Source organism: Pipistrellus kuhlii, unplaced genomic scaffold (genome assembly GCF_014108245.1).
Source record: "Pipistrellus kuhlii isolate mPipKuh1 unplaced genomic scaffold, mPipKuh1.p scaffold_m20_p_1, whole genome shotgun sequence".
Classification (NCBI taxonomy): domain Eukaryota; kingdom Metazoa; phylum Chordata; class Mammalia; order Chiroptera; family Vespertilionidae; genus Pipistrellus; species Pipistrellus kuhlii.
In genome coordinates, this window is record NW_023425404.1 from 87742401 (window position 1) to 87813977 (window position 71577).

General features: G+C 43.1%; 2 protein-coding genes and 1 non-coding gene across 9 annotated transcripts in view; 2 read left to right on the top strand and 1 right to left on the bottom strand.

Moving 5' to 3' along the window:
• The first annotated feature begins 4058 nt into the window (after positions 1-4058).
• SNUPN (snurportin 1) lies at positions 4059-39208 on the top strand. 4 transcript variants are annotated; one of them, XM_045586573.1, is made up of 10 exons: positions 4177-4196; positions 5211-5375; positions 6478-6640; positions 10501-10645; positions 22542-22646; positions 22871-22967; positions 25446-25543; positions 34068-34145; positions 34678-34758; positions 37882-39208. In XM_045586573.1, exons 3-10 carry the CDS (start codon positions 6483-6485, stop codon positions 38206-38208), a joined length of 1089 nt encoding a protein of 362 aa, XP_045442529.1. In that variant the 5' UTR covers positions 4177-4196; positions 5211-5375; positions 6478-6482; the 3' UTR covers positions 38209-39208. The 4 variants fall into 4 exon arrangements, with proteins under 4 accessions (XP_036311149.1, XP_045442529.1, XP_036311132.1 ...); XM_036455256.2 differs by lacking the exon at positions 5211-5375 and having other exon boundaries at positions 4059-4196; XM_036455239.2 differs by lacking the exons at positions 4177-4196; positions 5211-5375 and adding an exon at positions 4299-4437.
• LOC118709937 lies at positions 25624-25727 on the bottom strand. Its single transcript, XR_004985205.1, has one exon. It is a non-coding gene; the product is annotated as a U6 spliceosomal RNA (small nuclear RNA).
• A 27875-nt stretch (positions 39209-67083) lies between the features above and the next one.
• Positions 67084-71577, top strand: part of PTPN9 (protein tyrosine phosphatase non-receptor type 9) — a 93016-nt gene continuing 88522 nt past the window's right edge. For 2 of the 4 annotated variants that reach the window (XM_045586627.1, XM_036455183.2), the window contains exon 1: positions 67084-67401. In XM_045586627.1, coding sequence (XP_045442583.1) covers positions 67339-67401 — 63 coding nt within the window. In that variant the 5' untranslated portion in view covers positions 67084-67338. The remainder of the gene's footprint in view (positions 67402-71577) is intronic. The other 2 variants (XM_045586623.1, XM_045586619.1) reach the window with 1 other exon arrangement.

Sequence of the window (71577 nt, forward strand, 5' to 3'; positions counted from 1 at the left end):
AACTGAAAATGGAACTCCCATTTGACCCAGTAATCCCACTCCTAGGAATATATCCCAAGAAGCTAGAAACATCAATCAGAAAGGATATATGCACCCCTATGTTCATAGCAGCACAATTTACAATAGCTAGGATTTGGAAACAGCCTAGGTGCCTGTCAGCAGATGATTGGATCCAAAAACTTTGGTACATCTACACAATGGAATATTATGCTGCCATAAAAACAAGAAAAAATTCTCATCGTTTGTAGCAACCTGGATGAAATTGGAGAGCATCATGCTGAGTGAAACAAGCCAGTCAATGAAAGAGAGACACCACATGACCTCACTTATATATGGATGATAAAGAACATTATAAACTGAAGAACCAAAAGATAGATATAGAGACAGTAAAGCAACAAGCAGACTGTCAAATTACTGCAGGGAGGTTTGGGAGATCTGAGGTAGATAAGAGATCAACCGAAGGACTTGTATACATGCATATAAGTACAACTAATGGACACAAAACTCTGGGGAGGGAGGGTATGTATGGGAGGGGGGGCATTGGTATATGTACAAAAATAACAATTTAATTTTAAAAAATATATTAAAAAAAAAAAAGCTTATATAAGGAAGTTATAGACCTGGAGCAAAACTAACCACAATTGAGAGGAAACCAAAATGGCGGCATAGGTAAATGCCTAACTGCAGCCTCACACAACAATTTCAAAAAAATACATCTAAATATAAAGTGAACATTATCCAGAACTACAGGAAAGTTAACTGACTAGAAATTCTACAACTAGAAGGAAAGAGAAAACCAGAAGGAAAATCGAAGGAGCTGTAAAAGCCTAAGGTACGGAGCCACTGTGTGCGCATGGGGATAGGACAGAGCCGGAGAGGGGGTGCGGCTGAGTGCCTGGCTGGCTTCCCTGGCGGGAAGGAGATAAAAGCTCCGAACTGTGCTGAACCCCAGTTCCGGGCTCATTGTGGGAGAGACTAGACTGTCCGGTAGTGGGTGAAACTCAAGGGCACCTTTCTCTCAGAGGTGCTTGCCGTGAGTACCAAAGGACACTGAGGAACACTGAGACTCAGGAACCTCATAGGGCGGAGCTAACAGGAAGCCGAGGCTGTAGGCTCCACCCTGAAACTCGGCCCCCTCCAAGCTGAGCACAGAGGCTTTTGAATAAGGCTGTCTTCTGGCATAAACACAGCTGTTCCTCACAGCTAATTGGCCTAGGGGTCAGTTCCTACCAGTGAAACCAACAACAATTAAGACTTAACTACAAAAGACTATACACACAGTCCACAAAGGGGTGCACCAAGAGTGTCCACCTCAGATAATTGGGAGGCTGACCCACTGAACCATATAGGACACCTTAACACACAAAGCCACCCTATCAACTTCTCTGAGTTGAGTGAAAATGCCAAGACAAAAAAACAGATCACAAACGAAAGAAATGGAAGACAAAAAGCAACTGGATATAGAGTTCAAAACCACGCTTATAAGGTTTTTCAAGAATTTCCTAGAAAAGGCCAATAAAATAAATGAGACCTATGAGGGTATGAAAAGGGATCAACTAGAAATAAAGAACACATTGTCTGAAATAAAAAATATTATACAGGATCCTAAAAACAGAATGGAAGATAACAAGAATCAAGTCAAAGATCTGGAACACAAAGAGCCAGAGGACACTCCTCCGCAGAAGCAAGACAAGAGAATCCAGAAAGTTGAAGGTAGTGTAAGAAACCTCTGGGACAACTTCAAGCGAACCAACATCAGAATTTTGGGGGTCCCAGAAGAAACATATTGAAAGAAATAGCGAAAGAAAACTTCCCCCACCTGGTGAAAGAAATAGACTTACAAGTCCAGGAAGTGCACAGAACCCCAAACAAAAGGAATCCAAAGAGGACCACACCAAGACACATCATAATTAAAATGCCAAGATCAAAAAACAAAGAGAGAATATTAAAAGTATCAAGAGAAAAGCAGGTAGTTACCTATAAAGGAACACCCATACAATTGTCTGCTGATTTCTCAACAGAAACCATGCAGGCCAGACAGGAATGGCAAGAAATAATCAAGGTGATGAATAGCAAGAACCTACAGCCAAAAATACTCTACCCAGCAAAGCTATCACTCAGAATCGAAGGCCAGATAAAGAGCTTCACAAATAAAAAAAAGCTAAAGGAGTTCATCACTGTCAAACCAGAATTATATGAATTGCTGAAGGGGGTTCTTTAGGAAGAGGAAGAAAATAAAGATAAAAATTATGAACAACAAATATGTACTATCAACAAGTGAATCTAAAAACCAAGGGAATTAAAAAACCTGATGAACAATATTAACTGGTGAATATAATAGAATCAGAGGTATGGAAGGGGAGGGGACTGACGATTCTTGGGGAAAAGGGGAGTGGGGGCTGTGGGAAGAGAGTGAACATAAACTGTGCACCTATGGATGAGGACAATGAGGGGTGGGGTGGGAACCTGGTGGAGGGGAAAAAAAAAGAGAAACTTTTGTAGTAATATGAACAATAAAGATTTATTTTTAAAAAAACACAACTACCCCCCCCCAAAAAAAAACAAACTAAAACTAAAACTAAACAAAAAACAATATATAAGTGAGCGGCTGTGACTACGGTCCAATAAAAACTTTATTTACAGCAGTCAGCATCGGCCCGCAGACTGAAAGGTCACAGGTAGATTCCGGTCAATGGCATATACTAGGGGTGTCGAACTCAATCAGAGAAGGGGCCAAAATCTAAAATCCAGCCTAAATCGCAGGCCGAATGGTTTACTGAACAGTCATAAACTGTCATTGTGATGGAAACGCAGCGGAGTGCAGTAATGACAGCGCGGTGCGGGCCACATTGCAAGGCCTGGCGGGACGGATTTGGCCCGCGGGCCTTGTGTTTGACACATGTGGCATATACCTTGGTTGTGGGTACATCTCCAGTAGGGGGTGTGCAAGAGGCAGCTGATAGATGTTTCTCTCTCATTGATGTTTCTAGCTCTCTATCCCTCTCCTTTCTTCTCTGTAAAAAATTAATTAAAAAAAAAAAAAAAAGGCTAACCACAATTACCTGCCCCGTTAGGAATTTGTGATCAGATTACCTATGAGGTTACTTTCCATAGAACCCCCCCCCCTTTTTTTTATCCATACCTTGGATTCAAATGTGCCAATTTTGTATATTTTCTTTCTGTAGAATAGCAATATCCATTTTCTAGGCCAAATATTTAGCAAATTCAAATATTTGACTAAAAGTTGTGTGACGGGAAAGTTACCTAACCTCTCTTGGCTTTAGTTTCTACTTGTGATATTTGCAGATTAAATGAGATAATGTGAGGCAGTGATCAATATAGACATTCAATAAATAGTATTTCGATTTGTTGTTTTTTTTTTAAATATATTTTTATTGATTACAGAGGAGAGGGAGAGACAGAAACATTATCGATTGGTTTTCTCCCGCATGCTCGCCACCAGGGCCAGGAGCCTGAAACTGTAGGTGCCCTTGACTGGAATCGATCCAATGACCCTTCAGTCGGCCGGCCCATGCTCTATCCACTGGGCAAAACCGGCCAAGGCATGAACGTGCTTTGTTTTCCCTTTCTTACTATGTGGTGGGCGCCGAGGAAGGCCGATTCCTGCTTAAGTTGTAGCATCAAGGACTAAGTGTTAGGGGCAGAAATAGACTAGTGGGGACTAGCAATAGTTATAAAAAATATTAATCATGCTCTGTTAACTGATTGTTTCGTTCTGATGAAAGGGAACCTCCCAGTTGGAGCAAACCCGGTGTAGTGAGGTCAGGTTCCAGCGTGGCTCCCTCAAGCGGGAGAGGGAGTGAAGAGAGCAGGGAGCCTTTCAGGGACCGCGGAGAGGGGAGGGTAGCGGGAGCGCCCAGCGCGCTCACAGCGGGTCTGAAGCGGGTCTGGGACCGGGCGGGGCGCCTCCTGAGGGCGCGAGGAGCCCAGGGGCGGCGCTGGAGCGCAGCCAGCCAGGCCCTCCCAGAAAGGGCCTCAGCTGACCGGAAACACCAGCCCCGGCGAACGGAAGTAACGCTGCGCGGAGACCCCGCCCCCGGAAGGGCCGGATCTTGGGGCGCGCGGGGGGGCGCGGGGGCGGGGCGGGCCTTGGGGCGAGAGACTCTTCCGCGGCCATTGATTGGCTGGCCCCTGCCTGTGGCGGCAGCGGTGGCGGCGCCGCGTGGCCCGGCCTGGTGAGTCCTGGGTTCGAGCCTTAGCTCTAACTGCTCCTCGGTGCGGTTCCGATCCCCCGACCGGCTCCAATCTCGGGCCTCCCTCCCCCTGGGTGTGCTTCCGTTCCTCTGGTCCCCGCCGTCTGGCCCAGCCCCTCGGGGACTTGTGCGGGGGGAGAGGTCTCTCGATACCTGAACGGCTCCATCGGGAGGGGAAGGGGCTGTGGCTGGGAGAACGGCCGCCTAGAAACGATAGGACTCGGTGAGAGACGCCCAGAAGGCCTCGAGCCCTTCGGGTTGGGGTGCGCACCTGAGGCCGCGGAGGATGAGGACGAGGAGGAGAGGCGGGCGGCGCGCGAGGGGCGGGAGCGCGGGTGCGGGTCCTGGGTGAGTCCGCAATTTGGGGGTGAGTGGGGCGCAGACGCAGCTGGAGCAGGAAGCCAACCATGCTGAGGTGGGAACCCTTAAGGACTGCACCGTGGAGGAATGGGCGCAAAGAGCCGGAGGCAGCCAGGGGCAGTGTAGAGAGCCTCCCCAGTATCCAAAGCTGCGATTACGATTTTTTTGTGTTTCTCAGAAGAGCAGAAACCCACAAATTGTATTATAGAAGTGTTCAGACTTACGCAAAAGTACAGAAAGTAGCTCGCCATTATGGATTCCAAGTACTTATCACCTATCCTCAACCGCAAATGGCCACCCTAGTAGCATTATGTGTGTTAAGACAAGCCTCAGATCAAGTATTGCCATGATATCTTAAGTAAAAAAAAGAAAAAAAAGAGTTCCTTTCCTGTACATTTTGCAAGATGAAAAGAGTTCTGAAAATTGAACAATAATGTGAATGTACTAAACACTACTGAATTGTGTGCTTAAAATGGTTTAAGATGGTAACTTGAGTTTTTAATCATAATTTTTGAAAGTTCCTTTCAAATTAAAAAATCTAATGCTGTAAATTAAGAAAAAAATCGGACCTCAAGTGTGCAATGGAAGTAACTCATTGCCAAGTAGAGGCCCATAAAGGTCTATTTTTAACTCTAGAGGCTCTGGAATGAACCTGTTGGTTTTGATGCTCAGAGAAGTGGGACCTGCACTGAGGTGAACTTGAAGCACTGTCTTGCCCAGGGAACTAAAGGGTTAGGCCTGTCCAGCTAGCTGTCTCTCAGATGTTTCCCTTTTCTTCTGAGGCACACCTTTAACCTTTGGGTAAGCTACCTTTATTCATAGAAGAGTGAAGTGTGAATTCACCTTCTCCACTTTAATTCTTTTTAAAAATATATATATTTTATTGATTTTTTACAGAGAGGAAGGGAGAGAGATAGAGAGCTAGAAATGTCGATGAGAGAGAAACATTGACCAGCTGCCTCTTGCACACCCCCTACAGGGGATGTGCCTGCAACCAACGTACATGCCCTTGGCCGGAATCGAACCTGGGACCTTTCAGTCCGTAGACCGACGCTCTACCACTGAGCCAAGACGCTGTACCACTGAGCCAAACCGGCTTCGGCCACTTTAATTCTTTAGGGCCTACCTGGGTAGTCTTTCTCCAGTCTGACATATACTCTCTCTTCTCCCAAAGGTACCACATGTCAGTTCTTCACATTTCTAAAGCACATGATATTAGCTAGTAGACAACCTTCTACATTCTATACATTCTTGCTATCTTTTTTAAGCTATCATTTTTTAAGTGAGTCCTAAGTGGGTAGTTCTGAAAACTTTCTTTGGCCCCCTCCAAACAAAACAAACTATAAAAAGAGAAAGTAACTGCTAAGAGAAAGTAACTGCTTTTGGTAAAGGTCCCAGAACCAGTATTTTTCCTGGAGCCAAATTTTCTTAATGTTTATTAGAGAATTAAACAACCAATTGGATAAAATTTGCATCAGAAAGTTATGTTAGTTAATGAGTAATGACTAGAGTTATTAAGGAAAAAGTTAGGTACTTGAATCACATTACTGGGGTTATCAATGGTGATAAGAAGGAATTAATGACAGAACCCCTGGTAATGGATGGCAAAGAGCAAAAGTTAGATTGAATCCTAAGGTGAGATTGCTTAGTGACTGTTTAAGTTTATATCTATACACTCAGAGTTATCAGAAGGATCATTATTAAAATACCTGTAGGAAATAACCATAATTGCTCATCTGTAACTCTTTTACCTTTAACTTTCATTTTTTCCATGGAAACCATTATGATTTTGGATTAAGTAAGTTTTTTTTTTTTTAGCAATGTAGATACCATGTTATAACTGCCTGTATACAGGAAGTTATAAATATAAAATGAATGAACCATCTTATATTTTCCTTTATAGGGAAAATGGAAGAACTGAGTCAAGCTCTGGCTAGTAGCTTTTCTGTGTCTCAAGATCTGAATAGCACAGCTGCCCCGCACCCCCGCCTGTCCCAGTACAAGTCCAAGTACAGTTCCTTGGAGCAGAGTGAGCGGCGTCAACAGTTATTGGAACGGCAGAAATTGTAAGAGATGCTTTGACTCCCTGGCTTTTTTTCTCCAGGCTGAGCATTGTGAACAGTTCAGAAAACTGTAGGCTCACTTCTACAGAATTCTCTTCAAAGTAGACCCTTTGTAGGTTGATCGATCATCTTATCCACAAGGTTGGGAGGAATAAATTATGGTAGAGGTAGATATCATTCACAGCTTAGAAAAAAAGATGAGGAAGTTTGAAAGTAAAAATTCAATTATTTGTTTAAATTTTTCTTTTTTCTTTTTCTTTTTTTTTTTTTTCCTGGTAGCAGTACTGAGCTTTGTAATGTATGGACTATTGAAAGTCACGCCCAGACTTCCACTCCCTACATTCCCTGTGTAGCTTCTCCACATTCTGAATCCTGGCCTTGGTGTGTTCTTCCTGTCTGCCTACAGTCTAGATTAGGGGTGTCGAACTCAATCAGAGAAGGGGCCAAAATCTAAAATCCAGCCTAAATCGCGGGCCGAATGGTTTATTGAACAGTCATAAACTGTCATTGTGATGGAAACGCAGCGGAGTGCAGTGATGACAGCGCAGTGCGGGCCACATTGCAAGGCCTGGCGGGACGGATTTGGCCCGCGGGCCTTGTGTTTGATACATGTGGTCTAGATGTTTCTGTAGTGACCTTGAGAGCTCCAGACAAAAAATTCCACAGGGAACCTGAGGAAATGTCTTCCATACACATAATTCTCAGTGCCACGATGAGCATACAGGAAAAGAGAGCAGAATAGGAATGTTTGAGTCTATGCTTCTCTGAAGGCAAGGCCTGTCGTATTCTCAGTGCAACATGGGTCTCTTCTGGGTAATCAGTTAAGGAATTGATAATCAAGAGGAGGTATTAACAGCAGCACAGTTTTTGTACCATCTGTATTTTGCCCAGTGTTGCATCACTGCACGTATTTAGCAGAAATGGTTCCCTGTGGCCTCTTTGTTGCTTGCAGATTACCTTTTCAGATTACCCCATGTCCCCTCTTAAACAAACAAAAAAACACCACACTATAATTTATATATTTTGAATTTTGAACAATGAATACATGTAATGAATGTATTACCCATTGCAATATAATTGGTGAAAAGTCTTCCTCTTAATTCTTTCCCCTAGCTATTCAGTTTATCTCTCATATTATTAGTTTCTTATGTATCCTTTCAAAGATATTCTCTGCAAAATGAGCAAGTGTGTGATGACCTTTTTTTTAAATCCTCATTTGAAGATTTTTTTATTTTATTTTAATTATTGATTTGAGAGAGAGAGAGGAAAACATCTGTGTAAGGAGAAATATCGGCTGGTATATTCCCTGACTAGAAATTGAATCCATACCCTTTTGGTGACTAGAGCTACCTCGCCTGGAGACATTTTTTTTAGGTAGCAAATATAGTAAGTATATTGTTCTGAACATTTAGTTAACAGTGTGTTTTTGCAGAAATTCTATATCAGTTAAGTTCCAGGTATTCCATTGAATGGACAGTTCATGATATAATAATGGAAGCAGTGTCCTATTGATGGGCATATGGGTAACTTCTTCTTTTTCTTTAATATATTTTTTATTGTTGATAGTATTACAGATATCTACTTCCTCTTTAAAAAAAAATATATATATATATATAATTCAGAGAAGAAGGGAGAGAGAAACATCAATGATGAGAATCGTCAATTGATTGTCTCCTCCATGCTCCCTACTGAGGATCAAGCCTGCAACCCTGCCCAGAAATTTAACCATGATCCTGGTTCATAGGTTGATGCTCAACCACTGAACAACACCGGCTAGGCAGGTATTTTGTTTTATGTTTTTTTTAGTTCTCTTGTGCTTAAAACAATGCTTGGGAAATAACCACAGAAATGCATCCTTTTGTACATGTACAAGCACACCTTATCTAAATGCAAGAGGCCTAGTGCATGGATTTGTGCACATTGAAAGGAAATTAATTAGAAGAAATATTTTAATATCACTATTCACATTTTCTCTATAATAGAAGCGTCAACCAAATTCACAATCGACAATGACAGATCAAAACACATGCATGTGATTGGTGCCAGTATATATATAGATAAACTTGCTTAATTAGACCTGCTTTCTGATGTAGCTAAACTTTTTCTAGCACAGTGAAGTATCCCAACTTCTCTTTCAGGTAATTGTCAGCAACACAGGAGTAAATATTAACATGAAGCAAGTTATTATTGTAGATCACGCAGGGAGAACAAAGGGTAAAATATTTAACTACAGCAGTGTTTGACTATATTCTGTGCAGGGAGAAAACCTGAAGTCATTTTCAAGGTCCACCGTTTCTTCTTTATAGTTTCTAAACTTTCCAAATCTTCGTTTTCCAGCTAATGAAAAGAAAATAGGATTCCACCAAGTCTCCTATCCACCTTCTCTAGGACTTCTGTGATGATCAAAAGAGATGAGGCACAGGAAAACGCTTCATAGACATTTGGTTAAAGAGTGAAATGTTTGCACCTGGCTATAAAGCAAGTCGTGTTCCTGGGCTAAGGAAACTCCAAGAAGGCTAGTCGCTAGGGAGAGGAAGCCAGGGGTTGCTATGTGACGTGATTACCTAGCACCCACAAGCGACTGTTTCCAGGTTGGGCTGGGCTGGGCTGGGCTGTGGGCTGCATTTTGTGCCATGGGGTTTTGACAACATCAGCTGTGATTTGGTGGGCGGTCACTTCAGGGTGGTGGTGGGACCTGTGTCCCACTTGGGGGAAGCTGAGTGTTAATTTGTGGGTGCCAGGTCCATAGTGCCGTTTCTTTGTAAATGGTCAGTGCCTGTTATGGCAGCTCCTGCATTGAGATGGATATAAAAGGCTAAGTGATCTTCTGACCGGTAGCTATGATACACACTTAACCACCAGGGGGCAGGTGCTGCTGAGCTGCGGTGACTTGGCAGCAGTTCTCAGGTGACACACCCCAGAACCAGAAAGGATCAAGCCTGATTCCTGGGTGCATCACCAGAGAACTGTCCTGTCACACTCCTGCACCCCTAGGGGGATGTTGGAGAGCTGGTGTGGCCTGATCTCCGCAGGCCAGGCTGAGGGATCCCACCTGCCAGAGGGACCTCACTCACTCTGCAGACACCCTTCGAGCCATGGCACCTAGCCCCATCCTGCCGGCCACCTTCTAATTAATTTTCCTTCAATGTGCGTGAACAGGGCACTAGTCTTTAAATAAAAGACCATTGTGTTTGCATATGCCTTCTCTCATGTTCACCTTTATGTGCATGAACATGTATGTTTGAGAAACCAGATGAGTTGGTCTCATTGCCTCAGTGCTTGATCTCTTAGTTGATTCTTAAACAAGGATCAAACCTGCAATCTTGGTGTATCAGGATGATGTTCTCACCAACTGAGCTATTGGGCTAGGGCTACTCTACAAATCACTTTGGAACAATTAGGTTCCAAAGATTACTGTTCTCATTTCCCAAATTTTGTACAATATGTAATTTTTTTTTTTTAAAGGGACATATAATACCTGGCTGGCATGGCTCAGTGGTTGAGCATCAACCTATGAACCAGGAGGTCATGGTTCAGTTCCCATCAGGGTTTCGGTCTCGATCTCCATTGTGGGGCGTGCAGGAGGCAGCCGATCAATGATTCCCTCTCTCTCTCTTTCTCTCTCCCCGCCCTCCCCCTCCCTCCCTCTCTGAAGTCAATAAAAAAATATTTTTTCAAAGAGGAAGATAACGATAGAGGGAAATAGAGAAGTTATTGAATTATAAACTAAATGATTGTTTTTGAAAACTAGACAGGAGTTTGAGAAAGGCCTAGCTGCTCCTCATAAAACAGTTTAAAGCAGAAAGCCCTAAAAGTTGTCGTTTTAAAATTCGCACTGCTGCTTATGCCTTTTCTTTCTCTAGCAAGCGGCTGGATTATGTGAATCATGCCAGAAGACTGGCTGAAGATGACTGGACAGGGATGGAGAGTGAGGAAGAAGATAAGAAATGTGATGAAGAAATGGACATTGACACTGGCAAGAAGCTACCAAAACGCTATGCTAATCAAGTGAGTATTCCAGAGATCAGGAGCAGCTAGTCCCACTCCCTTTACTGTGCCTTCAGCCCCCACTGAAATAAATGTTGCCATAAAGAGAGGAGGAGGAGGCAGGAAAAGGAATGGAAACTGCAAAGAAAATGCTGATGTTCAGGAAGTTTACAGATACAGAGAAGAGATGAAGAGTGCCCTGTGCCGAGCAGGGATCACTGATGGGTACTGTGAATAGTGAGTTTGGAAACCTTTACCCAAGCTCACAACGATATACTAATGGACTCCATGCACTTGTCACTTCTTTAATAGTCATTGCATAGCTGTTCTAGTTCGGACCTGCCCAGCCCAGCACTGCCTCACCACACCTCCCAGATTGGTAATCTTTCCCAAGCAGAGGACTAAGATGGCAATCTTGGATCTTCACATTCAGGTGGTAGGAAATGGGAAGTGTAGCTGCCCTTGAATATTAAGGAGCCTGCATAGCCACCCGAGCCACCCAGTTGGGCTATGTGAGGCTGAGACAATGAAATAACAGATCACTCTTCAAACTTAACTAATTGCCCTATTGATTCCAAACAGGAAACCAATGTGGCTTGTGGCACCATGGGGGAGCAGGCATGGAAACTGTCCAGTGCTCTAGGCCCGTGGATGGCAAACTGCAGCTCTCGAGCCACATGTAGTTCTGGCCCCTTGAGTGTGGCTCTTCCACAAAATACCATAGCGATAGAACAAGTTTAAGTTTAAAAAATTTGGTTCTCCAAAGAAATTTCAATTGTTCTACTGTTGATATTTGGCTCTGTTGACTAATGAGTTTGCTGACCACTGCTCTAGGCAGTCCAGGTATTCCAGAAGGCAGGGAATGGAATTCCAGAAGGCAAGTATACCCTGCTATAGTATACTTCTTTCCATAGCCTATGTGTCTTGTCGTCTCAGAATCTTTTCCCACCTTTAGAATATGGTTCCTGGGTGCACATACTCTCATCTTTCTTTTCTGCCCTAGATACAGCCCAAATAATATCTTCTATGACAGTATTGTTCAGCAAGTATGGTTGAAGGCCCTGTGTTATGCTAAGCTATGCTGTGGGAAAGTAGATATGGGTCAGAAATAACCCCTATACTCCTGGAATAAAGATAGAATAAGTTTTTGCTGTAAGAAAGAGGTTAATTTCCAACAGGCTAGGAGGCAGGGTTGTGAAATTGAGAAAAAGTTAGTAAACAAGGAGCCAGCTTTGAAACATGGATAGGACATTGATAGGCAGAGGTGCAAGGCATACCAGACAGCAGGAACAGGCTAAGCAAGAGTCCAGAGGTGGGAGAGGGGTATATGGTATGTTCAGGAGTGATGAGAGTGGGCAGCATAGGGTGAAAGGAAGGAGTACGTAGAAATAATGTGCAAGGGTGTTGGTTGTGTTTTAGATTGTGGGAACCACTGAAAATTTTTGAGCCAGGGGAGAGCTGGGACTTCTTGTGAAGACACCCACATCAATGTGTCAAAGGGTCTGGAAGAGAAAGATTGGGATAGGGAGCTTAGGTTTGCTAAAACAGTCTGATGATAGGCAATGAAGATGGGAAGGAAATGAGGGCATGAGTATGAAAAATGTAAAAAGTTCATCTGTGTTGTAGCATCTGTATTCAAAGTTCATCTGTATTGTAGCATGTGTTCATTTTTGTGAACACATTTTCCATTCATCAGTTAGGCCATTTAAGTTATTTCTACTTTTTGGTTATCATGATCTGCTCTAAACATTCATTTACAAGTTTTTTCATGGTCAAGTTTTTATTTCTCTTGGATATATACCTGGGAGTTGAATTACTAGGTAATTCTATGTTTAATCCTTTGAGGACTGCCAAACTATTTTTCAAAGTAACTGCACCATTTTATATTTTCACCAATAGCATATGAGAGTTCGAATTTCTTCATGTTTGTCAATACCTTGTCGTGTCTGTGTGTGTGTGTGTGTGCGCGCGCGCGCATTTTTTTAATTTCAGTGGAAGGGAGAGATAGAAACATCAATGATGAGAGAAAATCATCTATTGGGTGCCTCCTGCATGCCCCCTTCTGGGGATCAAGCCTGCAACCAGGCATGTACCCTGACTGGAAATTGAATTGTGTCCTCAACCACTGAGCCATACCAGCCAGGCTCCTGTTGTTTTCAAGAGGTTTTGTTTAGATCTTTGTCCACCTAATGGTATATTTAACTTCACGTTTGGGTGCGTTCCAAGTCAGCATTTCTATTATGCACAGCACTGGAGGTGTTCAAACTCTAGACACTTTTTCGTCTTTTTTTTTTTTTTTCCTCCGAGGAAGAAAATTTTTATCTTGGGCTACAAATTACAGTAATCTCTTCTAGTTTTTAGTTGGATTACCTTTGAGCCTTTTGCTTTCTGCAGTATCTATAACAAGTCAGGTGATAGGCAGGTGATTTCATCTGACAAGTCCTTGTTTTTAATAGCAACCTCAAATGAAGTGACAGGAGTACACAGATAGGATTGGAAAGGAAAGAAAGGCATTCATTATGGTAGGAATTAATTCATCTAAAGTAGGAATTAATTTTTAAATAAATGCTCTATTTTATAAAAACACTTATTATATTGTGGGTTTTTTTGTGTGTGTGTGTTTTTATAAGTAATTCTTTATTCTGTTTTTATTTTTTAATTTTTTTTGGTTAATCTTTACCCAAGGATATTACTCCATTGATTTTTAGGGAGGGTGGAAGTGAGTGGGAAAGACAGAGATATATTGATGTGTGAGAAACACATCAATTGGTTCCCTGGCCTGGGAGGAGCCTGCAACCAAGGTATGTGCCCTTGACCGGAATCGAACCCTGGATCCTTTGGTCTATAGGCTGACATTCTATCCACTGAGCAAAACTGGCTAGGGCTAAAATAATTTTTTTTAATTATTGAAAGTATTACACGTGTCCCCTTTTTTCTCCCATTGATCTCCTACAGCCTGTCCCTGCCCCTCATCCCTCACCCCAGGCCTTTAGCACCCTATTGTCTGCGGCTGTGGGTTATGCATATATGCATACCAGATATTTGGTTGGTAACCTGCCCACCTACTCTTACGCTTTCCCTCTGAGATTTCGCCCTCATGCTTCCATGTCTCTGGATCCACTCAGTTCATTGGTTTATTTTGTTACTTAGATTCCACATATGAGTGAGATCCTGTGATACTTGTCTTCTCTGACTGACTTATTTCACTTAGCATGATACTCTCCAAGTTCTTCTATGCTGTCTCAAAGGGTAAAAGAGTCTTCTTTTTTACTGCTGCATAGTATTCTGTGGTATAACTGTACCACAGCTTTTTTTTTTTCATGTTTACAATTTTTTTTTATTAAATTATTATCTGTGTACATATTTTAACGTTGCCCCCCCCTTTCATACATACCCTCCCTCACCAGAGTTTTGTGTCCATTGATGGTACTTATATGCATGTATACAAGTCCTTCGGTTGATCTCTTATCTCCCCCAGATCTCCCTACTCTCCCCGCTGTAATTTTACGGTCTGCTTGTTGCTTTACTGTCTTTATATCTGACTTTTGGTTTGTCAGTTTATGTTCTTTATTATCCATAAATGAGTGAGGCCATGTGGTATTTCTCTTTCATTGACTGCCTTATTTCACTCAGCGTGATGTTCTCTAGTTCTATCCAGGTTGCTGCAAATGATGAGAATTCCTTTTTTATGGCAGCATAGTATTCCATTGTGTAGATGTACCATGGTTTTTGGATCCAATCATCTGCTGACGGGCACCTAGGCTGTTTCCAGATTCTAGCTATTGTAGATTGTGCTGCTATGAACATAGGGGTGCATATATCCTTTCTGATTGGTGTTTCTAGTTTCTTGGGATATATTCCTAGGAGTGGGATTACTGGGTCAAATGGGAGTTCCATTTTTAGTTTTTTGAGGAAACTCCACACTGTTCTCCACAGTGGTTGCACCAGTCTGCATTCCCACCAGCAGTGCACGAGGGTTCCTTTTTCTCTACAACCTCACCAACACTTGTCGTTTGTTGATTTGTTGATGTTGGCCATTCTGACAGGTGTGAGATGGTACCGCATTGTTGTTTTGATTTGCATCTCTCGTATAATTAGTGACTTTGAGCATGTTTTCACGTGCCTTTTGGCCTTCTGTCTTCTTTTGAAAATATTCTATTTAGGTCCATTGCCCATTTTTTAATTGGATCATTCATCTTCCTTTTATTTAGTTGTATAAGCTGTTAGTAGATGTTGGATATTAAACCTTTATCAGTGGTAACATTTGCAAATATGTTCTCCCACATAGTGGGCTTTCTTGTTGTTTTGTTGATTGTTTCCTTTGCTGTTAAAAAGTTTTTTATTTTGATGTAGTCCCATTTGTTTATTTTCTCTTTAGCTTCCATTGCCCTAGGGGCAGTATCAGTGAAGAAGTTCTTTTGGCATATGTCTGAGATTTTGCTGCCCGTGGATGCTGCTTGTGTTTTTATGGTTTCCCGACTTATGTTTAAGTCCTGTATCCATTTTGAATTTATTTTTGTGTATGGTGTAAGTTGGTGATCTAGTTTCATTCTTTTGCATGTATCTGTCCAATTTTCCCAACACCATTTATTGAAGAGACTGTCTTGACTCCATTGTATATTCGTGCCTCCTTTGTCAAATATTAACTGAGCATAGTGATTTGGGTTGATATGTGGGTTCTCGATTCGATTCCACTGATCTTTATGTCTGTTCTTGTGCCAGTACCAGGCTGTTTTGAGAACAGTGGCTTTGTAATACAGTTTGACGTCTGTTATTGAGATCCTTCCTACTTTACTCTTCTTTCTCAGGATTGCTGTGGCTATTCAGGGTCTGTTATTGTTCCAAATGAACTTTTGGAGAGTTCTTTCTAGGTCAGTGAAATATGCTGTTGGTATTTTAATGGGGAGTGCATTGAACCTATAGATTGCTTTAGGAAGTATGGACATTTTGATGATGTTGATTCTACCAATCCATGAACATGGTATTAGGTCTAGTAATAATTAATGTCGTTTTCTAATACTTTTTTAAATCGAATTTATTTAAACCATACAATAAAATTTAATCAACAATATAGTTGCCATTGTTTTCTACTACTTGTGTCCAACGCTCAGGAAGCATTTTAATCCCTCTGTTGTAAAATTCTTGTGATTTTGATGCAAAAAATTCGGTCAATGCATTTTTGAGGCATTCTTCATTATTAAATTTTTTTCCAAGAAGAAAGTTTTGCAAAGAACGAAACAAATGGTAATCGGAAGGGGCAATATCAGGAGAATATGCAGGTTGAGGGAGAACTTCCCATTCCAACTGGCGCAGTTTTTCAGCCGTGATTCTTGCAGTATGCGGTCGTGCATTATCGTTGTGAGGAATTAACGCCCTTCCGATTAATCAGCGCGGGTTCTTTTTCTCTTAAAGCTTGGGCTAACCTTTCCAATTGGGCACTATACACTGCATTTGTAATGGTTTGGTTAGATGGTAAAAGTTCATAATGAAGAATTCCTTTAAAATTCCACCAAACACACAACATCACTTTTTTCGCATGCAAGTCAGGTTTTGGCATGGGCTGCGGAGCCTCATTTTTGTCCAACCATTGAGGCCGCCTTTTCAAATTAACATACAGCACCCATTGTTCATCTTCGGTAACAATTTGCTCTAAAAACGGCAAACGGTTTTGACGAGAGAGGAGCGAACTGCAAATTGTGACTCTTTGATTACGGTTGTTGTCGGTCAACTCATGAGGAACCCATTTTCCAAACTTTTGGACTTTGCCAAGTGCACGCAATTGATTGGAAATTGTTTTTTGTGAACAATTTAAAGTTGTCGCAAGCTCTTGTTGGGTAATTTGAGGATTTTGCACCGAAAGAGCTTGAAGAGCTTCTTGATCAAAACTAGACACACGGCCTCAACCACTCTTGTCATCTAACGAAAAATTTCCCTTGCGAAATTTCTCAAACCAACGCTGGCATTTTCTGGCGCTAACTGCATCTTGACCAAGAGCACTACAGATGTTTTTTGCAGCCTCACTTGCTTTTCTTCCTAATTGGAACTCGTAAAGCATGCAGTGCCGAATATGCTCTTCATCCGCCATCTTCTTAGCCCTAGTTTTGCAACAAAAACCAAACCAAACACAAACTTTTTCAAGCAAAACTTGTTAATTGCACTTCACACGTTCTGTAGATACCACGTGTTTGAAGGTTATGTCAATACAAGTCAAAGCCAAGCAAGATTTTAAACGAATGTTTAAAAACGACATTAATTATTACTAGACCCGATATATTCTTCCATCTGTTTACATCTTCCTCTATCTCTTTTTTTCAGTGTCGTGTAGTTTTCCGCGTATAGGTCCTTTACTTCCTTAGTTAAGTTTATTCCTAGGTATCTTAATTTTTTTGGTGCGATGGTAAATGGAATTGCTTTTTTAGTTTCTGTTTCTATAAGTTCGCTTGTACCACAGCTTTTTTTTATCCACTCATCTACTTTTGAGCACTTGGGCTGTCTCCAGATCTTAGCTATTGTAAATTGTGCTGCTATGAACATAGGGATGCATACATTCTTTCTGATTGGTGTTTTCGGTTTCTTGGGATATATTCCTAGAAGTGGGATCACTAAGTCAAATGGCAGGGCCATATATTTAATTTTTGTGAGGAAACACCATACAGTTTTTCATAATGCGGATCTAGAACTGAGTGCACCAGTCTGCATTCCCACCAGCAGTGTACTAGGGTTCCCTTTTCTCCTCATCATTGCCAGCTCTTGTCATCTGTTTATTTGTTGATGGTAGCCATTCTGACGGTTACTTTTTCATCTTTTACACTATTTTCCTAGTAAATACTCAGGTCTGACATGATGGACAGTTGTGTGTACTTGGTCAGAGTATAAGTAAAGGATTTCAGATCTATTAGAGGCCCACTGTGGGCTCCTCCTCATCTGAAGGTCTGCTTCTCAGTCTGGCCCATGGTCATGGTGGCTTGTCTCTGGCAGCTGGCCTTTACTACTGAGAAGAATAGAGTCATTTCTGTTACTGGACAACTGCTAGGTCACACTCTGCGGAGCAGCTTATGCAGGCCTCTGCCACAAGCCTGAGCTGCACACTCCTAGCAGGGGATGCTATACCAGACCAGAGGTCCTAGTGAGGGCTTGTTACACAGGCTTCTGTGGTTTTTACTTCACTCTTAACGCACCAACACTTCTGTGGAATTCATTCCTTAAGGGCGCCTATGACAAAGTCTTATCTCTGGTATAAGTTAAATACAGTTTTAAAAACCTGAAAATAGCCGAGACCGGTTTGGCTCAATGGATAGAGCGTCGGCTTGGGGACTGAAAGGTCCCGGGTTCGATTCCGGTCAAGGGCATGTACATGGGTTGCGGGCACATCCCCGGTAGGGGGTGTGCAGGAGGCAGCTGATCAATGATTCTCTCCCATCGATGTTTCTAACTCTGTATTCCTCTCTCTTCCTCTCTGTAAAATATCAATAAAATATATTAAAAAAAAAAAAAAAAAAACCCTGAAAATAACAAAAAGTGTCAGGAAGTAGCCTGGATCTAGAGGTGACATGTCCCACCCATTAGCTGCTGAGGCAGTTTGTGGCTTCGGTGTTAGGAAAACAGAATTTCTCTCTTAAGCTGACTGTGCTCTACCAAAAGCCCTGGGCTGGAGGAGACCAGGTCAGGCTCTGTAAGGCCCAGGATGCAGACTTGCACTTTCTAAATGGGAAACAAACTTTACATATGCGTTAAAAGATACATGCCAAATACTTAAGTATAGATGGAACGCTTTGGTTTCTACTTCTGTGAATGGATGTGCCTACTAACTGGACAAGGTAAGGTTTGCTGGTGTTGGGACTGGCAGACCAGGCCCCTGAAAGCAGCAATGTTCTCCGCTCACTCAAGGTTTGCTCATTCAGGCTAACCTTATTGTCTGCCAGATGTTGGCTCCTTTCCTCATCATTGAAGTGAATAGTGTGTCCCAGCCTATTTCTGAAATCAGTTCTCAACTGTGTGGTTTAGGGAAGGGAGGGAATCTAGAACCTCATCCCAGCGAGTGAACTTCCTGCAGAAGTAATTGAGTTGTGCTGCAGGGGTTGAGGTTGGGGGTGCCCTATCATTGGGCCCTGGTCACAGCTTCCCATCAGGTTTGCAGGCTTGGGGATAACTGAGCTGGGTGGAGCCCCACCCAAACCTGGCCCTAGAGGCCTTGGACCAGCAGTCCAGTTTCTGTTCTCCGCCTGAGCTGCTGGCACAGTATCTCATGTAACAAAAATATAAAATTAGGGAATTTTATGATTTCCGTAAGTTTAATAAGTTAGGGCTCTAGCTGGTTTGGCTCAGTGGATAGAGGGTCGGCCTGCGGTCAAGGACACATGCCCAGTTGCAGGCTCAATTTCCAGTAGGTGTCGTGCAAGAGGCAACCGATCAATGACTCATTGATGTTTCTGTCTCTCTCCCTTCCTCTCTGAAATCGGTGGGGGGGAAAATAAAAAATATATAGATATATTTTTAAGTTAAGTATTCTCCTGATGTTAGGCAACTCCTGGGGTTCCTTCATCTTTTGGTCATTCTCCCTGCATTGGAGACACTCTGAATTGGTGTCACACCACTGGGTTTTTTTCACTTTTTTGATAATGGGGATTTAGAACTCGTTGAGGCAGCAAAGAAGTTTTAAATTTTCTGTGGTCTAATTTGTTTTTTTAGTATATTTTTATTGATTTTAGAGAGGAAGGGAGAGATAGGAACATGTGCTCTGACTGAGAATCAGACTATGACTTCCTGGTTCATGGGTGAACATTCAACCACTGAGCCACACCACCATGTTGTCGCTTATTCTTTTAGTGTTATATTACTACTCTTCTTTAAGGGAGTGTTGTTTAGGCCTTGGGTTTAAGATTTAGTAACAGATAGTGGTGATGCAGTTAACAGGGCTATAGAATGCAGAGGGGAAGGGTGTGTGTTTTAGGGTTGGGAAATAGTTGGGCAATAGAAGGTAGTAAATTCCATTTTTTAGATACTGAACTGAGTTTAAGGTATAGCGAAGACAAAGAAATATTAAATGGCCAGTTTGAAATATATGTCTGGAGGAAAGGAAGGAAATCTGGACAAGAAAATGAAGGCAATTGAGAGGCATCCTCTTAGAATGATGGGTGAAGCTACAGAAATAGATGACATTTACCCCCAAGGGGGTAGCATCTAAGAGAAAAGGGGGCATACACAAACAGCCTCATGAAGATTATTTACCTGTTTTGGGGGAGTGTGTGGAGGGATATTTGGAGGAAAAAACAGTAGCACTATGTCATAGGACAAGGGAAATATAGCAAGGAGGAGGATGTGACTGGCAGCATCACACAGGAAGTGGAAAAAGGAGGATAGGGAAGAGACACTTGGTACAAAGAAGTCACTGATGGTCTTTAGCAAGGCTGTGGGATAGCAAATTTGGACTGAGGGTGTCAGTAGCTGGGAAGACAGCAACGATGTGTAGTACTGAAAAAAAGGAAGAAAGGTAGTTTAACAGAAATGCAGAGTGACACAAGGTTTTCATTTTTGTTTTGCTTTTGAAGATTAGGGGGTAAGTATTTTGTGGGCTAAGGGGAAGGAGAGAGAAAAGATTCAATGGGAGGAATTCATTGATAAGCCTAATTTTTATAGATGGGATGGACTGTGAGTGATGAGTAGAAGAATTAACCTTTTCAGCTTAATTTCACCAACAGCCTCCCCCATTTCTTGAGGCAAATTTCCTACTATTCTTTTTTAACTTTTTTTTTTTTTTTTTTTTTACTGATTTCAGAGAGGAAGGGAAAGGGAGGTAGAGATAGAAACATCAATGATGATAATCATTGGTCTGCTGTCTCCTGCACGCCCTCTACTGGGGATCAAGCCACAACCTGGGCATGTGCCCTGAGACCTTCAGTCCACAGGCTGACACTCTATCCACTGAGCTAAACCTGCGAGACCCTAATATTCTGTAGTATAGTGTTTGTGTCACCACTTTGGGAAAGAATGATCTAGTTTAAGAGCATGTCAATGTTAGGGGCCTTACCATTAAGGGATAGCCTCTGGAACATAATCATTATGGTAATGGTAGGTTGGTGGACAAAGTAAGGAAAGGAAGAGGGTCCCTTTGCTTGGCTCTAGAGGGCAAGGTAGTAAGAATGGATATAAATGCAGGTAATGAAGGTGAAGAGAGAAGTTGAAGTTCACAGTGAGTAGCCTCCATCCCATTAGTTGAGTAGGAAATAGTGGACTGCTAATAGCAAGTAGGGTAGAGGTTCCTACCATCAGTCTTTTTTGCCCTCATTCTTTAACTTGTATTTTCATTATAGTTATATAATACTAGTGATCCAGTGCACAGATCATGTACCTTGAAAGGAAATTAATTAGAAGATGGCCAGTGGGGCAGGACTGGGTGAGATGAGCTGGACATACCCTGGAGCCAACCTCCTGCACTCCCTCCCCTGCCAGCCGGCTCTACCCAGGGTGTTCCGTGGCTCACAGGGCATCTGTGGAGTGAGTAGGTCCCTCCAGCAGATGAAGTCCTTTGACCTGCCCTAAAGGGTTTGGGCCAAAATCGGCTCTTCGACATCCCCTGAGGGGTCCCCAAGTGCGAGAGGACACTCTGCAAAGTTGATGTGCAGCAAACCAGATTCAGGGCCAGTACCCCAGCAACAACATAACCGACTACTAAAGGTGGACTCGCAAGGCCCTGCGAGGAATCAGGCTCTCTCCTCTCTGGTTTTGAGGTGTGTCACCTGAGAACCACTGCTGCCAAGTCACTGCAGCTCAGCAGCTCCTATGTTGAGCATCTGCCCCATGGTAGTCAGTGTGCATCATAGCAACCGGTCAGAGGGACAGAGGGACACTTAGCATATTAGCTTTTATGTATATAGACTAGAGGCCCGATGCATGAAATTCATGCACGGATGTCAGTGTCCCTCAGCCCAGCCTGCACCCTCTCCAATCTGGGACCCTCTCACAATCCAGGACTGCTGGCTCCCAACTGCTCGTCTGCCTGCCTTCCTAATTGCCCCAAATAGCTTCTGCCTGCCAGCCTGATCACCCACTAACCACTCCCATGTCAGCCTGATTGATGTCTAAGTGATCCCCTGCCAGCCTGTTTGCCTCCAACTTCGCTTCGGCCTGGTCACCCGTAACTGCCCTCCCCTACAGGGTTGATCACCTCCAACTGCCCTCCCTTGCAGGCCTGATGTCTCCCAACTGCCCTCCACTGCTGGCCATCTGTGGTGGCCACCTTGTGTCCACATGGGGGCAGGATCTTTGACCACATGGGGCAGTCATCTTGTGTGTTGGAGTGATGGTCAATCTGCATATTACTCTTATATTAGATAGGTTAGAGGCCTGGTGCATTGGTGGGGACCAGCTGGTTTGCCCTGAAGGGTGTCCCAGATCAGGGAGGGGGTTCCTTTGAGGCGAGGGGCGGCCTGGGTGAGGGGACTATGGTAGTTTGCAGGCTGGCCACACCCCCTGGCAACCCAAGTGGACGTCCTGGTATCTGGGATATATTTACCTTCTACAATTGAAACTTTGTAGCCTGGAGTGGAGTCAAGGCTCCTTCCTGCTAGCTCAGTGGCTGCTGCCATTTCTGTTTGGATTTATTTACCTTCTTTAATTGAAACTTTGTACCCTTGAGTGGAGGCCTGCATCGGCAAGGGCAGGCAGAAAGCCTGGCTTCTTCCATTGCCACAGAAACCCAAGCCTCCCTCCTGCTCTCTGGCTGTAGCCATCTTGGTTGGGGTTAATTTGCATATTCACTCTGATTGGTTGTTGGGTGTGGCTGGTGAATATAGCAGAGGTATGGTCAGTTTGCATATTACTCTTTTATTAGATAAGATAGTACATAGATTTCTTGTCATTGTAAATAGTGGAGCAGCACACCTCTGTTGATTTTTAACACCATATTTTGTGTTCCCAGTTGATGCTTTCTGAGTGGTTAATTGACGTCCCTTCAGATTTGGGGCAGGAATGGATTGTGGTTGTGTGCCCTGTTGGAAAAAGAGCGCTTATCGTGGCCTCCAGGGTAAGTAGCTGCCTCCTCTTAAATCACCAAGCCTTGTCTGTAGTAAGAGGGATTCTTTGCACTTCATGTTCCTTGTTCACCACAGCAGCTGTGCCTAGATAGCATGGGGTTTGAAACACTTGCCTGTAGGAAGATTTTTTGAGAGCTATCTTTGGCCTCTGCAGAATGTGGGAGCAAGAGTGTGAGGAAAACTGATGTCTAATGGTACCTTTCTTTCCAAATAGGGTTCTACCAGTGCCTACACCAAGAGTGGTTACTGTGTCAACAAGTTTTCTTCACTTCTACCAGGAGGCAACAAGCGAAACTCAACAACAGCAAAAGGTACCTACATGAAATTGTCTTTTTTTTTTTTAGTTTATGATTATTAAGTTTTTTAGTTTTTTATTATTTTTTAATATATTTTATTGACTTTTCACAGAGAGGAAGAGAGAGGGATAGAGAGCTAGAAACATCGACGAGAGAGAATCATCAATCAGCTGCCTCCTGCTCACTCCCTACTGGAGATGTGCCTGCAACCCAGGTACATGCCCTTGACCGGAATCAGTCCGCAGGCCAACGCTCCATCCACTGAACCAAACCGGTTTCGGTGTTTATTAAGTTTTTTAATCACTAAAAGATAGTGTAAGTTTCTTGGTCATTTCTTTTAAAGATCCACTTTGAAAGCATGCCTTTGAAACTGTATAGCCACCATCCTGCCCAGTGAATTCAGGCCATTTCCTTCAATGTCAGCCCTTTAGCAGCAGAGTAGATGCAGCCCAATGAGGCCTGCTTGGTAAAAAAAAAATCCCTCAATCAAAATTAACATGCCTTGCTCATGAACTGCCATTACAAGGTGAGAGCTACATTTTATTGGGGAAAGTCCTTTAGAATGCTGAGTGTTATGTACAGTAAGATGTTGCTGGGGCTTCCCTGCTGAATTCCCATTTTTCCTTTATCGTTATACTAACCTTAGCTTCTCTCTCCCACCTGAGCCTAGCTGAGGAGACTAAGATCATGGAGGTGAAATAACTTGCTCATGGTCATTCAGTGACAAAGTGGCGGAGCTGGCCTAAACTCTGCTCTCTTCCCTGCCTGCTAGGGTTCCCTTGCTGGTTCCTCATGTCCTCAGTACTGAGCCCAACTTCTCCACTGACTTTTAGAGCTCCTCATTCATGGGCTTTGATCTACCCTACTTTTTACCTTTCCCCTACTCTCCGTATCTACCCTTAGCTCTGTTCCATTGGTTTGCCTTCTTGCTCCCCTCAGTGTACTCAGTGTATTTTACCTCTGTGCCTTTTCTCAGGCCAATTCAGTATTCTGGCCGGGAATGCCCTCCCAACCCTCTGCCCTGTTGTTTTAATTCTCTTAATCCAGAAGAGTGTGTTCATATCACATGTCTTCTATAAAGCACTTCCTACTGCTCCAATCCCTTTTTTTTTTTCTTCTGGAATTTCTATTGTTCTTAGTTTGGGCTATAGTTTAGCTCTTGGTTCTTTTCTCTGTGATCATCTTATTTCCTTAATTGGATTGTGATTTTTTTATTGACTTTTCACAGAGAGGAAGGGAGAAGATACAGAGTTAGAAACATCAATAAAACAGAAACATCGGTCAGCTGCCTCCTGCACACCCCCTACTGGGTATGTGCTCGCAACCAAGATACATGCCCTTGACCAGAATCGAACCTGGGACCCTTTGGTCCGCAGGCCAACATTCTATCCACCGAGCCAAAACCAACTAGAGCTAGATTGTGATTTTTGTTGTTAATCCTCACCCAAGAATGTTTTCTCCTCTTTTTTTTTTTTTTTTTTTAAAGAGAGAATAGAAGGTTGGGGAGAGAGTAAAACATCCATGCCAGAGAGGCACATTGATCAGTTGCCTCCCACACCCAGACCGGGATCAAACCTGCAACTCTTGCCCTAACCAGTTTGGCTCAGTGGACTCAAGAGTCCCAGGTTTGATTCTGGTCAAGGGCATGTACCTTAGTTGCGAGCACATATCTAGTGGGAAGTGTGCAGGAGGAGACAGCTGATCGATGTTTCTCTCTCATCGATGTTTCTAACTTTCTATCCTTCTCCCTTACTCTTATAAAATATCAATAAAATATATATATTTTTTAAAAACCTCTGTAACTCTTTGGTCATAGGCCCGTGCTCTCATCACTGAGCCATGTTGGCGAGGACAGATTGTAACTTTCTTAAAAGCAGGGACTACGTGCAGATAATGTTCCCCACAGAACACTATTCCCATGATAGTAACTCAAAAGTAATTACAAACAGCCGAAACCGGTTTAGCTGAGTGGATAGAGCGTCGGTCTGCAGACTGAAAGGTCCTGGGTTCTATTCCGGTCAGGGGCATGTACCTTGGTTGTGGGCACATCTTCAATGGGGGGTGTGCAAGAGGCAGCTGATCGATGTCTCTCTCTCATCGATGTTTCTAGCTCTCTATCCCTCTCTCTTCCTCTCTGTAAAAAGTCAATAAAACATATTAAAAAAAAAAAAAAGTAATTACAAACTAAAATGCTTTCAAACTTGAGCTTCTGTAAGTAAATGTTCTAATTTATATAAAAGCTCAGAATTTCCACTTGGCTTAGGGGTTGCCTTGATCCCTCCTATGTTGTCCTACCTCAGGTCACCATTCTTCAGGTGGATTGTGAAGAATGTCTTCCCTACTAAATTCTCATACCTTAGTGCTGGTGCTTGCTGCAAGTACCAAAGATTATGGAATTCTGTTTCCAAGCCCTAAGATGGGCTTCCTATATTGTGGTGGAGGGAACCCTGATTGGAAGGGGACCCTGTACTGACTTTCTGCATTGTGTCCCAGACTATACCATTCTGGACTGCATTTACAGTGAGGCAAAGCAGACCTACTACATTCTGGATGTGATGTGCTGGCGGGGCCACCCTTTTTATGACTGCCAGGTAAGGAACAATAATCTCCTCATGTGTTCTGTTTTCTCCATTTCTTACATCTTTGAGTTTGTTTAAATTAGCTTTTCTTTTTAAATATGGAATGCTTCATGTATTTGCAGGTCATCCTTGCACAGGGGCCATGCTAATCACTGTATTGTTCCAATTTTAGTATATGTGCTGCTGAAGCAAGCACAGTATAGTAAATTCTTGAGGGCAGGAAAGAAAGAAACAGAGCAGTAGAGGTGGCTGGGACTTTGTATGGGTTGCAGCTGCCCCCTGCCCTCTCCAGAGTCTTGGGAGGATTGTTGTCAGGGAAGATTGTAGGTGAAGGGAATACCTTTGATCAAGATAGAGAAGGTGAAATGTAAGACATCATCTAGTAGACTTGCAGAAAGTCAGGACAGGGGGAAAAGAACAATTGTGAATAAAAAATGGGAATAAGTATGTACTATCAACAATTATTTTAAATGTAAATGGTTAAGTGCCCCAATTCTACCTAATAAAAGAATAATATGCAAATTAACCATCACTCGGCTCCACAAGCCACACCCATAAGCCAATCAGAGCAAGTATGCAAATAAACGCAACCAAGATGGCTACAGCCACAGAGAGCAGGAGGGAGGCCTTACCCCGGCAACAGAGGAAGCCAAGCTTTCCACTTGCCCTTGCTGCCTAGGCCTCCACACAAGGCTACAAAGTTTCAATTATAGAAGGTAAACAAATCGGAACAGAAACAGGTGTTGCCGCCACTGAGCAAGCAGGAGGCTTGACTCCACTCCAAGCTACAAAGTTTCAATTGTAGAAGGTAAATATATCCGATACCAGAGCCTCCCCTTGGGTTGCTGGGGGGCATGGCTGGCCTACAAACCACCACAACCCCCTCGCTCAGAGGCCCTTTTCCTCCTGCCGGCCTTGGGCTGAGAGGGAGGAGAACCCCTGCAAGTTACTGGATCTTTAAGGGAGTCTATCCCCTCCAAGTCCTGCAGATGCCTCATGACCAGAGGGGACCAGGGTGTGTGCCCACGCAAGTGCAAGAAGCACTGATCATTGCATCTTGGATGCCAGTTGCTCTTGTGCAGTGTCAGCCTACCTCTAAGCATCCATCTTGCAGAGGTGGCATTTGCTCTGCTCCTTTGTGGCCGCAGCACATGTGACCTTGCTGCTAGTTATCAGGGCTGGGAGCACAGTAGCTGCTGGTGGTGCATGATCCACTGGAGAGCTGCTGCCAAGAACTTTCCAAAGTACCCAGCCCAGATTCCATACTCCTTCTGGCGGTGTCCTCTGGTACGGGTAGGACTGGGAGAGTTTTTATTGATTTTTCACAGAGAGGGATAGAGAGCTAGAAACGTCGATTAGAGAGAAACACCAACCAGCCACCTCCTACACACCCCCTACTGGGGACGTGCCCACAACAAATGTACATGCCCTTGACTGGAATCGAACACAGGACCCTTCAGTCCACAGCCCAACGCTCTATCCACTGAGCCAAACCGGTTTCAGCAGGAGAGCATTTCATATTTGCAAATCTGTGACTCGTGGCTGCCTTGTGTTTTTCCTATTGAATTTGTTGGACTTGGAGCATTGATCCCCTCCTTGTGGCATAATTGGACACCAGGAAGACTCAACTCATAACATATCTATATTTTTATTAATTTTTCGTAACATTTGTTGCTCCTATTTCTAGGCAATGAATGTGTTATAAACGTTCTATTTTCCATTGATAGAATTTGTTGATTGTAATGTATTCTATTTCAGTATGATTCATTACCTGGTGTTATATTATGCCTTTGTCGTTTTTATCAGTGGAAAACTGATGCTGCAAAATAATAGATGTATTTTAAAAAATTTTAAATAATGACAGAAAACTTTCCCCACCTGGTGAAAGAAATAGACTTTCAAGTCCAGGAAGCGCAGAGAATCCCAAACAAGAGGAATCCAAGAGAATCACAGCAAGACACATCGTAATTAAAATGCCAAGGGCAGCCGAGACCGGTTTGGCTCAGTGGATAGAGCATCTGCCTGCGGACTGAAAGGTCCTGGGTTCGATTCCGGTCAAGGGCATGTATCTTGGTTGCGGGCACATCTCCAGTAGGAGGTGTGCAAGAGGCAGCTGATCGATGATTCTCTCTCATCGATGTTTCTAACTATCCCTCTCTCTTCCTCTCTGTAAAAAATTAATAAAATATATTTTTTAAAAAGAAATAAAAATAAATAAAATGCCAAGGGCAAAAGACAAAGAGAATCTTAAAAGCAGCAAGAGAAAACAGTTAGGGAGTACCCATACGAATGTCAGCTGATTTCTCAACAGAAACTATGCAGGCCAGAAGGGAGTGGCAAGAAATATTCAAAGTGAGGAATAGCAAGAACCAACAACCAAGATTACCCAGCAAAGCTATCGTTTAGAATTGAAAGTCAGATAAAGAGCTTCTCAGGTGGAAGGGGGTGTGGGGGATGTGGGAAGAGATTGGACAAAGAGCTTACACCTATAGATGAGGACAGGGCGGGGGAGGAAGTGAGGGCCTAAGTTGGGGGGGACCAGATAGAGGGGAGCTATGGCGGGGGCGGGGGGGAAATATCTATAATCTGAACAGAAATGATTTTTTTAAGTGAAGTAAAACTGTCATTTTTAATAGACACACAGAACCACTATACACATAGAACCATAACAATTCCACCAAAAATCAATAGAAGAAATTGAAGAAGGTACAAATGAAGCATATATTGTGCTCATGGACAGGAAGAATTAACATCACTAAAATGTCTATACTGTGCAAAGCAATCGAGATTCTTTGCAGTCCTTATCAAAATAACAATGACATTTTTTACAAAAGTAGAAGAAATAATTCTAAATTTGTATGGAACCCAAAAAGGCACTAAAAGCCAAAGCTGTCTTGAGAAATAACAAAGTTGGACATATCATGCTACCTGATATTAAACTATATTTCAAGGTTGTAGTAATCAAAATGACATGGTACTGGCTTAAAAGTAGATTCATAGTTCAATGGAACTGAAGAGAAAGCCCCAAAGTAAACCTAAACTCTATGGTCAATTAATAAAGGAGGCAAGGATATCAAATGGGATAAAAGCAGTGTATTCAATAAATAGTGTTGGGAAAACTGGACAGAATTGTGCAAAAAGTGAAACTAGACCACCTTCTTAATCCATTTTGAGTTTATTCTCGTATATGGTTTAAAGACTTAAATGTAGACTCAGAATCATAAAAGTTTTTTTTAATGTTTTGTTTTTAATTGATTTTTAGAGGGAGGGGAAAAGAGAGTGATAAAAATATCAATGAGAGGAACATTATCGATCATCTGCCTCCTGTACACCCCCAACTGGATATCGAGCCTGCAACCTGGGCATGTGCCCTGACCAGGAATTGAACCATAACCTCTTGCTCTACCACTGAGCAACACTGTCTGGGCAAACTAAAAAGTTTTTGCATGGTAAAGGAAATAGTCAACAAAAGAAAAAGACAGCCTACTGAATGGGAGACTGTATTTGCCAATAATATATCTGATAAGTAGTTAATATGTAAAATTTATAAAGAACTCACAACACCAAAAATCAAACTTCCCAATTAAAATACGGGCAAAGGACCTAATAGACATTTATTCAAAGAAGTCATACAGATGACCAATAGAAAGATAAAAAGATGCTCTATGTCACTAATCATCAGAGAAATGCAAATTAAAACCACAATGAGATATTATGCTTGTTAGAATGACTATCATCAAGAAATCAGCAAACACCAAGAGTTGGGGATGATGTGGAGGAAATGGAATCCTTGTGCACTCTTGGTTGTATTGCAAATTGATGCAGCCACTTTGGAAAACAGTATGGAAATTCCTCAGAAAATTAAAACTAAATAAGGTGAAGCATGTGCAAGGGAATATTAGTCATCCATGAAAAAGAATGCAATCTCACTATTTGTGACAACATGGATGGACCTACAAAAGAAATTGTGCTAGCTCTAACTGGTTTGGCTCAGTGGATAGAGTATCAGCCTACGGACTCAAGGGTCCCAGGTTCGAATCCGGTCAAGGGCATGTACCTTGGTTGTGGGCACATACCCAGTAGGGAGTGTGCAGGAGGCAGCTGATTGATGTTTCTCTCTCATCAATGTTTCTAACTTTCTAGCCCTCTCCCTTCCTCTCTAAAAAATCAATAAAATATATTTTTTTATAAAAAGAAAGTAATGTATTAAATGGAATAAGTCAGACTGGGAAAGGCAAATAATCTATGATTTCATTTACATGTGGAATCTAAAGATCAAAATAAATGTTCAAGGAGTACAGAAATAGATATAAAGAACAAACTGATGGTTGCTAGATGTGAGGAGGTTTGGGGGGCTAGTTTAAGAATGTGAAAGGGCCGAAACCGGTTTGGCTCAGTGGTAGAGCGTCGGTCTGCGGACTGAAGGGTCCCGGGTTCGATTCCGGTCAAGGGCATGTACATTGGTTGCGGGCACATCCCTGGTGGGGGGTGTGCAGGAGGCAGCTGGTCAATGTTTCTCTCTCACAGACGTTTCTAGCTCTCTATCTCTCTCCCTTCCTCCTCTCTGTAAAATATCAATAAAAAATATATTTAAAAAAAAAAAAAAAAAAAGAATGTGAAAGGTTTAAGAATAAAAATTGGCAGTTACAAAATAGTCATGAGGATGTAAAGGACAGTATAGGGAATATAATCAATAATTTTGTAATTATGTGTGGTGTCAGGTACTAAAACATTGAGGGGATCATTTCATAAATTATATAAATGTCTAAACCTATGCTGTATGCCAGAACCAATATAAAATAATAGGGAATTTCAACCATAATTGAAAAAGATAAAATAAAGTTCTCAGACCTACTGAATGAGAAACTGTTGAGGTGGATTATATTTTATCAGCCTGCAGGTGCTCTTCATGCAGGCCAAGTGTGAGAATCATGGGTTATCACCATAGTCTTTCTTTTTTGTTTTTGAGAGAAAGAGAAAGAGAAGCATCAACACTGATTGGCTGCCTCTTGCATACCCCCTGCTGAGGATCAAGCCAGAAACCTGGGCATGTGCCCTACCAGGAATTGAACTGGGGCCTTCTGGTGCATCGATTGATGCTCAGCCACTGAGTGACACCAGCTGGGTAGGCTATTTCCTTTCATGTCATTCCTAAAAGCTGGGTTTCCTCATCTGCTCAGTGGTAGTACTTTGAAATTCTAACATGCTCCTCATTCTAAGAATATTCTCCAGTACAGGCATTACTAAGCAATTTTGAGCATTATATCCTTAAATTCCTTACATCTCTAAAAGGTAAGTACTCCTGCCGAAACCGGTTTGGCTCAGCGGATAGAGCGTCAGCCTGTAGACTAAAGGGTCCCAGGTTCCATTCCAGTCAAGGGCATGTACCTTGGTTGCGAGCACATCCCCAGTAGGGTGTGTGCAAGAGGCAGCTGATCGATTATTCTCTTTCATCGATATTTCTAACTCTCTGTTCCTCTCTCTTCCTCTCTGTAAAAAATCAATAAAATATATTTTTTTAAAAAATAAAAGGTAAGTACTCCTATTTGTAATCCTTTTGATAAGGAATTTGAGAGCCACAGATGTTCTGTAACTTGCCCAGATGCAGAACCAAACCTAAAACTCGGTAGTCTTAAATTCAGTCCAGCCCTAACAGGTTTGGCTCATTAGAGCATCAGTCTGCAGACTGAAGGGTCCCAGGTTCAATTCCAGTCAAGGGTATTTACTTTGGTTGTGGGCACATCCCCAGTAGGTGGTGTGCGGAGGCAGCTGATCAATGTTTCTCTCTCATTGATGTTTCTAACTCTCTATCCCTCTCCCTTCCTCTCTGTAAAAAATCAATAAAATATATTTTTTTTAAAAAATAAATAAAATATATTTTCAAAAAAATTCAGTCCAAACACATTTTCCTGTAATTCTGTTGAAGGATGTTTTCTAACATGCTTTTGCAATATATGAATTCAGTAACTAAAACCAGCTATTTTTTGTTTTAAACTTATCTTTTACCCTCCAAATATTTGAATTCATTTCAGAGAAGAAAGGAGAGGGAGAGAAATAAAAATATCAATGATGAGCTCTAACTGGTTTTGCTCAGTGAATAGAGTGTTGGCCTGCAGACTGAAGGGTCCTAGATTTGATTTCCATCAAGGACATATGCCCAGGTTGTGTGCTTGATCCCCAGAAGGGGTATGCAGGAGGCAGCCAATCAATGAGTCTAATCATTGATGTTTCTATCTCTCCCTCTCACTTTCTCTCTGAAATCAATAAAAATATATTTTTTAAAAATCTTTCCAGGAAGCAAAAAAAGGAAACATCAATGATGAGAGAGAATCACTGATCATCTACCAACTGCATACCCCCTACTGAGGACCCAGCCCCACAACCCTGGCATGTGCCTTGATGGGAAATCGAACCTTGTATTCTTGGTTCATAGGTCAATGCTTAACCATTGAGCCCCACCAGTTAGGCAACCTATGTTTTTATAGTATAAAGAAAAGACTATGTTGGGGTTTTTTTGTTTCTGAAGGCTAAATAATGTAAAGAAAGAAAATGACATAAATAGCCGAGACCCGTTTGGCTCAATGGATAGAGCGTCGGCTTGGGGACTGAAGGGTCCCGGGTTCAATTCCGGTAAGGGCATGTACCTTGGTTGTGGGCATATCCCCAGTAGGGAGTGTGCAAGAGGCAGCTGGCTGATGTCTCTCTCTCATCGATGTTTCTACAATAGCTTTCTATCCCTCTCTCTTCCTCTCTGTAAAAAATCAATAAAATATATTAAAAGAAAAAATGACAAAAATAAGTACAGTGAAGTTTATATCACTGATTCAGAGTATCAATTAAGCTATACAGTAGTTTCTACTCCTCACGATTAAAATAAAGCAAAGGTTGACCTAATGTGACTTGGAGTTGTAGTGTCTTAGTAGTTTTTGTGGGAAACTAGGCAAGTGATATAATGTCTTTGAGCCTCTGCCCTTTCACCTATAGAATAGAGATAATGATAATACAACTCTCACAGGGTGGTTTTGGATTAATAAGATTATGTTTGTACAGATCTTATCTTAGAGCTGGACACATAGTAGGTCTTTCATAATATTTGGCCTATTGCCATTAATATTACTGGATTTTTTAAAAAAAATCTTCATGCCTTTTTCCTTCTCACACAACCCAGTCAACATGGTGTTCAACTGCTTCATGGAGGTTGTCTGGGTGGCCTACCTTTCCTTTGGGCCTCTTGACCCGAAGCTGCTCGAGATTATAGATATCCATCAGAACAGGGCTTTGGTTAATGGAACTTTCACTCAAGTAAGGAGACAAGCCATGACTTTCAAATGCATGCGGCTTACTGTCTTCATCCCAAGTTCTCATATAGTGCCCGCCAGAAGTTTGCTTAACAAGCCTAGCAGCCACAAGATGAGCCAATAAGATTGAAGCCAGAGAAAAGCAAGCCAATGACAGATTTTGATCATTACATGGTCATGACAGTAAAGAAAATGAGGAACTGAATAATCAAGCTTGAAGTCAGGAACCTTTAAAAGGCAGTTCTGCCCTGGCTAGTGTCGATCATGCATCGAAGGGTCACAGGTTGATTCCTGGTCAAAGGCATGTATCTGGGTTGTAGGTTCAATCCCTAGCTCTAATTGAGCACATGTGGGAGGCAATCAATGGATGTGTCTTTTTCACATGTATGCTTCTCTCCTCCCTCCCCCATCTTCCTTACCCTCTCTAAAAATCAATGGAGAAACTATCCTCTAGAGAGGATTTGGAGGGTGGGAGGGAGATCTCCTGAAAGTTCCCTGCAGTTAAAGGTGGAGTTACAACTGCTTCTGCAAAGGTTCCAGCAAAAATGGTGGCCACTGGCCCTGGCCATTGTGGCTCAGGTGGTTGGATGTCGTGACATGCCCAGAAAGGTCACCAGTTCTATTCCCAGTCAGGGCACATAACCCAGGTTTTGGACTTCTCCCTTGTGGGGAGAGAAGGCGGAATGCAGGAGGCAACCAGTTGATGTTGTGCTCTCACATCAATGTTTCTTACCCTTTCTCTCTTTCTCTCTCCCTCTCTCTCTCTCTCTCTCTCTCTCTCTCTCTCTCTCTCTCTCTCTCTCTCTCTCTCTCTCAAAATCAATAAACTATTCTTTAAAAAAAAAGGTGACCCCTGCAGGTAAGATGGCTCCAGTCCAGAGGGTGTCTGCCTAGAAAGCTATAGGCCAGAAGGCAGCACCTTGAAAAGCACAAGGGTCTGAAAGCTCCAGCCCTGAAAGCACCTGCTACAAAGGCTTCTAGCAAGGAAGTGTGAGAACATAAGAGGCTGTTATAAAAGTAATAGAGGTTATTTTTGACACGTTGGCAAATCGAAAGAAAAAAATCTTCAAAGATTTTAAAATACTTTCCTGATCTGATGGCAGTGTTTTAAGGAAATTAGAGTAGTGATAGAAAGACTTAGGTCTTCATAAATCAGGTGGCTATTTAGAATATGGCTTTTTGCTTCTAGTAGAGTTTGAAATGAGCTGTATTTTATCTTTGTCTTTTCTTTGTGGCAGACTGATTTCCGATTCTACTGGATGCATTCAAAGTTACCAGAAGAAGAAGGACTGGGAGAGAACACCAAGCTCAATCCTGTGAGGCCTGGGATTTGGGTTGTAGAGCTCTTTATATGGATTGGTTTGGAATGATCTGTTATTTACATAACCATTATGAATGAAATTCTTTAATATTGAGAGAGAACAGCATAACAGGAAGATTATAGGCTTAACAGTCATCCAGATCTGAATTCCAGTTTTGGCTTTAATAATTATTAGGCTAAGCTAAAAACATCACTTGGCCTTAGTTTCTTCATCTGTAAAATAAGGTGAATAATATCTATTTTACAGGGTGGTTCTAAGAACTAAGTTAGAAAAATATGTATGTCCTCCTAGCATAGTACTTATGGTAGGCTCTCAATAAATAGTGGTTGGGCTTCTTTAAGAGTTCCCCAAATGATTCTCCTTATAGAGCAAGGTTGAGAACCATTGACCTATTAATTCAGCATCTATTTGGAGGGGAAATAGCTGGGAAGGAAGAGACCAAAAGCTTCTTTGATATAGCTTTCCAGTTGCTGGAAGAGTATTATTTGTAATATGTACTAATTCTTTGTTTCAATTTATATTTTAGTTTAAATTTGTGGGGCTAAAGAATTTTCCTTGTACCCCTGAGAGCCTGTGTAAGGTGCTGTCTATGGATTTCCCTTTTGAGGTAAAAAAGTCATTGTCTTTATTGTTCTAATGTGATTTCAGGACACAAGAAAACTTGATTACACATATATTTTGACTTTGCTATGTTAAAGTATCAGAAAAGGGCTGAGCCCTGGCTGGTATGGCTCAGAAGATTGGTCGGAATGTCATACTGGGCACCACAAAATTGTAGATTCGATTCCTTGTCAGGGTGCATGCTGGAGACAACCTTTCGATGATTCTCTCTTTCTCTCTATCCCCTTCTCCTTTTCTCTCTAAAATCATTTGTAAGAAAGAGAAAAGAACTGAAAGCTGATTTCTAGAAAGAGACATACTCACTGCCCTTCAGAGCCTCAGCTCTACCCTTCTCCGTAAATCAGAATGCCAGAGTTAGAAGGGCCCTTAAAGGACACCTCATCTAACGCTCTCGTTTTACAGATAAACTGAGGCCCAGATCATGGTGAGGCTTTCATTCCTAGATCGTTCCTTGTTTGCCCCTTCCTGTTGTAAGCTTGAGAACCAGGTCCTTTGTGTAACTGCCATGGCTGGTTGTAAAGTCAAGGGGCTTCTTTGACTGATGGACCACAGGGATGTAAACTTCTAAATCTTCCTTCCTAGGAAGAGCAAATGATCCTGGGTATGTCAGTGCTTGCTCAGCAGTGACATGGGGCAGGTGATCAACTCATCCCAGTTTATGTCCTGGACTTTCCCGGTTTTAGTGTTGAAAGTCTCTCATTGTCAGCAGCAGCTCTTCAGTCTTGGAGCAGTCTTCTGTCATCCTTAGAACCTGAAGTTATCCTCTCCAGTCTCAATAAGCAAACTTTCCTTTTTCCAACAAACCCTTTAAAATTCTGCCTAGTCACCTTTAAGTCTTTACTTGAACTGGATATGTTTTGCAGAAAGGATCACAGCTTCGGGTGGTTGCCTTCATTTCTGGGAGTCAATTAAGAAGGTGGTAAGGTCGAAACCGGTTTAGCTCAGTGGTAGAGCGTCGGTCTGCGGACTGAAGGGTCCCGGGTTCGATTCCAGTCAGGGGCATGTACGTTGGTTGCGGGCACACCCCCAGTGGGGGGGGTGCAAGAGGCAGCTGGTCGATGTTTCTCTCTCATCGACGTTTCTGGTTCTCTATCTCTCTCCCTTCCTCTCTATAAAAAAAAAATCAATAAAAAAAAAAAAAAAGAAGAAGGTGGTAAGAACACCATCTTTATTTTTATTTATCTATTTTTGTTAATCCTCACATGAGGATATTTTTTTTTTCTCATTACTTTTAAGAGAAAGAGAATGAGCCGAAACCGGTTTGGCTCAACGGTAGAGCATCGGTCTGCGGACTGAAAGGTCCCTAATTCAATTCCTTGGTTGCAGGCACATCCCCGGTAGGGGGTGTGCAAGAGGCAGCTGGTTGAAGTTTCTCTCTCATCGACGTTTCTAGCTCTCTATCTTTCTCCCTTCCTCTCTGTAAAAAATCAATAAAATATATTTAAGAGAGAGAGAGAGAGAGAGAGAATGGGAGGGAGGGGGGGAGAGAGAGAGAGAGAGAAAGAAAATGGGAGGGAGGGGGAGAGAGAGAGAGAAACATTGATGTGACACAAACACATGGACTGGTTGCATACCACACTCGCCCTGAGGAGTGAACTCACACCCAAGGTATGTCAATCAAACCTGAGACCCTTCAGTGTTCAGACTGATGCTCCAACTACTGTGTCTCACTAACCAGGGTGACTGCCATCTTTATTTTTACTTATAGCCCTTATACTATAATAAAGTTACAGTAAATGCTTTTTTTTTCTTTATTGATTAAGGTATTACATATGTCTTCTTATCCCCCTCATTGCACCCCCAATCTCCCAGCCCCTACTCCTGCTTTCACCATCCTGGTGTCTGTGTTCATTGGTTAGGCTTATATGCATGCATACAAGTTCTTTGGTTTATCCAGTAAATGTTTTTTAGAGATGAGTTGCTGATTCCCAGAAAATAAAATTTGGGACTGTAGGAAATCTTTTTATATATATATATTATTGATTTTTACAGAGAGGAAGGGGGAGAGAAATAGAGAATTAGAAACATCGATGAGAAACATCGATCAGCTGCCTCCTGCACACCCCCGCAACCAAGGTACATGCCCTTGTCCTGAATCGAACCTGGAACCCTTCAGTCCACAGGCCGACGTTCTATCTACTGAGCCAAACTGGCTAGGGCTGTAGGAATTCTTTCCATTAAGAAAAACTGAGTTTCCTAGAACATAGCTTGCAAGAGTTAGGGAGCCAGCAATGGCTTGGGGAGTATGGCTTCTTTTTGTTTTTAATTTATTTTTATTGATTTCAGAAGAAGGAGAAAGGCTGAGATATTGATAGAAATATCAGTGGTGAGAGAGAATCATTGATTGGCTGCCTCCTGCACATTCCCAACTGGGGATCAGTACTTCAAGGCATGTTCTCTGACTAAGAATTAAACCATGACTTTCTGGTTTATAGGTAAATGCTCAACCACTGACCACACAGGTTTCCTCTGTGCTCAGCAGTCCAGCATCTCATATGGGCCTACCCAGTTCCCCTGCTTTGTTCCGTTTGCAGAACACATAACCCACTATGAGATCTCTGAGTGGTAGGAATGCATGGGATTTGGGAAGAGGACTTGGGTTCAAGTTGAATTTCTACTTCATACTAACTGTGTTATTACAGAAGCCCCCAGAACTTTGAGCCAGCCCCATCTCGAAAATACCCTCATGGTAGATGAAAGGGTTTTCTTTTCTTTCTTTTTTCAAAATAATATTTTTATTGATTTTTACAGAGAGGAAGGGAGAGGGATAAAAACATCAATCAGCTGCCTCCTGCATACTCTCTACTGGGGAAGTACTGGCAACCAAGGTACATGCCCTTGACCGGAATTGAACCTGGAACCCTTGAGTCCGCAGGCCAACGATCTATCCACTGAGCCAAACCAGTCAGGGCATATATTTTTTTATTTTCTAAAATTTCGTTTTCTAGGCTGTTTCTTCATTTAGAGAAATTGCATGTGTGAGAAACGAGAACTCTTTCCTCTGGCAGTGATTCAGAAAAAGGATTTGAACCATTAGAGCTGCCCCATGAGTATAGGCTCCTCAAAACATGTGGCCTCAGAAGTCATTTTGATCCTTGATCTCTTATAGGTGGATGGACTTCTCTTCTACCACAAGCAGACCCACTATAGCCCTGGAAGCACTCCTCTAGTGGGCTGGCTACGCCCATACATGGTATCAGATATTCTTGGTGTGGCTGTGCCAGCTGGGTGCCCACTGACCACCAAGCCAGAGTATGCCGGGCACCAGCTCCAGCAGATTATTGAGCATAAGAGGAGCCAGAAGGAGGGCATGAAAGAGAAACCCACACAGAAGGCCTTTAACAGTGGGCACTATGAGCTTGAGCATCTGTCTACCCCTGAGCTGAAGAGTGATCCCCACAGCTTGGACCAGCTTGCGAGTCACATGGAAAACTAACGAGAGCAGCCTCCTTTGGGTGTAGCGGGAAGGTGCTTGGTTTCAGAACAGAGGTTGGGGAGAGGGACAGTGACGACAATAGGTGACTTCATTTTAGAGTGGACTTTCCAGAGACACTCCAGCTGTAAACAGATTAACTCCTGTAAAAAGTGTATCCCAGATCCACAATGTAAATATATGTGATTCTTAAAAAAAGAACTTGTGATTTTTTTTTTTTAAGGGCCTTTTAATTAATAGGTGTACAGGTCTAGCTTTCCCCAGGTACCCATGTGAATGTATTATTCAGCAAGATTGCTTTTATGGTTAAAAAGTCAGGAACTTGTGATTCTTAAACCTTAGACAAACTTGAAACTCTCCCAGCAGCCCCCCTCTTGTCCCTGTCCGCCCCCCCTGAGCCCCAGTCTACCTACACCATGACTGTTCAAATCTTGGCCTATTTTACTCTGGTCTTAGTACTTAAGCATTCTGCTGAGTTTCTAGTTGCTACTGTCCTGACGTCATTTTCTAAAAAGTCTTAACCAGGAACTGCAGTTCTTAGTATTTGAATATCTTCCCTCTTCTGAGAAGACAAATGTGATTTTCTTCGGTTCGGAACATTGCCAGAAATAAAATGAAAGTGGTGATCATTCAGTACTTCAACAAACATTTGAAACATTACCTTCCAGAAGATAAGCCTTTTGCTAGGCCTCTGTGATGTAGGTTAAGGAAACAGAAAGGCCCTTAGAGCCTCAGGGCTGGAAGAGCAGGGGGATGTTTCACTGAGGCTCGGAGGAGAGCCAGAAATGTGCTCTGCAGATAGAAGGTCAGGAGTTCCTCACAGAGGCAGGAGGGCAGGACTTGGTGGGGACTGAAATCTGTTCAGCATGGCTGAAGCATAAGGTAGGATTGGAGGGTTATAGAGGAGGAAGAGAGAGAGAGAGATGGGCCTGATTGTGTTATGCAGAGATTTTGATTTTATGTCATGAATGTAAAGGAGCCAATAAAGAGCTTTGAGCAGGCAGGATCCATTCAGATTTGTGAATTAGAGCTCTTAGGCAGCTGTGGGGATGGAAGGAAGATGGTATCTGTTCTGTGTTCAGGAAATGTCTCTCATTTTCCATGTCTGTAATCTGGTTCCACCTTTCTAGGACTTACCTTATTGAACAGAAGAATTCACTATTCCACTTAAGCAACACCAGCATCCTGGGGAGAAAATTTCAGAGGGATACAGGTCAGATGAGTGACCAGGTCAGATGCAGTTGTTCCTTTGTATTGATTAATTTGTAAGATATTGCTAAGTTGTGCTAGACCAATGCAAAGCACAACTTAGCAATATCTCCCAAGACTCCTTTTGACCTGGTCATTCTACTTCTAGGTTTGCATCTTAGAAATGTCCTTGCACACAGGCAAAATGATGTAGGTGAATAGTAGGTTATTCACCACAGCATTATCTATAAGCAAAAAACTGGAAACAATTTAAATGTTTATAAACAGATGATTGGTTAAGTAAATTATTATCCATACATACAGTGGAAACTATTCAGCCATAAGTGGAATGAGGAAGCCTCTTATGTGTACATAAAAATGACCTCAAGAGTAGTTAATTAGAAAAGGAAGATGGCAAATCTGAACCGATAACTACATTTATGCAAAGGAAAGGGGAGCGTACATATATATGCATGTGATTCTAGCAGATGGAACAAGGGAAGACCTGTGACTCGTAACAAGGAAAATAGCTTTGTATTTACCCCCGATGCCTGTGTAGACACTTCCTGTGGGTTGGGTCTTCTTGTCCCTTTGTTAAAACCTGGAGCAGGTCCCATCACTCTACTGGACAAGCTCACATTAAAAAAAACAAAAAACTTTCTAATCACTGTAAGTTATGAAATAACTTCAGTACTCTGTCAGCTAAGAGGAACAACTAAAGACTATTCAAAGATTTTTGCTCCCTGTGCCTAGGCCTGCTCCACATGTAAAAAGACATCTTTGCGTCCCTTTCCCTCCCTCTCTTTTTTCTCCCTTCATTGACCTCTGTTCCATTTATCTCTATTGAGCACCTCCTGTTCTAGTCCTGGGGATATAGCAGTGACCGATCAGGCCTGGGTTGTGGGCGCCATCCCTAGTAGGGGTGTGCAGGAGGCAGCCAATCAATGATTCTCATCATTGATGTTTCTATTGCTCTATCTTCCTCTCTGAAATCAATGAAAATGCATTTTAAAAAATATAAAATTAAGTCTAGTATAAAGCAGGTATTCCAAAAATGGAAGCTGAATCCAAGTAACCTTCTAAGTTTTAAATTTTTATTCACTACTAGCTGTACCCGGCCACATGTTGCTGTGGCTCAGTCTGGTTAAATGGAAAAGGAAGAAAAGAGAAAGTGCACTTTCTACTAAATTTAATTTCACAATGCTTGTGGGTATACAATATTGTCTGTTGTTCCATTGTCTGTGCAGATATAGAGATTGGTTTGCTGACTCTAGAACAGCAACATATAATTGTCCATGTGAGTCTACATCTAAACCGCACAATTCTAAAGATTGGCCCTGAACTTTGTTGATGATATTGCAAACACCAATCGAATGGGGAACTGCAATCTCTTAAATTGAAATGGCATATCCATTGGAATCATAGGAATTTGAGGAATGAGGACATCTTCACCTTTGAAAGGTCCTGTCAAGATTGTTGTTTCTACAAGTTGCTCATTAATTTTTGTACTACAAGCCACGTGCTGTTTCAAAGCATTGGCTGGTTGATATTTCACAACATGATAATTGGCACGCCGATTTTAATTGCAGTACGTGCGGTGGCATCCCTGGCAGATCGAGTGAATTCAAAAATTCTGTTGGGCCGAAACCGGTTTCGCTCAGTGGATAGAGCATCGGCTTGGGGACTGAAGGGTCCCGGGTTCGATTCCGATCAAGGGTATGACCTTGGTTGCGGGATATCCCCAGTAGGGGGTGTGCAAGAGACAGCTAATCGATGACTCTCTCTCATCGATGTTTGTTTCTTTTTCTTTTTTTAATATATATTTTATTGATTTTGTACAGAGACGAAGGGAGAGGGAGAGAGAGTTAGAAACATCGGTGAGAGAGAGTCATCGATCAGCTGCTGCTTGCACACCCCCCACCGGGGATGTGCCCACAACCAAGGTACATGCCCTTGACCGGAATCAAACCTGTGACTATTCAGTCTATCCATTGAGCCAAACCGGTTTTGGCTCATTGATGTTTCTAACTTGCTATCTCTCTCCCTTCCTCTCTGTACAAAATCAATAAAATATATTAAAAAAAAAATTCTGTTGGATAATTAACCGCTTCATCTGCTTCCACAACATTGTCGACGGACTTGTATGTGACTGCCTCGCTTTGAATGTTAGACTGAATAATATTGTGAAGTTCTTAGACGTCTTTGTTTTTGGCCGCAAGAATAGCTCGTTCACTCAGCCAATCGTGAGTCTTATAATTGGTTTGAATATTGGGAAATACTTTTTCAACCAAATTTTTAAAAAAATATATTTTATTGATTTTTTACAGAGAGGAAGAGAGAGGGATAGAGAGTTAGAAACATCAATGAGAGAGAAACATCAATCTGCTGCCTCTTGCACCCCCCCCACTAGGGATGTGCCTGCAACCAGGCACATGTCCTTGACTGGAATCGAACCGGGCCGACTCTCTATCCACTGAGCCAAACCAGTTTCGGCCAATTTTTCTTTTGACATCACTAAATTGCAGAAGCTATGAGGCAATGAAATTCATCCTGAGGTCAGATCAACCAGCACCTTTCTGTTCCCAATTTCCAGCAATTGATGTGAAAAAATCTCAGCTGATCGATCATTTTGCAGCTGGACATGCATATTTGTAGTTAATTTTAATGTCTTTACGTGTCGCCACAAAGTAGAGTATTTCAGGCAAACATTTATTTCGTCCACTGGTTTCGATCAAGGAATTACAGGTAATGTTTGCCTGAAATCTGCAAGCAATATTAATGCGTTCCCAAATGATCTGATGTTTCCACACAAATCTCGCAATGATCGATCAAGAGCCTCAGCGATTTTTTGTGTAGCATTGTGCATTCATCCTAAAATAAGTTTGCATTTTTGCAATACTTTTGCCATTTGGACATGTTGCACGTGGGTGTTTCAGTGAATTGCATGTTCAGTGGCAATTTCAAAGCGGAATGAGCAGTTCTTCCACCTGGTAGCAATGTCGCAGCTATTCCGGACGACGCAAGAGCTAAGGCTCTGTCATTGTGGGATCGAATTGCTGCCACAATCAGGAATGTTTTGCCAGTTCCTCCTGGCGCATCTAAGAAGAAGATTTCTCCAACCACATTATTGATAGTTTGCATAATTTGATGGTAAATGCCTTTTTAATCAAGTGTTCGGTTAGGAATATTTGATTGCATATATGATAAAAGATCACCCATGTTGTAATTTTGTTCATGACACAATTCTACATCTAACAAAGCAGCAGCAGATTGATTCGGTGATAGCATTCCCAATTGATTGAGAATTTTATTCGTGATTTCTAAGCACAAATCTTCAATCATTATCAACATTGAAATGGAATCGTAAAATTGGAATTTGGAAATTGTAAATGGATCATAAATCGGAAACATTAAAATGGAATTGTAAAATTGAAATTTGGAAATTGTAAATGGATCATAAATCAGAAACATTGAAATGGAATCGTAAAATATTTAGTATAGCATGTGTTGTTTTTACTTCCAACAATGGCGCTGTTTTTCAAAAACGTTTTTACCTGTCACAGGTATGACATCTATATAATACCGTGTTTCCCCGAAAATAAGACATCCTCCGAAAATAAGACCTACTTACAGGTTTCTTTCTGAGTGAAATATAAGTCATCCCCTGGAAAATAAGGCCTATCTCCAGACTCTTGATATTGCAATAAACAAGCCATTCAAAGACAGTTTGCTCATGGAAATTAATGACTACATTGAAAATAGAATGGAGAGAAATCAGCGTGGAATCTTTGTGAAACCTAAACTTCAAGAAGTTGTGACTTGGTTGAAGAATTCATGGGAGAAAATCACTGACAGTTGCATTGCAAATGCACTGCGAGCAGGCTACCTTGACAAGAAGTACTCATTTAAAGACAGTGCTATTGCTAAACATGAGAGATTTGGTCCACTGATTCTGAAAGAAATGGAGTCACAAGAAATTCACCAGGAAATTCAGGAATTGGATTGTTATGATGATGTTCCAGAAGATGATGACATGATTGTCATTGAATAAATGAGTAACTTCTTGATACTGTAGGATTCACAGTTTGTCTGGTTTGTGTTGACAACTTTACTGTACTACCGTACCGTATACAGGTAATAAATTTCCTTTATTTTCATTTAACAATAAATGTGTACCAGATTCTTCTTCATGGAAAAATAAGACATCCCCTGAAAATAAGACCTAGCTCATCTTTGGGAGCAAAAATTAATATAAGACACTGTCTTATTTTTGGGGAAACAGGGTAGTAGGTATAAGGTATATAAAAACACGCGTGTATTCGAATGCAACGTTGTGTCAAAATTTCAAAGCATTCGGAGATTTAAGATTTTGAACAAACGAACATTTACATTTTTATTTATATAGATTTGGGGAACAGGACTTGTGGTTGAGTGGAATCTGATGACAAAATTCAGTACACTAGTGGACCTGGCCTTCCTGCTGGGCTCCTAGAGAGCAATTCAAGCTGACTCATCTAACCAGAGAAGAAGCTTCCTCCCTCACACCCAATGATGTTCCTACTAGCTGAAGATTTTAGCATGCTTATAGCAATAAGCTCTTTCATGAATTCCATTGGGGTCAATTCTGCAATAGGAACCTGATGTTTCTCATGTCAGGAAGCATATTATTAGCTGCCTACTTGTTTCATCTCTGATCACCTTCTGAATGCTGTATTCTTTATTCAGCAGCCAGCTGTGCCATTTCAGGAGCAGTGCATGATAGCATCAGTGAGACTTGGCTGGACTATGCCCAGAAATAATCAGATCTAGAAGGACTATTTCCCTAAAGGACACTCTGGGCATAAATGTAAAGAGTCAAAGAACATATCAGCCAAACTTTATCACCACACACAATTCGATATTGTTAATGGTAGCTGGAAGGATGTATCTCAGAAAAATGCCCTTCTATTTTTAACTGAGGATCCAGTAGTGATTATTGAATAGAATTTATGTCCTGCTCACTCTTCTTTGTGAAATACCACCTATTATAAAGATAGTTTTGTTATAGGTTACTGTGATTAGATAATAGTTTTCTGGCCACCTTGAACAGCTCACAGTTTATTTTTTGTGGAATTATCTCTTCCCCAGGCAATATGGTACAGTGGGACTGTAATTTGGGTAAGGTGACGCGACATCCCGCTTTTGGTAGGACAGTCCAGATTTTTAATAATTTGTCCCTCATCCCGCAGCGTTTTAAAAAAGTCCAGATTTTTGGAAAGAATCTTTTTTAAGACTCCGAGGGACGCGGGACATATTGTTAAAAATTGGAACGTCTGGTCACCTTAAATTTGGGGGAACTCCCTTTCTTAGCCAGGCAGTAGGCTTATGACTAATTTGGGCCAATTATATGCTCCTCACCAAGAATTTGTGTCTTGAGCAGAAGAACAAAGGGAATGATCAGTAAGAATTCATTTATTTTTCCCTCGTCTTTTTCTTGCTATGAAACCTATGAACATCTAGTGAATTCCATCTTCTTTAAAGTAGCAGAGGTAATTTCTGAGCTTGCAACCAAAGAATCCCTGAACTGCTTGCCTCGACTGGAGGACCAGCTTGACATGAGTTAGCAAGGGACTACTAGCTGAGAGTACCTATTTCATCAAGTGCCACTGGAATGGAACCTACGTCCCTAGAAAAGACCAGGCAAAATAAATAGTCTTGGTTGTTTTAATGTTTAATCAAAAAAGCCATGTTGGGTTCTCATGCCTGCATGGAAGAGTTGGTGCCAAATCCACTTATATTTGGCAATGGTTTATGTGGCAGGATAGTAAGAAGTTATGAAAATTGCTGGGCAAGTGGAATGGCGAAACTGAGACAAGAAAATTAAACAAGGCCAAACTGTTTGAGCTGCTTGCAGCCAGGTTGTAAATAGCAAGACCTTATCTTCCCCAACCAAGGACACTTGAGATCAAATGGTTTATACCTCTTTTCCCTAACCAGAGAATACTTAGCTTAAATCGCCCTGGCCTAGGCAAATAGCCATGATCCAACTAATGTCATTTGTTCCAGCTAAACCCACGGACAGATAAAGTCTGGGGATAAAACCCCAAAAACATTTGGATGGTATCACTTGGGAGATATTAGGCAGGAAAGAAAGCTGTTAGGGAGGAGGGAGAGGAGGGGAGAAAAAGGAAAGTTGGTGTCACCCACTATACAAAGAAGTCAGCCATCTTAGGATTTGCCAAACAAAATGACCAGATATATGTACAAACATTCCAAGATAAACCACAACAATGTAGGAGACTTTGAAACCTAAGTCTGCCACCCAAGATAATTTGGCAGAGGAGCTTTGAAACCTATAAGGGGAAGAGTATTGAACCCTTTGTACCTCCTCTGGGTGGTACACTCAAAATACATGAGTTGCCTGCTTGTGCTTTATGCCATGTATATTCTTCTGTTTTCTCTTTAAATATTTTTATTGATTTTTAGCAGGTGAGGGGAGAGAGAAACATCAATGTGAGAATGAAATATTGATTGACTGCCCCCTGTATGCCCCCTACTGGGAATCAAGCCTGCAACCCGATCATGTGCTCTGACAGAATCAAACTGGCAACCTTTCTATGCACAGGACAATGCTTAACCAACCGAACCAGAGCTGCCACGATTATTCTTTTTCTTTTTTTCTTTTTTTAATCTTCACCTGAGGATATTTTCCCCCCATTGATTTTCAGAGAGAGTAGAAGGGAAGGAGGTGGGAGGTGGGGGGGGGGGCAGGGAGAAACATCAATGTGTGTCACATCAATTTGTTGCCTCTCATATATGCCCTGACCTGGGGTGAAGATTGAATCTTTAGTCTGTGGGCCAATGCTCTAACCACTTACCACCACTGGCCAGGGCTGCCATGCTTATTAATAAACTAGAGGTCCGGTGCACTAAATTTGTGCATGGGGTGGGGAAGTGTCCCTCAGCCCAGCCTGCACCCTCTCCAATCTGGGACCCTTCCAGGGATGTTAAACTGCTCGTTTCCCTCTCACAATCCAGGACTGCTGGCTCCCAACTGCTCGTCTGCCTGCCTTCCTGATTGCCCCTAACCCTTCTGCCTGCCAGCCTGATCACCCACTAACCACTCCCATGCCAGCCTGACTAATGTGTAACTGCTCCCCTGCCAGCCTGTTTGCCCTCAGCTTCCCTCCTCTGTTGGCCTGGCCTCCCCTAACTGCCCTCCTACAGGGTTGATCACCTCCAACTGCCCTCTCCTGCAGACCTGGTGCCTCCCAACTGCCCTCCACTGCTGGCCATCCTGTGGTGGCCACCTTGTGTCCACATGGGGGCAGGATCTTTGACAACATGGGGGCTGCCATCTTGTGTGTTGGAGTGATGGTCAATCTGCATATTACTCTTTTATTAGATAGGATAGAGGCCTGGTGCATGGGTGGGGGCCGGCTGGTTTGCCCTGAAGGGTGTCCCGGATCAGGGTGGGGGTTCCTTTGGGGTGTGGGGCAGCCTGGGCAAGGGGCCTGTGGTGGTTTGCAGGCCAGCCACACCTCCCAGCAACCGAAGCAGAGGCCCTGGTATCTGGAATTTATTTACCTTCAACAATTGAAACTTTGTAACCTGGATCAGAGCCAAGCCCCCTGCTCACTCTGGCTGCCACCATTTCTATTTGTTTTTTTGTATCTTCTAAAATTGTAACTTTGCAGCCTGGAGTGGAGGCCTAGGCTGGCTTGGGCAGGCATAAAGCTTGGCTTCCGTTGCCAGGGAAACCCAAGCCTCTCAACTGTTCTCTGTGGCCACAGCCATCTTGGTTGGAGTTGATTTGCATACTTGCTCTGATGGGCTGGTGGGTGTGGCTTGAGCAGAGTGATGGTTAATTTGCATATTACTCTTTCATAAGGTAGGATTCTCTTGCTTTGCTTTCTTTTTTTAAATTTATTTTATTGATTTTGTACAGAGAGGAAGGGGGAGAGAGAGAGAGTCAGAAACATCGATGAGAGAGAGTCATCGATCAGCTGCCTCTTGCACACCCCCTACTGGGGATATGCCTGCAACCAAGGTACATGCCCTTGACTGGAATCGAACCCGGGACCCTTCAGTCCCCAAGCCAATGCTCTATCCATTGAGCCAAACCGGTCCCGGCTTGCTTTGCTTTCTTAATAAATTTGCTTAATTTGCTTCAACACCGCTGTCTGTTACTCATCTGAATTCCTTCTTGCAAGCTGATGAGTCAAGGAGAGGAGAGCCAATCCGATTCCACTCAAAGGGCTCTCCAGAAACAGTTTATCTCCATTCTTCTCACTTATGTCTGAAATCTGACTTGTGTTTATATCACTTAAAGTCCTTTCATCCAGTGGCCAGTGCTCTTCCTGTTTTCCAAATCAAGGGGACATTTCCCAGGCTTTCTCTTACCTAACTATATCTGCTGTGTATATGCTGATGCCTTCTCTGTCTTATCACCAGCCATGTGTGTGTGTGTGTGTGTGTGTGTGTGTGTGTGTGTGTGTGTATGTGTGTATCAATCAGCAATCTTTCAGTGTAGTATCTATATCCTATATAATAAATAGGTAATATGCAAATTGACCTTCATGCTCTTGCACAAGATGATCATCAAGCTGGGGAGGGCAGTAGGGGGCAACCAGGCTAGCAGGGGAGGGTAGTTGGGGGCAACCAGGCCAGCAGGGGAGTAGTTAGGGGGTGATCAGGCTGGCAGGCAGGTGAGTGGTTGGGAGCCAGCAGTCCCAGATTGTGAGAGGGATGTCAGATTGCTGGTTTAGGCCTCATCCCACAGGCAGTCAGATATCCCTCAAGGGATTCCAGATTGAGGGTACAAGCTGGGCTGAAGGACACACCCTCTCCAGTGGCACACCAGGCCTCTAGTGAGCAAATATATACACTGAGTGGCCAGATTATTATGATCTCTGAATGCATAATAATCTGGTCACTCTGTGTGTGTGTGTGTGTGTGTGTGTGTGTGTGTGTGTATGTGTACATACATATATATTAGAGGCCCATCATTGTATGAAGAGATTTAGTCCAATAGACCTTCCTTCCCTTGGCTTCCAGCACCAGTTTTCCTCTGGCACCCGGGACCCAGGCCTTCACTCCGGCCAGAGTTTGCCTTCTTTGTCTTCGCTGCAGACTCCAAATGAAGTCTGCCATCTTTGCTGCAGATTCATGCAGGAAAATGTTATCTTTGTCTTTGCTGCAAACTGGAGTATGCAGTCTTCGTCTTTGCTGTGGTCAGAATGCCACTCCTATAGATCCTGTCGCCCCAGCCCTCTCTCTAATAGCAGATGTCCTGCCCTGCCCAGCCACTTCATGCCTGGAGCAGCTGGGCAGCTAGCTGCCATCTTTCTCCTTCAATTGTGATTTGCTGGTGGGCGAAGCAGAATGATAGTTAATTTGCATGTTTCTCTTTTATTAGTGTAGATATATATTAGAGGCCCAGTGCATGAATTTGTGCATGGGTGGGGTCCAGCCAGCCTGGTCAGGGGGAGGGGACATGAGTGGTTGGCTGGCCTGCCTGCTGGTTGAACTCCTGGTCAAGGGGACAATTTGCATATTAGCCTTTTATTATATAGGATATACACTTAGTGGCCAGATTATTATGCATTCAGAGATCATAATAATCTGGTCACTGTGCACACACACACAGAAGAAGCCTGATGCACAAAATTAGTGCAAGAGTAGACCTTCCTTCCCATGGCTGTCAACACTGACTTCCCTCTGGCACCCAGATCCCAGGCTTCCCTTGCAGCCCTGGTTTCGTCAGGAAGGTCACCCAGAAGGATATCTGCTCTAATTAGCATATTACACTTTTATTATTATAGACATATCTGTGTCTGTGTGTGTGTACACATACACACACACACACACAGACACACATATATACATGTGTGTGTACACACACACACACACACACATATATATTGTACATTTTCATATATATATATATATATATATATACATATGACTACTTACCAGTCATCTCCCAGTCACCTCAGACTCAGCATGTCCCAAACTGAACTCATCTTTCTCCCTCAGTCATGCACTTTCTGGGATCTTTGTCCTTGCTTATATCATTTAGTTACCTTGGCTAGGAAACTTCCTTGTGACCTGGCCTTAATATATCTTGCCTCCTTTCCTGCCTCATCTCCAGTGATGTTGCTTATTGTTCTCTGTACACATGTGTTTCATACATACTGCTCTCCCACACACCATCCCTCCTTATTCTGATTACATTCACCTGGTGAATACTAGTATACTTACTCATCTTTGAAAAATTCCATTGAACAGATAACTATTTTTTGACAAATATTTTTTATTAATTTTTAGAGACAAAGGAAAGGAGATGGGAAAAGAGAGAAACATCAATGTGAGAGCAAGCCTGCAATCCAGGCATGTACTCTGACTGGGAATCAAACTGGCAACCTTTCAGTGCACAATGACACACAACCAACTGAGCCATACCAGCCAGAGCCCACAGATATTTATTTGAATCTTTACTTCTGTAGACAGTATTAGCCATCCTCATATTTGTGATGATCCACAAGACCACCCTTACTCTAACACTAATTGCTAGTTAAGGATACCCCCTTCTGCCATCCTTAGGTGTGATAATTCACCATAAGAACTCACTGAAAGCCATTATATTCGTGGGTACAGTTTATCAAAGTGAAAAAAATGGTTTAAAATCAGGCAAGGGAAGAAATGCACGGGGAAGAGTCCAGGAAAGTTCCAAATGTGGATTTTCTAGTTGTCTTCCCCCAGTGGAGTCATAGACAGCATTAAACTTTCTTGATAACGATATGTGACAATACAGAGTATTTAATTTTATTTTTTTAATTTAATATTGTTCAGATTATTACAATTGTTCCCCCCCCCCCCCGCCTCCATAACTCTCTTTCACCGGGTTCCCACCCCACTCTCTGCCCTTACCTCCCCCGCAACTGTCTTCATCCATAGGTGTATGATTTTTAGTCCAGTCTCTTTCTGCACCCTGCACATTCCTTTCTACCTGAGAATTATCAATCCACCCTCTTTCTATGCCCCTGATTCTATTATATTCACCAGGTTATTCTATTCCTCAGATTTTTAATTCACTTTTTAGATTCACTTGTTGATAGATATGTATTTGTTGTTCATAATTTTTTAAAATATATTTTATTGATTTTGTACAGAGAGGAAGGGAGAGAGATAGAGAGTCAGAAACATCAATGAGAGAGAGTCATCGATCAGCTGCCTCTTGCACACCCCCTATTGGGGATATGCCCACAGCCAAGGTACATGCCCCTGACCAGAATTGAACCCGGGACCTTTCAGTCCCCAAGTTGACGCTCTATCCATTGAGCCAAACCGGTCCCGGCTTGTTGTTCATAATTTTTATCTTTACTTTTTTCTTCTTCCTCTTCTTAAAGAATACCTTTCAGCATTTCATATAATACTGGTTTGGTGGTAATGAACTCCTTTAGCTTTTTCTTATCTGTGAAGCTCTTTAACTGACCATCAATTCTGAATGATAGCTTTGCTGGGTAGAGTAATCTTGATTGTAGGTTCTTACTATTTATCACTTTGAATATTTCTTGCCACTCCCATCTGGCCTGCATAGTTTCTGTTGAGAAATCAGCTGGCAATCGTTTGGGTGCTCCCTTGTAGGCAACTAACTTTTTCTCTTGCTGCTTTTAATATTCTCTTTCTGTCTTTTGCCCTTGGCATTTTAATTATTATGTGTTTTGGTGTGGTCCTCTTTGGATTTCTTCACCAGGTCGAGGGAGTTTTCAGTCATTATTTCTTCAAATAGGTTTTCAGTATCTTGCTCTCTCTCTTCTTCTGGCACCCCCATAATTCTGATGTTGGTACCATTGAAGTTGTCCCAGAAGCTTCTTATACTGTCTTCAACTTTTTGGATTCTTTTTGCTTTTTGCTTTCCCAATTTAGTGTTTATTGCTTCTTTATATTTCTAATCTTTGACTTGATTCTTGCTTTCCTCTAGTCTGCTGTTGGGTCTTTAGTATAATATTTTTTATTTCAGTCAGTATATGTTTGCTTTCTAGTTGGTCCTTTTTCATATCTTCGAGGGTCTCATTAAATTAATCGTCCTTTTCTAGGAAGTTCTTGAAAAATCTTATAACCGTGGTTTTGAACTCTATGTCCAGTCATTTGTTTTCTTCCATTTCTTTCATTTGTGATCTGTTTCTTTATCTCTGCATTTTTGCTGCTCTCTGAGTTGGTAGGGTGGCTTTGTGTGCTAGATGGCCTATATGGCCCAGTGTGTTGGCCTCCCAGTTACCTGAGGTGGACACTCTTGGTGCACCTCTTTTGGATTTGTGTATAGCCTTGTTGTAGTTAAGCCTTGATTGTTGTTGGTATTACTGGGAGGAGTTGACCTTTAGGCCAATTGGCTGTGTTTAAAATGAAAGAACTGCTGTGCTAGAGACATGCTTATGGGGCAGAACTTGTTTCAGTGGGGCTTTGGTGCTTACTGAGTCTGCCTCTTGAATGTGTCACTTATGAATGTGAGTAGTTGAAATCTGGTGTCATTTCACACTGACCACTAAAAACACTAGCTTCTGGATCTCCAATGGGATGCAGGTCAGCTATCTGAGACCACCCTGCAGGAGCTACAATGAGAAATGCAGTTTTCTCCTCTTTTCTTGGGGTTTAGAGGTTTTGGAGCTGTCTGACCAGAGCTGCAGTTTGTTAGGTTAAGCTGCCATAGGGCAGGCCATTCATATGAAAAAGCAGCTTCTCGGAGCTTGGGTGGGTTCGTAGATTGTGCAAGGCGGAGTCTCAGGGAGTCACTATGCTAGGGTGTGGCAAACAGCGATGGCTGCCAGACAGCCATCTCTGCATCTCTGCATTTCCAAGGCTCTGCATCCCAAGACCCAGCGCAGTAAACAATGATTGCTGGGCTCACCTCTGCAAGAAAGCCACCCTCACTTTCTGACCCAATGGCAGGCAATCCAGCTTCTCCCGTAGGAGTTTGAGTTCCCAGGGTCTCCCCAGAAACTTGAGTTCAGAGTAATTGGGAGCTTGTCTCCCTTTGGGTTGAAAAAAGCAGAGCACCTAGTCCCCACTGCCAGCCCAATTCACGTGCCTCCGTACCTCAACTTTTCAGCACTTGTGCACAATCTCAATGCTCTTTTCTCTTTCCTTCTAGTTGTAGAACTTCCTCTCAGCCAGTTTCCATGTGGTTCTGAGTGACAGACGTTTTGTCTTTTAGTTGTAGTTTTGAAATTATTGTGCGAGGCAGCAGTTTAGGTATTTACCTATGCTGCCATCTTAGTTTCCTCGATACAGAAATATTTAGACTCTCACCTGACACTTGGTATCCAATGTTTTTTTGGTGTTTTTTTTTTTAATCTGGGCCTTGTCATAAACCTAGTCTCCAGCCCTTCCAGGGGTCTAGCTGATAACATGTGATCCAAACTTCCTCCCCTCCACCTCCTCCAACCATATTGTTGGACTTCTTATGTGGACAAACACCCCTAGATAAAGAAAGACACTATTATTAGGCAGGTCATTCTAAGGGCTTAGAAGTTACTTTATATGAGCCCAGAGCAAAGGCCAACCTTTGAGCAAGGTTAAAATACCAATTAAAAAAAAAAAGTTAAATTCTTTACACTCCCTCTATTAGGTTGCAAGTTCCTTTAGGTCAGGGACCTGGTCTTATTTGTCTTTAGATCCCCATGCCTGGCATTCTGCTTGGCACTTGCTTTGATAAACGTTGGTTGGTTAAGTGAAATGATGAAATGGAATGAGAAGGCAGTTTGGAGAGAGCCCCTCCCCTCTCTGGCTGCACAGAGGTGACCTTGGGGAGAAGGCTGATTGGAGGTGTATGGCTGGCTGCTAAACAGGTGTTTGGGTATGTTGCAGACTTCTAATAACAAGAACTATATTTCGTTTTGGAGATATGGTTAAAGTATAGCCTAAAAACTTCTCATCTTGTACATTGGAGAGGGAAAGAAACAAACTTCTTAGCTATAGACTTTCTAATAAGGAGATGAGTAAAAAAACCCCACTATATATTTTTGTTTGTTTGTTAGTTTGCTTGCTTCTCCTCCCCCACACACAATATATTTTTTAAGCAAATGTATCTTTTGTCTTATGCCTTCTTATGTGAAGGGCAAGAAAAGCAGACAGAGCCTTGTGATTTTTAAATATATATATTTTATTGATTTTTTACAGAGAGGAAGGGAGATAGAAACATCGATGAGAGAGAATCATCCATCAGCTGCCTCTTGCACCCCCCCCCCCACTGGGGCTGTGCCCACAACCAAGGTACATGCCCTTGAATGGAATCGAACCTGAGACCCTTCAGTCCTCAGGCCAATGCTCTATCCACTGAGCCAAACCAGTTTTGGTGAGTCTTGTGATTTTAATTGGAGTGTGGCTTGTCTGCTTGCTTTGGTAAGATGAGGTGTTGAGTCATATCCTGTCTTTGGATTCTATGATTATCCCCCATTTTTACATCAAAGAAGAATTTTTTTTCAAATAATTTTTTTAGGATTTATTATTCCTCCCCCCCCCCCCATCACTATCCCCTCTGTGCCCTCATTGATCTCCCACCCCCTTTTTTTCAAAAATTTTTAAGTTTGTTTCTTCCTTAAGTGCTGAAAGATTTGGCTTGGGGCCTTTATTGATTGTGACTTACCTTCTCCAAACATCTCAGAACGTCCACCATCGAATGAAAAGGCAGAGGCAGGCCCTAACTCATTTGGCTCAGTGGATAGAGCGTCAGCCTGCAGACTGAAGGGTCCCAGGTTCGATTCCAGTTAAGGACATGTACCTTGGTTGCGGGCACATCCCCAGTAGGGTTGTGCAAGAGGCAGCTGATCGATGTTTTTCATTGATGTTTCTAACTCTCTATCCCTCTCCCTTACTCTCTGTAAAAAAAATCAATAAAATGTTGTTTAAAAAAAAAAAGAAAGAAAAGGAAGAATGAATGAAATGGCAGAGGCAGGTGGAGAGGACCTGGGAGAACTAGAAGGCTGGCAATAGAGAAGGTGAATTAAGAATGGCCTTATGCCGAAACCAGTTCAGCTCAGTGGATAGAGCGTCGGCCTGCAGACTGAAAGGTCCCAGGTTCAATTCCGGTCAAGGGCACATACATTGATTGTGGGCACATCCCCAGTGGGAGGTGTGCAGGAAGCAGCTAATCGATGTTTCTCTCTCATCAATGTTTCTAGCTCTCTATTCCTTTCCCTTTCTCTCTGTAAAAAATCAATATAATATATTTTTAAAAAATAAAATTAATCAAAAACATACTTAAAAAAAAAATAAAGAATGGCCTTAGGCAGCAAATATGTGGGAAGGGACAAGTGTGTATTTGTTCCTCTTGAAAGGAATTCCAGGGACAAAATAGGCAGGTTTAGGGAATAAAGAGGGTCCATGGGGGAGGAATGCATAGGTGAGGGAGGGCTTGGAGCTGCCAAAAGGCATACATAAAGGATAAAGAAAAGTCACAGAGTACCAGGAGGAAGGAAACATACTCTCACAGAGGACAGAGAAATGTCGGAAAGAGGAAAACACATTTTTATAGGAGATAGAGGAATGTTGCAAGATAAGGAGGAGACAAAGGAGATGCACCATGTCGGTTTTGGACTTTGAAACTGATATTCTGCAAAAGAGTGACCAATTAGAAAAGCACAGGGTCATAAAATGGGGAAGGGGTCCAATTAGAAGGAAGCATGAAGAGACAAAGAACTATAGCCTTTATAAACCTTAGAAAAAGGGGCTTGGTGGGTTACCCCCACTGGGAACCTCTCCCTATGCAGGAGTTTATATTTGCTTCCAATAAATTTCCATTCTGTTACTGACAAGTCCTTTTAGTCCATGAATTTTATTCTTCAATCTTCGTGAGGCAAGAACCTGTGCAAGGGGAAGACCCACTCCCCAAGTCCCACGTTTCACACTCATCTATTCCAAATGATGGTGATTTGAAAAGTTGAATTTTGTACCTTTTGTGGAGAAAGAAAAGTGGCCAGAGGCAGTCTGGGAAATTGGAAGGTGAACCTCACTATTAGGCCCAGCCAGAGGCATTCTCCCCATTTTGAGGGACGGTGTGGGACCGGAAGAGGAAAATTTTGAAACCTAGAGATCTCTTCTGGCTAGAACTTGACACAGATGATTAGCATTTGTAGCCAACATCCTCCCTCCCTCCCAGTGGGCTTGAGCCTATTCTCTCTCTCTCTCTCTTTAAAATATATTTTTATTGATTTTAAAAATGAAGAAAGAGGGAGAGATAGAAACATCAATGATGAGAGAGAATCATTGACTGGCTGCCTCTTGCACACCCTACTGAGGATTGAGCCCACAACATGGGCTTGTGCCCTTGACCAGAATCAAACCTGGGACCATTTAGTCCCCAGGCTGATGCTGTATCCATTGAGCCCCACCAGCTAGGGCTCTCCTGCTCCTTGCCCTTCAGATTTTCTCTGCTGTTAGACTAGGGAAATAAAAGATGGAACTCAAATATGTCAGTTCTGCTTCCCATTGGCAACTTTAGCAAAAGCTTTTATAAGGGAGGAAATTGAAACTGGTTCAAGTAAGGTTCTGTTTGCTCTGGCCTCCCCCTTAATACACGTAAGTCAAAGTGAATGAAAGCAATGCAATGTAATTTAGGTGGTACCTCTCTCTTATATTGAATGTTTCTCACAAGTAATTAAATATCCAAGGTAACCAAACCTGTTTGGTATTCTTTGGTAAAAATTGGACTTTGCCCATGCTAGAAAAGGACAGATCCATTCTTTCAGCAAACATTGATTGAGGACCTCCTACTGTGTACTGTATATTGTGTTGGTTCTGAAGAGAGAAATGAATAAGACATGGTCCCTGCCCTCAAAGAGTTCATGGTCTAATGTGAGAGACTAACAAGGAAGCAATTATAATTCAGAGTGTTGGGTAAACTCTAGACACAAGTATCAGGTAAAAAAAATATATAATATAGCCCTGCTGGGGTTGCTCAGAGGTAGAGCTTCAATCTATGAAGCAGGAGGTCAGAGTTCGATTCCTGGTCAAGGCACATGCCTCGGTTACAGGCTCACGGGCTTGATCGCTGGTATGGGACTTGCAAGAGGTAGCTGATTAATGAATCTCATCACTGATGTTTCTCTCTCTCTCTCCATCTCCCTTACTCTCTGAAATTATATGTATATACATGTATTTATTGTTGTTGTTGTTGTTAATCCTCACCTGAGGATATTTTTCCATTGATTTTTTTAGGGAGAGTAGGAGAGAGGGAAAATTAGAGGGAAACATTGATGTGAGAGAAACACACCAATTGGTTGCCTCCTGCAGGAGCCCTGACAGGGCCCGGGCTGGGGATGAGCCTGCAACCAAGGTACATGCCCTTGACCAGAATCAAACCTGGGATCCTTCGGTTCACAGGCTGACACTCTATCCACTGAGCCAAAGTATAGTACTTAACCTGTGATGGAGTTGGGAAGTAGATGTGCCAGGTGAGAAAAGAGGCAGATCATATTTTAATTTTTAAAAACGCAGAAAATAGCTATGGTAAGGACCAGTCCCTGTAGTATTTGGTAATGGAGCAAAATGTTATCTATTCAGGGAAAGATTTTCACCTTACAGAGCTCACCTTCAGCCATCCTAGTGATTATAGACATGGCCTATGAGTAAACAAAAACATAATTTTTAACTTATGACACTGGATAGCAGTAGGACCTCTTTACTCTGTATCTGTTTGTCTTTTTAGAAAAATTATCAGTAAGAACATTTTTGGATTTTTTTTATTAAGGTATAATATGTGTACATATCTTACCATGCCCACCCCCACACATAAGTGCCCTCCCTCCCCAGAGTTTTGTGTCCATTGGTTGTACTTATATGCATGTATACAAGTCCTTTGGTTGATCTCTTATCTCCCCCAGATCTCCCTCCCCTCCCCGCTGTAATTTGACAGTCTGCTTGTTGCTTTACTGTCTCTATATCTATCTTTTGGTTTATCAGTTTATAATGTTCTTTATTATCCATAAATGAGTGAGATCATGTGGTGTTTTTCTTTCATTGACTGGCTTATTTCACTCAGCATAATGCTCTCCAGTTCCATCCAGGTTGCTGCAAATGGTAAGAATTCCTTCTTTTTTATGGCAGCATAGTATTCCATTGTGTAGATGTACCATAGTTTTCTGATCCAGTCATCTGCAGACGGGCACCTAGACTGTTTCCAAATCTTAGCTATTGTAAATTGTACTGCTATAATTTTTGGATTTTTTTTTTTATAGCCAAAGTATGTCTATAGCACAACATGTCTCTCTTATAAGCAGTAAATATTTTGAGAGGAGCAATGTTTTAAGAGGAGTAAAGTTTTTCTGGGGAAAGGCTATAAAATTCCATGCACTGGCTGGTGTTCTCAGTGGTTAGAGCATTGACCAGCACAAAAATGTTGCAGGTTCAATTCCTGGTAAAAAATACACCCCAGCCATCATTGGGGCACATGTCAGAGGCAACCAATCAGTATTCCTCTCCTATATCTCTCCCTCCCTTCCACTCTCTGACTAAAAATCAACAGGGGAAAAAATGAAAAATAAAAATCAGGAGGGGTTGAGGAGGCCATGGGGAGAAAAGGACACATATGTAATACCTTAATCAATAAAATAAAATAAAATAAAATAAAATAAAATAAAATAAAATAAAATAAAATAAATAGAAAAATGTCCTCAGGTAAGAATTAACAACAAAAATTCCAATTACAGCCGAAACTGGTTTGGCTCAATGGATAAGAGTGTCAGCCTGCAGACTAAAGGGTCTCAGGTTTGATTCCAGTCAAGGGCATGTGCCTTGGTTGCAGGCACATCCCCAGTGTGGGGGAGGGAGGTAGTGGTGCAGGAGGCAGCTGATCGATGTTTCTGACTTTCTATCCCTCTCCCTTCCTCTCTGTAGAAAATCAATAAAATATATTTTAAAAAATTCCAATCACAGCTTGAAAGTATCTCTATTCTTAGATAAGAACAGATATAAACAAGGCAGGAGAAAAGGTATGATAGAGGCCCCTAAGTTAAGATGACTATCTTCACTGATTTAGTCATTCACACATTTATGAAAGGCCAGCCTACTAGATACAAGGCTCTAGGCACTGAGGGTCCAGAGACCAACAGGACAGATATGGTTCCTGCCTTCCTGCAGCTTATAGTCTCAGAGAGCAGGCAGACACTAGACTGATGAACAAGTACATAATTGCAAGTTATGATTAGCTCTCTGGTAAAAAAAAAAAGGGTGGTGCTGTGAGAATAACAGGGAGTCTTATTCAGTTTAGGGAGTAGTCACAGAAGATTTTGCTGAGGAAATGACTTTTGAGCTGAGACCTTAAGGAAGAGTAAGATGTGTCTGGTGAAGAAGGTGGGAAGAAGATGCTTTCTAGAGAGACCTGAAACATATGCTTAAAAGCAAAAAACAGTCCAGCTGGTGTGGCTGAGTGGTTGACGGTTGACCAGGAACAAAGAGGTAACTGTTTTGATTCCTGGTCAGGGTATATGCCTGGGTTGCAGGCTTGATCTCCAGTGGAGACTGTGCAGCCAATTGATGATATTTCTCTCATTGATGTTTCTATCTCTCTCCCTTTTTCTCTAAAAATCAATAAAAACATATTTTAGAGAAACCAAGATGGCAGTGTAGGTAAACAACTGGTCTGCCGCTCACACAACAATTTAAAAAATTAAAACTAATACAAAGGGGAAGGCAAAAAGGTACATGAAAACATGCTCAAAGTCACTAATTATCCGAGAGATGCAAATCAAAACAACAATGCGGTACCATCTCACACCTGTCAGAATGGCCAACATCAACAAATCAACAAACGACAAGTGTTGGCGAGGTTGTGGAGAAAAAGGGACCCTCGTGCACTGCTGGTGGGAATACAGACTGGTGCAACCACTGTGGAGAACAGTGTGGAGTTTCCTCAAAAAACTGAAAATGGAACTCCCATTTGACCCAGTAATCCCACTCCTAGGAATATATCCCAAGAAACTAGAAACACCAATCAGAAAGGATATATGCACCCCTATGTTCATAGCAGCACAATCTACAATAGCTAGAATCTGGAAACAGCCTAGATGCCCGTCAGCAGATGATTGGATCCAAAAACCATGGTACATCTCTACACAATGGAATACTATGCTGCCATAAAAAAGAAGGAATTCTCATCATTTGCAGCAACCTGGATAGAACTAGAGAATATCATGCTGAGTGAAATAAGCCAGTCAAAAAAAAGAAATACCACATGGCCTCACTCATTTATGGACATTAAAAAACATTATAAACTGACAAACCAAAAGATAGATATAAAGACAGTAAAGCAACAAGCAGACTGTAAAATTACAGCGGGGAGAGTAGGGAGATTTGGGGGAGATAAGAGATCAACCGAAGGACTTGTATACATGCATATAAGTACAACTAATGGACACAAAACTCTGGGGAGGGAGGGTATATAGTGGGGGGCAATGTTAAAATATGTACACAGATAATAATTTAATAAATAAATAAAAAATTAAAGAAAAAAAGAAGAAAAAAAAAACTAATACAAAGGACATCTATCATCCAAAACCACGGGAAGGCTGGCTGAAAGAGAAAGGAGTGCAAGTGCTGAAAAGCTGAGGAGCAGGCGAATCGGGCTGGTGGTGGGGGACTGTGCGCGAGGAGCGGCTTTTCTTTTCAACCTGAAGAGAAACAAGCTCCCTATCACTTTTAAATACAGTTTCTGGGGTCACATGGGGGACCCAGATGCCTATGGGGAGAAGCTGGTCTGTCGGCCATTAGGGCCAAAGTGAGGGCGACTCTTGCAGAGGTGCTTGCAGCAATCATTGTTTACTGCGCTGGATCGCAGGGAAGCAGGGACTTGGAAACGCAGAAGGGCAGGGAGGCTGACAGCAGCCATCGCTGTTAGCCACGCCCCAACCTAGTGACATCCTGAGACCCCGCCCACCCTGAGGCCCCGCCCACACATTCTACAGACCTGCCCAGGCACCACACAGTTACTTTTACATACGAATGGCATGTATTGACCCAGCTTAAATACAGATATAAACTGCAGCTCCAGCAACAAGTCCCAAGCAAACAGGAGAAAACTGTAGTTCTTGCTGTAGCTCCTGCAGGGTGGCTTCAGACAGTAACTGAACTGAATCCCATTGGAGACCCAGAAGCCAGTGTTCCTAGTGGTCAATTTCAACCACTCACACCCATAAGTGACACATTCGGGAGATGGACTCAGTGAGCACCAAAGCCCCACTGAACCAAACTGTGTCTCCAGAGCAGCAGTTCTTCCTTTATAGACAGAGCGGGTCCTCACAGACAATTGGCCTGGAGATCAATTGCAAACAAGGCTTAATTACACCAAGACTTTGTACTCATCCCACAAAGAGATATACCAATAGCGACTGCCCCAGGTGATTGGGGAAGCTGATAGGTCACCTACCACACAAAGCCACCCCATCAACACAGAAACATGCCAAGAATGGGAGAGATGGAGAAAAGTAAATGACACAGAGTTCAGAATCACATTTATAAGGTTACTCAAGAATCTTCTAAAAACTGCTGAGAAACTTGATGAGACCTCCAAGAAGCTTGGTGAGACCTTCAGGGACCTTAATGAGAATACTAAAAAAGTGGAAAAGGACCAGTCAGAAATTAAGCATACATTGTCTGAAATAAAGAATATACAGAAACTCAACTATAGATCAATATACCCCAAGAATCAAACCAAAAATCTGGAATATGAGGAAGAAAAAAATCACCCAACCAGAGAGGCAGAAAGAAAGAAGAATCCAAAAGTGTGAGGATAGTGTAAGGAGCCTCTGGGATGGCTTAAAGCATACCAACATCCGGATTTTTGGGGTGCCAGAGGAGAGCGAGCAGGAGATTGAAGGACTATTGAAAGAAATAATGATAGAAAACTTTCCCTACCTGGTGAAAGAAATAGTCTTACAAGTTCAGGAAGCATACAGAACCCCAAACAAGAGGAATCCAAAGAGGAACACACCAAGACACATCATAATTAAAATGCCAAGGGCAAAAGACAAAGAGAGAATCTTACAAGCAGCAAGAGAAAAACAGCTAGTTACCTACAAGGGAGTACCCATACGACTGTCAGCTGATTTCTCAACAGAAACTATGCAGGCCAGATGGGAGTGGCAAGAAATATTCAAAATGATGAACAACAAGAACCTACAACCAAGATTACTCTATCCAGCAAAGCTATCATTCAGAATTGAAAGTCAGATAAAGAGCTTCACAGACAAGAAAAAAGTTAAAGGAGTTCATCAACACCAAACTAGGATTACATGAAATGCTGAAGGGTATTCTTTAAGGAGAGGAAGAAGAAAAAAGTAAAGATAAAAATTATGAACAACAAAATGACATCAAATACATTTCTACCAACAAGTGAATCTAAAAATCAAGAGAGTAAAAAATCTGAAGAACAAAATGGACTGGTGAATATAATAGAATCAGGGACATAGAAAGGGATTGGACTAACAATTCTCAGGGGGAAGGGAGCCTGAGGGGTGAGGGAAGAGATTGGACAAAAATCTTACACCTATGGATGAAGACAGGGGCGGGGGTAAGGGCATGGGGTAGAGTTGGGAATCAGGTGGAGGGGAGCCATGGGGGAAGAGAGGGGAAAGAGGAACACCTGTATTAATCTGAACAATAAAGATTTATTATAAATAAATAAAAACATATTTTAAAAAAGCAAAAAACAAAAATACAACCCATAACCCTAACCGGTTTGGCTCAATGGATAGAGTGTCAGCCTGCAGACTGAAGAGTACCAGGTTCAATTCCAGGCCATGTACCTTGGTTGTGGGCACATCTCCAGTAGGGGGTGTGCAGGAGGCAGCTGATAGAGAGCTCTCAGCTCTCTCGTCAATGTTTCTAACTCTCTACCTCTTTGTAAAAAATCAATAAATATATTTTAAAAAATATAACCCATAACACCCCCAAGGTTTCCTCTTTATAATTTATTTTCCATTTTGAAATAACAGTTCATCTTAATTAAATTAATTTTGGGGGAAATCTATATATATAAAAGCCTAAGCAATGGTTAGTATAGAACGACTGGAATTACAGGTCGCTACAGATATGCATTGACCACCAGGGGGCAGATCTGGGATTGGTAAGCAGATGTGCCAGGTGAGAAAAGGCAGATCATACACAGGAACTGCTCCCTGGTGGTCAGTGCACTGCCACAGCGAGAGCACTCCTCAGCCAGGAGCTGGGCTCACAGCCAGTGAGCACAGTGGCATTGTCTCCTGCCTCTGCAGCAGCGCTAAGGAGCGAGCAGTGAGTGGCTAGGAATGAGCGACAAGTGGTTAGGAGCACCGAGCCCTGCTTGGGTTCGGCTGCTTTGAGCACTGCTATGCCCTTGGGGGATGTTGAACTGCTGGTTTCAGCCTCATGCCCCGGAATCGGCAGTCCGACATCCCCGAGGGGTCCCAGATTGCGACCCCCCCAGGATGAGGGACCCCAGCGGGTGCACAAACTCATGCATTGGGCCTCTAGTTGGTTAATAACATATGTTTAACATATACCATTTTATAATATATCTGTATACTCTATGTGTGCTCACCTTCCAAAGTCTAATCTTCTTCCATCAACTTGTACCCTTTCTTCTCCCCACCCTCATGTTAATTTAATAAAAATGTGATTGTTGCCGAGACTGGTTTAGCTCAATGGATAAAGCATCGGCTTGGGGACTGAAGGGACCCGGGTTCGATTCCGGTCAAGGGCATGTGCCTTGGTTTCAAGCATATCCCCAGTAGGGGGTGTGCAAGAGGCAACTGATCGATGACTCTCTCTCATCGATGTTTCTAACTCTCTCTCTCCCTTCCTCTCTGTACAAAATCAATAAAATATATATTTTTTAAAAAATGTGATTGTTACCAATACTCGCCCAACCCTACCTTAGCCTTCCTTAAGAGGACCTACAGCCAAGCATTAAAAATGCAAGAAGGCTATGCCAAAATCGGTTTGGCTCAGTGGATAGAGCGTCGGCCTGCGGACTGAAGGGTCCCGGGTTCGATTCCTGTCAAGGGCATGTACATTGGCAGCTGGTTGATGTCTCTCTCTCATCAATGTTTCTAGCTCTCTATCTCTCTCCCTTCCTCTCTGTAAAAACTCAATAAAATATATATTTTAAAAAATGCAAAAAGGCTATGTTTGTACATGTGGATCTAATAGCCTATTTAATAAAAGAGTAATATGCAAATTGACCATTATTCCAACACACAAGATGGCTGCCCTATGTGGATACAAGATGGTCACCACAAGATGGCCTGCAGGGGAGGGCAGTTGTGGGCAATCAGGCCAGCATTGGAGGGCAGTTAGGGGAGACTAGGCCATCAGATGAAGGCAGGGGTAATCGGGCCGGCAGGGGAGTAGTTAGGTGTCAATCAGACTGGCAGGGGAGTGGTTAGGGGGTGATTAGGCTGGCAGGAAGAAGCAGTTAGGTGGTCAGGAAGGCAGGCAGGTGAGCAGTTGGGAGCTGGCAGTCCTGGATTGTAAATAGGCAGTCGGACATCCCTTGAGAGGTCCCAGATTGGAGAAGATACAGGCTGGCTGAGGGACACCCTCCTTCCCCAGTGCACGAATTTTGTGCACGGGGCCTCTAGTACACACACACACACACACACATCATAATTTCAGCTATGTCATGTTATGATAGTGAGAGTAGAAGAAAGTCATTCACAATAGTTTCTGGCATGTGGTAAGGACACAATAAATGTGAAATTATTTCAGTGTATGTATGTATAATACTATAATTTTTTTTTACAGAATTTCCTACTGATAAGCCATTATTTTATTTCATTCTTTTGCTATTACAAACTATTTTGCATCTCTAAGATCTGTTTGAGCAGGATGACAATATCATACTTGATTTCCTTGATTTGAGCCTGCATAGACTAGCCTTTTTACTCTGATTATCCTAAGATTTACCTCTTAGAGAAAATCCAGCCAGCTGCCTTGCACTTGGTTTTGTTATCCACATCTCTGCTCAGCAACTTCCAAACATTGTCCTGTGAGGACTGTAAAAGGCAATGGTTCTGAGAACTGTTCCCTTATACAACCACAGGCCCTTACATACAACTGTGCCTCTAAAAACCTGAGTTTTCTGTTCAGGGTTCACTCTGTTAAACTTCTTCCTTTATTAATTCTCCCTGTACTAGGAGTAAGAATGTCTGGGTTCAGGTTTAAGCTCAATACAAATTAATTTGCTGTGTGACTGTGGATAAATCACTGGCCCTTGGTGTACTGAAGGTTACTGGACAAAACATCCTCTTCTGTGTCTACTCGGTGGCTTGTACTACTCAGGTCCCACCATTTCTTCCTCCAGCTTAGTCCCACAGCCATCTCTTCCTGCAATAACTATGCAATAATTTTCACACATAAGTGTACCTGTGTACTTCAAACCCATTTTGTTCAAGGGTCAACTGTATTTGTTACTTTAAAAAATTTTTTTTTGAAAAGGTTATACATCTACATGGAAAATTTACACATACACAATGATGTTAGAAACCAAGATAGTGATTACTCTTGAGGAGAGTAGTTACTTGGGGGTAGTGACTAACTGGGGCTTTGGAGAGTTGGGAATGCTCTAATTTAGGGGTGTCGAACTCAATCAGAGAAGGGGCCAAAATCTAAAATCCAGCCTAAATCGCAGGCCGAATGGTTTACTGAACAGTCATAAACTGTCATTGTGATGGAAACGCAGCGGAGTGCAGTGATGACAGCGCAGTGCGGGCCACATTGCAAGGCCTGGCGGGACGGATTTGGCCCGCGGGCCTTGTGTTTGACACATGTGCTCTAATTTCTTGATCTGTGTGTTAGTTACATGGGTATGTTGAGTTTATGAAAGTACAAACATTTTCACTTTTTGTGTATGAGTGCTTAAAAAGATTTAAAAAAAAAATATATATATTTTATTGATTTTTTACAGAGAGGAAGGGAGAGAGATAGGGAGTTAGAAACATCGATGAGAGAGAAACATCCACCAGCTGCCTCCTGCACACACCCCACTGGGGATGTGCCCGCAACCAATGTACATGCCCCTGACTGGAATCGAACCCATGACCCTTCAGTCCGCAGACGGACGCTCTATCCACTGAGCCAAACCGGCTTCTGCTAAAAAGGTTTTTTAAAAAAAAAACACCTCAAAATGTACAAAAGACGTATAGGGAAAAGTCTCCCAATCCCTTCTGTTTATGACTCCTGGTTCCCCTCATGAGAAACAACAACTGTTACCTTTCTTGTGTGTCCTCCCAAACCTTTTGTAATCCTATATAATAAAACCCTAATATGCAAATCAACCAGAAAGCAGAAAGCCTGTACGCTCAACACAAGAGCTGCCCCCCTGGTGGTCAGTGTGCTCCCACAGGAGGAGCATCGCTCAGCCAGAAGCCAGGCTCAAGGCTGGTGAGTGCATGGGGCCTGGGGCCTCCGTGGCAGTGCTAAGGAGCAGCCAGCCCAGTGGTAAGGAGCAGCAAGCAGGCGGGTGTAAGTACCAGACTGCAAGAGAGAGGGATGTCCCACTGCCCCACTAGCCCACAGGTGGACATCCCCCAGGGTTCCAGGACTGCAAGAGGGCACAGACCGGGCTAAGGATCAGGCTCCTCCCCAGTGCATGAATGTTGTGCATTGAGCCTCTATAAATAAGTTTACAAATGTATGTTCATTTTTTTTTCTTTATACATGTGACAGCATAAAATGCATACTTGAGTTTTGATTTTTTCACCTTATAATATAGCTTAGGGATAATTCCAAATTTTAACATGTGAAAGTAACCCCAGGGCCTGGTATATAATTTTCTTGTTAAATAGACATTGTCTTCCAGAGGAGCACCTGGTTGTAATAATGAAACTCCTGTAAGTGGTTAAGAAGTCAACCCAGAGCCAGCCTTCCTGATGCAAAGGGTAAAATAACATCCTTGAGTACCAGGGGGTTCTTTTTTAACTAAGAGCAGGCACCAGAAGTTCCTGCTGCAATGATGTAGAAATGAGTGAAGTCAGAGGCTGTTTTTAAAGTCCTAGAAGGAACTTCCTCAGCGGTCTGAAGACCCTCCGTTGGGCTTCAACCCTTTTATATTATTTATTTTTGGCCTAGAATGACTCAGAAACAGCGGAGCCAGCCTTTCCTGTGACTCGGAACTGGCCCAGGCCGCGCAGTAAGATGCCCCCAATAGTGGTGCCGCCTGCGGGGAAATCAGAAGCTTGCAGAAGCTGCCGTGTTCTGGATGCGGTTTCCGAGCCCGGGCTGTGGTTGGAGGTGCTAACGTTAGCTCCGTGGGCGATGGATTCCGGGATGCCGTGGCAAAGCGAGGGCCGGGGCGGGGCTGGTCGGAGGTTCGCCCCTCGAGCAGCCGGGACGCGGCGGCCTTCTCCAGGAAGGCAGCCGGCGGGGCAGGCGCCTTCCTCCCTGGGTCCCCCGGCGGGTCACCGCGGAGCACCCTCTCCCTCCTGCAGGGAACTTAACCCAGAGAACGCGCACTCCGCCTTCCGCCCTCCTCTCCGCCCCGCTCCCGCAGGCACCCGCCCTCCTCTCTGCCGCCCCCTCCCGCCAGCCCAGCGCGCCGCCGCCCCTGAATGAACGGAACGCGGTTTCTCAATGGAGCGTCGGGGGGGCTCGGGCGGCCGCGGGGGCGGCGAGGCGGGAGGGAGGCGCGGCTTTCCGTCTCTCCGCTCGGCCCCGGCCGCGGCCTGAGGCGCTGCGGCGGCGGGCGGGTGGCCGGACCGCAGCCCAGGGCCCGGCGCGCTCGGCGGAGAGGCCCGGCCGGGTCTGCATTTCCTCCTCTCCCCTCCCGGGCGGCCGGCTCTCCGCGGCAGTGTTCCGGGAGGAGAGCACACAGGTCTCCGCCCCGAGGACCGGGCGCCGGGAGCCTTCGGCGAGGAGCCCGCGGCGCCGGGCGCGGCATGCCCGGGCCGGCCCCGCGCTGCTGAGCCGCGGCGCCCGGAGCGGGCTGGCGGCGGGATGGAGCCCGCGACCGCGCCCCAGGCCGACATGGCGCCGGAGCTGACCCCGGAGGAGGAGCAGGTAAGCGGCCGGGGGTGGGCCTGCCCGAGCCCGGGGAGCCCGCGCCCCAGACCCCGCCGCCCTCCCCGAAGCCCCCGCCCCGGCCCCTTGCCTCCGCTCGCTCCGCGGCTCCTCCTGCGCCGGCGGCTCCGGGCGGCCAGGCCGCGGCGGGCGCCCGCGGGCCGCGCTCCCGGGGGTCGGGCCTCGGTTCCCGCGAGCCTGGCCGGCAGCGCCTGGCCGCCGCGGGCGCGTTCTGAAGGCCGGCTGCCCACGCCCTGGAAGTCCGGGCCTGGCCCTTCCTGCTCCGCACGCCCACTTCCCTGCCCCGCGATTCCGGTCTCCATCTTTCCGGAGCCCCATTGTCCGTCCGCCGCGCCCGGCTCCCGGGGGAAGTGGTGCGCGGTGTCATTTTGAGGGCGTGGGTGGGGGGAAGCCGGCCTCTCACCCCGCTCAGTTTTGCGGGACAGACAGGGCCCACACCTTCTGAGAAGATGGGAGTCCTCCAGATTTCCCCTGCCTCTTCCGTGGCGTTACCCACCCCGGCCTAGCCATGCCCAGATAGAGCGAGCCATATGGTCTGGTTCCATGTTTTAGTAAAACATGGAATTTCCTCATCTGAGATAAGATGGTCACCCGTTTCAAACTCTCCAGCCCTTGTTCCCAAGAACCACACTTGATAGTACAGTTTCTAGTATGGAGACAATCTGGTTCTACAAACCAATATTGGTTAATGGGCTTATTTAATACTTGATTGTTTAAAAACCCGTTTCTCCTCACTTGTGGAGATAACATTTTTCATATTTCGCCTCAGACCACAGTCTTTCCTTTTGGAGTTTTGAGATAAAATCAGCACCGGGGAAAAAGAATTCTGCTGCTTTGTACAAGGCATGGTAACATTCTGGTAACCGCAGTTAAGCATTAATAAAATGCTAGTCAGGGCTTAGTGCAAACAGGAGGCTTAGGAGCCAATCGTGCCAGAATTAGAAATACACTTTAGGTATGTGTTAGATTGATTTTAAAGGGACAAAACTTTTCCATTCACTTCTTTTTTTTTGGATTACTCAGATTTGAAGTTTGTATGTTTCTAAGACTTAATGGCATCAGTATTTCACTGTGAAGATGGCATTAGGTTGCAAATTTAAAAATTAAAACCAAGGAAAGCAAATATTAAAGTATTGATAAAGTGGTTTAGTAAAAACCGTTTATATCCAATGAATGTGATGGCTATTAGCAAGGACTGGGTGGAAACAACTTGTTTTCTACTGGCATTTCAAAATGTTGAGACAAACATAAAAGCAGCATAGTTTTAAGTATTATAGTTCCAACTATTGCAATGCTGGTAAAATTTTACATTTTACTTTAATATCATGGAAGAGTACTCTTAACTGTAAAGATGTCTTTAAAGTATTTAAATTAAACTGCAAATGGGTGTAGTTTTATAATAGTAGTCCTCATAGGAAATAACATTTATTCCAAACTGCTAGTCCATTGCTCAAACCAATTTTAGAACTCATTTAGAATTTATTTCAAAGCTGTGGTGGAATCTTTGAAGTATTTTCAATGTTGGAAAAATCTTGTACTTTTGAGAGGCAATTTGATTTTTGGAAATAGTAAAAAATCTTTTGGAACAATATTTCAAAAGTAAAGTAGGCGGTCAAACTTGGTTAAGGCAAAAATGAAATACATTTAGGCCCTTTTTTGGGGTGTGGAAATTGCTTTACAGATGTTTCTGGAGCAGATCCCTCTGAATGGTATCTACCTCTCATATAGTCATGTGAATCAGAAACCCAGAAATATTCATGGACACTACTCTCTCACAGCCCATGTATATTATATATACATAGTGAATTTTCATGCACTGGAGTGGGGTCCCTCAGCCCAGCCTGCCCCCTCTCACAGTCTGGGACCCTCAGGTGCAGGAGGCGATCTGGCGATCAGGGGAAGGCAACACCCCATCACACCTCTGCTGCTGCCACTGCCAGCAGTACAAGCCTTGTCTGGCCTTAGTTATCTGCACCTTGGGCTGCCCTGGGCAGTTGGGAGGCTGAGTGGACTGGGTGCCACCTTCTTGTGGCTGTGGGTGCCGCCATATTTGAGGGCGGGGCTGTCAATTAGCATATCCTCTCCTTATTGGCTGTGGGTGCTGCCATCTTTGCGATGGCATGAGGGTCAATTAGCATATTCCGTCTTTATTATATAGGACTAGAGGCCTGGTGCACAGAATCTGTGCACTGTGGGGGGGGCATGGCCTGCAGGGATCAATTCGCTGTAGGAATGCTGCTCATCCCGATCAGCTGAGTGGCTGTGGACCTGCTCTCTGAGTGGCTGCTCCCAAGTGGTGCTTCCACTGAGGGAACGCACTGACTAGCAGGGGACAGCTCCTGCGTTGAGCTTTTACGCTGGTGGTCAGTGTGCATCATAGTAACTGATCGATTGGTCATTCTGCCATTTGATTGCTTGGCTTTTATTATCTAGGATCATCAGGTTTTCTGAATATCTCTTGAATTGTTTAATTTCTTCACCTCCACCTTTACCACCCAAGTCCCCAAGTTACTTCATATTCTGACAGAATTTCTTTTTTCGACCTGACCATTCTGCATTTTTTATCTCTTATTCCCGAAGCCAAAGGCAAACTGCATATCTGGCTGCATCTTCCTTTTAGCCTACCTGTCTCCCAAATAAGCATTTATAAAAAAACCATTCAGTGACTTTTTCATTGTTCTTGGGGTCATTACAACTCTTGAATATGATCTGCAAAGCCTCAGCCTTTGAGTGGTCTAAAAGCCTAGCTAATTCTCACACCTCATCTTTGCTCCAGGCACACTGGCCTTTTGATCCTGCCTCTGGCCCATTCCTGCTTTCCTCTGTCTGGAAATAGCCTCCACTGCTACTCCCACTTCATCCTGTAGCTCTCAGATTTCACTTTCTCTGGAAGGCCTTCCTTGATGTCCCTAGTTAGGTGAAATCTCTGTTACTGGCTCTCAGAGTAATATGTACTGTCCTTTATATCACTTACCACAAATTCACATTCTGTGCTGTTGCATGACCAGAAGCTCCGTGAGAATTGGAACTGTGTCTGCTTTTGCTTACCATCATAGGCACATTGTTTAACATAATGACTGTCCCCTATTGGTTTTTTTTTTTTTTTTTTTTTTTTTTTCTTTTTTTTTAATATATTTTATTGATTTTTTTACAGAGAGGAAGGGAGAGAGACAGAGAGCTAGAAACGTCAATGAGAGAGTAACATTGACCAGCTGCCTCTTGCACACCCCCTACCGGGGATGTGCCCGCAACCAAGGTACATGCCCTTGACCGGAATCGAACCCGGGACCCTTCAGTCCTCAGACCGACGCTCCACCACTGAGCCAAACCAGTTACGGCCCCTAATGGACTTTCAAAAAATACTTGTGGGATGAGTTAAAGTAATCCTGTATGTGACTTATACACAGACAGCACTCATCTCCTTTAGAATGGTTTATGAAAATAAGGACATTGCTTATTTTGATATGTGTTGAAGGTCATTATTATTACTTTACTAGTGGCCTGGTGCATGAATTTGTGCACATTGAAAGGAAATTAATTAGAAGAAAGATTTGTGTCTTAATTACGTTACTGCAAAAAATTACACATCAAAATAGTATATGTAGCCTTAGCCGGTTTGGCTCAGTGGATAGCCTGCAGACTAAAAAGGCCAGGGTTCAATTCTGGTCAAGGGCACATGCCTGGGTTACAGGTTGAATTTCCAGTAGGGGTCATGCAAGAGACAGCCAATCAATGATTGTCTCTCATTGATGTTTCTTTTACTTCCTCTATATCAATAAAAAAATTTTAAAAATAGTATATGTAATATTTACATATATAGAAGGCTAAGCGACCATCTGACTGCTCGCTACCTATGATGCATTCTGACTACCAGGGGGCAGACACTCAAAGCAGGAGCTGCCAAGCTCCTTGAGGAATGTCAAAGAGCCGGTTTTGGCCAGATCCCTGTAGGCCAGGCCAACGGACTTCACCTCACTCTGCAGACACCCTTTGTGCTGCAGTGCCACCCCAGGTACAGCCGACTAGGGAAGGATCACAGGAGGTTGGCTCCAGAGTATGTCCGGCCCTTCTAGCCCAGTCCTGCCCTGCCGGCCACCTTCTAATTAATTTCCTTTCTTTGTGCACAAATCCGTCTACTGGGCCACTAGTAGTATT

Coding starts and splice junctions, on each gene's coding strand:
- SNUPN (XM_036455256.2), top strand. CDS start 6,483: ATGGAAGAACTGAGTCAAGCTCTGGCTAGTAGCTTTTCTGTGTCTCAA. Junction 10,646..22,541: donor CAAAACGCTATGCTAATCAA/GTGAGTATTCCA, acceptor TTGTGTTCCCAG/TTGATGCTTTCTGAGTGGTT. Junction 22,968..25,445: donor AAACTCAACAACAGCAAAAG/GTACCTACATGA, acceptor ATTGTGTCCCAG/ACTATACCATTCTGGACTGC.